The 54,862-nt window shown below is 36.6% G+C and overlaps 2 protein-coding genes and 2 pseudogenes across 2 annotated transcripts; 3 read left to right on the forward strand and 1 right to left on the reverse strand.

Moving 5' to 3' along the window:
- Positions 1-1,923: 1,923 nt before the first annotated feature.
- LOC101711482 (olfactory receptor 4C16-like) lies at positions 1,924-2,853 on the forward strand (annotated as a pseudogene).
- A 14,462-nt stretch (positions 2,854-17,315) lies between these two features.
- Positions 17,316-18,456, forward strand: LOC101717322 (olfactory receptor 4S2). Its single transcript, XM_013074752.2, is given in 1 exon segment — positions 17,316-18,456. A coding segment is annotated over 1 exon segment (936 nt). The 3' UTR covers positions 18,252-18,456.
- An 8,915-nt stretch (positions 18,457-27,371) lies between these two features.
- LOC101718272 (olfactory receptor 4S2) lies at positions 27,372-28,328 on the forward strand. Its single transcript, XM_004841186.1, has one exon. The coding sequence runs from the start codon at positions 27,372-27,374 to the stop codon at positions 28,326-28,328; it is 957 nt and encodes a 318-aa protein (XP_004841243.1).
- A 13,425-nt stretch (positions 28,329-41,753) lies between these two features.
- Positions 41,754-42,818, reverse strand: LOC106009046 (olfactory receptor 4P4-like; annotated as a pseudogene).
- Positions 42,819-54,862: the final 12,044 nt, after the last annotated feature.

The raw sequence follows: 54,862 nt of genomic DNA on the forward strand, positions 1-54,862 counted from the left end.
TGGTTTTACAAATTATGAGCATGCTTATTGGTCTCCTATGCATGATAGATGATAATCATATGAGTGTGCATTAGAACCAGAAAAGTATTAAAATAATCAGATAAATAGTTTCACATCTTAAGGTATAACAAAGAATGTTTTATTAATAAACACTAAATCGCTATGTTGAACAAGTCCTTGTGTTTGGATCTGTGGAGAATAAAATATAACAATATACAGATTTCTATGGTTCTAATTCCAGAAAGGAAGTTAAAAATGTGCACTCTGAATTGCACTTAGGCAATAGTATGTGAAATTATAGTTATAAGAAAACTATAAAGGAAGTCTTTTGAGAGCCACAGAACAAATTTTATTTGTCAAAAGAAAATCACGTGTAGCAAACTGGAGGTTACTTGGCTATTAGATTCTTAAGTTTTCATACAATTGAAGAAGCTAGAAATGGAAAGCCATTCTGGAAAGGAAGAGTATCATTGATTAAACATCTTCATGAAAGATTTGATGAAAAGCCACAATTATTAAGAAGTTAATGAAATGCACACCTATGAGTCTTAATTTATATTAAAAAATATATATGAAGGAAATAACTTTGTTCTAAATATGGACATTCTAATAGTACTGATAAGAAAAAAGTTATACAGTGAAATAAATGGCCAAAACCCTGGACTTAGAAGGGAAATATTATATATGAACTTGCCTTCAAAGATTAATGTATTTTCAAGCACAATTATTCCAGAATACATGACTGAAATGGGAAAGTTATTTTACGGTATTTTGGGTATTATGTTTACTTCTCAGATTATGGGAAGAGAATTAAAACAAGTGTCAATAAATATTTTGTAGACAGTAAAAGTTTATAGATTAATAAATAATTATTTTACCATAATGATTAAGGTATCAAGACTCAGTTTCCATATGGTTTAATATTTTTGCCAAAGATCAGATGTTTTGGTGAGAATTTATTATGCTTTTTTTCTTGGCATCCCAAAAGAGAGTAACTATATTACACATTCTCTGATAAAAGTTAGTAATTGGAAGTATGTTGAAGAGCAAGGAATGTTTTTAAAAATAAGAAGAAAATAGAAATGAGGTATATGATGTATTACTATCACAGAATATTTATTTCTGTCCACTTGTATATATATATGTTTTACATAAAACATTGTAAGTGTGTTTCATGGTACCAGCAGATTATTTATAGGATGTAGGAATTTCTTGGTTTTTTTTTCAGTGTGCAATGTCTGAGAGAGTATAACATATATATATATTTACAAATATACTATATACAACATATAATATAGATAATACATTTTATGGGGTTAGGGGTGGGCTACTTTATATCTATATCTTAAACCTTCAATGAAAGTCAAAATATCCTTTTTGCACTTTTGCTACTTTATTATTATTTTTTTTAGCAAAAAATTTATTGGTGGAGCTGGAGATTTAGCTAAGTTGTGCCGCTGCCTGCCTTGAAAGCACAAGGTCCTGAGTTTGATCCCTGGTACCAAAAAAAACAAAAAAGAAAAAACATTTATTGGTACACTTTAGATATACATAAATGTGGCATGAAACAAAATGCAAAACCCATCCTTCAAACTTTATTGAAAATAAAAAGAAAGAATGATGGAAACCATAAGCCTAAATTTTACATCCAATGAAATGTTGAAATTAATCGGAGCCATGTTAGAGCTAACAAGGGCTTGTGTTTGGAGAATGCTGTGGGAAAAAATGTTTACAACTTTATTTTAGGCTGATGATGAGCCTATGCAATGGTCATTAATACAATTAGAATGTCTCCAGTAATAAATACTTACTTTTTGGTTGAAAAATTCTATAACATCTTGTGGCATATGGTAAATTAATTCCTTTTTTTTTTTTTGCAGACAAATCACTTCACAACTGCCCCTTTTTGTAATTCTCAAAACCATGCAGCTGAATACTAATGTGACGGAGTTCATTCTGCTTGGGTTGACACAGGATCCCATTCGGAAAAAAGATAGTGTTTATAACTTTCTTATTTTTCTACTTGGCAACGTTGCTGGGTAACTTGGTGATTATTGCTACCATCAAGACCAGTCGGGCACTTGGGAGCCCAATGTACTTCTTCCTTTTCTACTTATCCTTATCTGACACCTGCCTCTCTACTTCTGTAGCCTCTAGAATTATTGTGGATGCGCTTTTGAAGAAGAACATAATTTCTTTCAGTGAGTGCATGATCCAAGTCTTTTCAGCCCATTTCTTTGGCTGCTTGGAGATCTTCATCCTTATCCTCATGGCCATGGAGCACTACGTGGGTATCTGTAAGCCCCTGCACTACACGAGCAACATGAACCGCAGGGTCTGTGCAGTGTTTGTGGCTGTGCCCTGGATGGGATCCTGTGTGCATTCTTCAGCTCAAATTTTTCTGGCCTTAAGTCTGCCTTACTGTGGTCCCAATGTGATTGATCACTTTTCTGTGACCTGAAGCCCCTGTTGGAGCTTGCCTGTGTGGACACCTAAGTGGTCAACCTGCTCCTGGTGTACAACAGTGGGGCCATTTGTACAGTGAGTTTTGTCTGGCTTATATTCTCCTATGTAATCATTCTGCATTCTCTAAGAAAACACAGTGTTGTAGAAAGGAGAAAAGCCCTTTCCACCTGCATCTCCCACATCATCATGGTCGTCTTGACCTTTGTACCTTGTATGTTTATTTACACACATCCTGCTCTCACATTCTCCATGTATAAGATGGTAGCTGTGTTTTACATGATTGGGACACCTTTGCGCAATCCTCTGATTTACACACTGAGGAATGAAGAAGTGAAAAATGCCAGGATGAAATTGTAGAGGAAGAAACTTATCTCAGATTCAAGATGAATGGAAGTTGGCACAGTTTTCATATTGACCAAAAAAAAAAAATACAAATGTTAACTTCTTAGAGTGACTTGAAAATAGTACTACCTTGAGGAATGACTGTTAGTGCCTTCAGGAGAAGAGGCAGTGTGAACACACAGGAAGTTCATGATCAGTTATTTTGATGTGGAGAAAGAGCAGGAGGTGATCACATATATGCAAATCCACTTGCTTCACTGTTGTCCTCCTGTGTCTCTGACTCTCCACTTTTCTAATATCACCTGTTGTTTTGATCTAAAGTTTTTTCCAACCTTCCCATTGCCTTCTGATATTTCTGTGCCAACAATGACTTGTCTGTATATATCTGAAACTTTTGCCCAGAGCCTTGCATTTTTACTCCTTCAAATGGTTTCCTTTATTAGACATTGGATCTCATCATATTTCATCATAGACCATCCATTTATTGTTCTTGGCTCAGGATAAAGAACTAGACTAATATATTTATTTTGTGAAGGATTCATTTCAAAATGAATCCTTTTCTATTTTAAAAAGCTAAAAAGAGAAAAGTCCCAGGCAAGTTTATGTAATTTTCCACTCAATTCTTTAGATTGTTCTTTAAATTCTTTCCAAGCCTCTACTTAGACCCTTGTACAATAATGACAGAATACCATCCTTCTAAAGCAGTCTTTTGATATCAGGAAGACTACTCTTTGGTATTATACTCACAACATTATTTTATTTGTAAATTTCCATTTTGCTCCTTAATTGCTACCTTTAAACTTTTTGGGAGTATTAAGGTTTCTCTTGAATCATAGAAATTATATTTATTTGTTTCTAATATGAAGTTATTATTTTATACCATAAATGGTTCAAATTGAGATAAAGAAACAGCACTTCAGTTCATGAACTTAATTTGTTCCATGATTCTTAGAAAGATGGCCACTTTCCTGTTTGAACTTTGAAGATGCCCACCATCACCCCAAGCTGAGTTCATGAACAGAAGCAAAATTTTGCTGAATGCTTCTGTTTGTGAGCTAAATTGCATGCCAACACTTTTGATAGGACATTTGAATATATTAAATGAAGACCATGATATTACATTAGGTTGTTCTTACAGAAATACTTACACAACAAGTAAATATAAATTATTTTACAGAGCTTTAAAAACAACTGGAAGATAATATATTGAGCAAGCAGATGATATTGGGATGAAAGGTATATGTCTAAGGTGGAGATGGATGCTATATTTTGTTGCTATCCATCAGCACCACTATCTACAATTACATGGTCACTGAGACATGCTGATTTTATTTTGCCTCCTTATTTGTTTATTTTATCAATATAGAAAATTACACATGGATGACTTTATTTGAGACTTCCATTTCTTTTTATAAATTACTGAATTATATGAAGATTGCTATATTTATGTTAATTTTATTGTACTTGAAACTTCAGAATTATATTTATCTTGAGGGAATTTCCATGTTTCTCTACAGAAATGGAAAAGTGTGGATTCTACCATGAACTACAGTGATGTACTTGCACCATCTTTTCTCAGATTCTGTAAATTTCAAGTTTAAATCCACACAAGCAGTTCATCACTAAACACAGCAGATAAACTATAATTATCCTGTCATAAGTTTTACACTGTAGTATGTTTCACTTGGCAGAGATTTAGCTGGTGTCTTCTTTTACTTGAAGGTATGGAAAACATATAAGGGCTGTATAGTGGATACAATATCAGTGCCTCCTAAAATGTATAATAGGTAATGTGAAATAGAAAGAAAAGGGGCAAAGGGGAAGGAAGTGGGAGGGCTAGGGGAAAGGATAGAAGGGAATGGGATTAATATGAGAAAATGGAAAAATAGGAACAAAATCTTTGTAAATAGGGAGGACTGGAGGGGTTGAAGGGAGGGCTGGGCAAGGGTGAAAAATAAGAACCAAGAGAGACTATGTAAAGGTGCAAATTTCCAACGATGAATGTCATTATATTGTATAGCTAAAATGTACCAATGATTAGAATGAATAATCGATAATGCAAAATAGGAAGAAAAGGTCCAAAGGGGTAGGGGTAGTGGGAGGGGAAGGGGAAAGGAAAGAAGGGAAATGAAAAATGATGAGAAATGGAAAAAGTGGAAGTAAAGTCTTTGTAAATAGGGAAGGGTGGAGGGGGTGAAGGGAGGGCTAGGAATGGGGAAAAAATAAGAACCAAGATGCATTATGTAAAGTTACAATTCCCAATGAGAAATGTAATTGTGTTGTATACCTACAATGTGCCAATAAAAGAATTTAATAAAAAACAAACAATGTCAGTGCCTGCTCAGATGCAGTCTGTCTTAGACGTCTCCTGGACACAGACTCAATACAGAGCCCAGTCTACTGTCTCCACCTCTCCTTCCAACAGAGACCGTGACTTAAGCCTTGTCTGGGATTTTGTAACAGAGATGCAAAGGGAACTGCATGCATAATCCCACCATGTTCTGTGGTTGGAGTCTGTGTTCTCACAGAGAAAGAGGGGAATCTGAGAACTGAAATAATATTTGTGGGGGAAAGATGAGATACATGATCCCATACACCACCTGCCTCCTCTAGGTTGTCACAAGCAGCTCCTTCTCCATTGAAAGGGGAGGACAGTCTTTCCTTGCCTGGACAATGCGACCATGTTATTGGGAGATCTGTCATGCTATGAGATGTGCTGTCCCCAGGAGCGATCACTAGTACCATGTACTGATTCTAAATAGTCCACCAAGAGGGTCCAAATGGTCCAATCTTGCTCCAGAAAAAAAATGGATATAAGTGGGAAAGTTCCAGCTTTGGTTAATATGCATAGACTTGAGCCAAGGACATTTCACAGTTGGGATAGATTTTGAATTTATTAGCATAAAGTAGCACAAATCCAGAGAATTAAGAAATTATTCAACATGGAAACTCTTCCATGACTTGAAATGTGAGTTTTGTGTGATGAATTATGGCCTCCAGGAAAATGATATGTTGTAATACAAATTCCTAGTAGTTCAGAATGTGATCTTCCCCCCCCCTTAAATTCTTTTATTGGTACATTTTAGGTAAATAAGATATAGTGTACTATAAAGTTAAACAAGAACATTTAAAAAGTCATAAACATGGCTTTAACCTAATATCACTTGTATTCTTTACCCCAAAAGGGGAGGATATTTGGCCACAGAGAGACACTAAGAGGGATGTGTGAAAATGAAAGCAGACATTGGGGTAACACTTGCAAATCAAGGAAGTACCACAAATACATTCCTTAAACCACAAGTGTTAGGCAAGTGACATAGAATAGATTCTCATGGTGCTCAGGAGAAACCAACACTCTCAAAACTTTGCTCTCAGCCTCTTCTAGCCCCCAGAACTGTTGTTCAAGTAACCCAGGGTGGTGGAAGTTTTCACAGAAGCTTCAGGAAACTAATATATATATTTCAATAAAAACATTTAGAGCTGGATTTGTGACATATATGCAGGATTTTAGCTATATTAATTTTCTATTGCTACCATAACAAATAATCATAAACTTGGTGATTTCAAATAACACAGATTTATTATCTTTCAGCTCTGTACACTGAAAGCTTGACCTGGGCCTCACTACTCTAAAATCAAGAGGAGACCAGGGCTATGTGCCCTTCTTTTCCTTTATTGAAGCTTAAAGTGTGAATTCATTTCTTTGGCACTTCCAGCTTTTGCAGTCTAATCACATTGCTTGGCTTTTGGCCTCATAACCCAATCTTCAAAGCTAGCCACCCTACATATATTTCACTACTCTTTCATCATTGTCTCTCCACCTGACTGTCTTTTCTGCCTTCTGTATCCACCGTTAAGTAGACTTCTGGTTACTTGGGACCATCTGGGGAATGCAGGATAAACTACTTTAAAAGCAACTGATAAGAAACCTAAATCCTTCTTTTGCTGTGTAAACTAATATATTCACAGGTTCTAGTTATTAAATTGTGGAAATCTTCATGGGCTTTTATTCTGCTTAGTACAGTAGTGCTCAGAAAATGAAACAAAGATGCAAGAAGCTTCTTGGCAAAGTTCTGAAGAAATAATTAGAAAGCCCATATTGGGGAAAATGTTAGAATTTAAGGCCAGAGAACATCCAGCTGACTGTCTTTTGGGAGTATGCAGAAGACCCTGATTTCACTAACAAAATTAACATTTGCTGATAAGGAGAGTATAAAAGCATTTGAGACCACCAGTGAAAGTGGTGAATACCTTAATAAATAAATGAATACCTTAGTGTAAAATTTTGCTCCTTTTTTATTAAGGGCCATGATGAGTTTCTAGAATATCAGGAAGTAGCATTAATATGTGTTACAAGGGCTCTGTGGGGCTCTGTGACAATGATAAATTGATGATGGTGGTTCTGGGGTCAAGATGAATGTGTATAAAATTAGGTGAATGAACATGCCACTAACATTTGCAGGAATTGTTTAATGATGGTAATGATAATGACAGATGATGAGAACAGTAATAAAAAGAAATGTGGTCCATGACCAGTTTCAGTTTTATGTAGAATTTAGACTTAGAATCCTTTTTATTTGTACCAGAGATTGAACTCAGGATCTTGCACTTGCCAGTCAGGCATGGTACCATTGAGCTAATTCCCTGGCCCTAGGCTTAGAATCCTTTGACTGAGTGGATTCAAGTAGAATTCAAGTCTTCTGAAATAGAACTATTGCATTGAAAGTATGCAACTCCCTGGCAACATATTCTCACTATGAGCTCAGCCTATGGAATTCAGTCCTCTCCCCGACTGTACACCAATTACATCAGACCTCTTCTACTCTGAAGGTTGCAGCCACTCTTGTTTATTATAATGGTGAGCTCTTTAGCCACAGGTTTGCTTTCTGCCCCAACAGCTTCTTTAAATATACTAATATTTGATGGCTTGCTAACTGGCTAATACATTGACAAAATATCCATAGTGGACTTATCCAGGGATATGTTAACCACTAATGTGGCCAAGGAGATGGTACCTATTCGAGGGCAAAGCAGATGTGAAAATATTCTCATGATTTCAGAGTTCACTGATCTTACCAGATAGTGCATTACAATTATAAACATCAGCCTGATAGAGCAGAGGAAAAATTTGTTCAGAATTTATTTAAGGGATCAGCTAGGAGTCATCTGTGTAAGGATTTGGGATGCTCCATAGGAACTGAATTGCAAAACAATCCCTAGCATGTTGGACTACCCACTTGCCCAATACTCACTATTCCAAGATCCAAGGGGTGTTAAGACTCCCTGAAACACATTTTCATGCCTTCATTTTCACGAGGATAGACTCATGGTTACTGCAAAGAACATACCTGCCAGAGATGCAGTGGAAATCATCAGGTTTGTGCTCGTTATACAAGTGAGTGAACTAGCAGGAAAGGTACTCAGTTTGATTATTAGGGGAGAGTGGATACATCACAACACACTGCAGGAACAACTGCAGAAACAGCAGCCCAATAAGAACAAGATGATTCAGGAACTGAACACTTGGAAGAGAAATTTACAGTTATCCTTCAAGGCATACAACTGAAACTAACGGAAGTGCTCATCAAGAGTGAGAGAGAAACCTAGGCAAGAGTGTAAAAGGGAGATGTTCTAAATCAATGTGATTCTTGACATTGCTACAACAATAAGGAGAGTATCTTACATCTGTTCCTTTCATTTTTTTTCCTGATTGATATTTTTGGTTAAGGACACAAATGTGATATATTTACTGGAAGAGTAAAACTGCCTTCATTTTATAAATCTTGAGTTATACATTCTCCAATTCTTGTGCCAAAGCTATGAATTTGCAAAAATCCTTTATCACTGTGGTAGCTAGAACATTTGGAATTATACAGGCATTAAAAGATTAATAATAGATGATCATAACCAGTTGGAAGATACAGCCAAACAAGTCTGGTCAACTCTAAGACATTAATCTTAGGGCCCTGCATAGTTAAAGAAATTAGAGAATTTGCTGCACCTAAGTGACTAGATTATCAATTGATCTTTGCCTTCATTTTTTTTCCCTTAGATATGGTCTTGCTTTATAGTGTAAACTGGCCTTGAACCCACTATATAGCCCAGGCTAGCTTCAAACTCTTGAAGATCCTCCTGCCTCAGCCTCCCAATTGCTAGGAATACAAGGGTGTACCACCATGCCCTGCTTTCTTTGCTTTCATTTGAACTCATTTCTATTGACCAATTTTTACATTTGCTAGTCCTGCCATTGTACCTGAAGGCAGAAACTCTCGATTTTTGCTTAAAGGAGATGAAACAAAAGTTATTTTGAGTCTCCAGATCTGCAGATGGAGTTTATGTATATAAACTGGGTAATATATTGATCATATACTTTCTACTGGAAAAAAAATCTCCCAAACTTCTGCTTAGGGTATGTGGGGGAAATCAATTGGGTCACGATGTGATCTGGCTGCTGACATCCCAGGGGCAACAAGAAGAAAGGGAGATCTATCTGTCTGTGCAGATTTCTATTTAGATCCAGAAATATTTATGTCCCCACTGTGTATAAAGTGTTGCAGTACTGCCCACACTCATTGCAGCATTAGTGAAGCATCTACAAAGAGGTAAAATTCTAAACTACTAGCTAGCAGATACCTAGCCTTCTCAAATTACCTCCTTGTGCCCTTGTCAAAATATTAATACTATCAACACATGAGGTCATTTTATACATTGAGTTTTTAAATCCTTTTAGAATCTTTTTACCTCACTTCTGACTACAGCGTAATGAATTTTTAAAATCATTTCTGTTTACTTTTGCCATCATGCAACTGAAATTATTAGATACAGAGTAAGAAAAAGACCTATCTTTTCACTTAGCTAAGAAAACAACATTACTAAGATTTATGCTATGCCAGGAACTCTTACCAAATATCCACGATAAATGTAAACATTAAATGTCATAAACATTAACTAAAAATTGTAGTAGTAACAATAATGAAAAAGGGAACCAGAGATTTAGAAACAAAGAGAGGAAGGGGAAGGGGAATAAAAAAGAATCAAGATGTGTTACATAGACACACCTGCTCCTTGAACTTCACGTATTGCAAAAAAATCCTAATGAAAGGAAATTAACATGGAAACAAACAAATAAACATAAAACAATATTAAAACAAATAAAATTAGGAAACATATACATCAGTTTTTTTATGAAATGGGATGAGAAGAAATTAGGCAGTAGAAGTGCATTAAATGACTTGGGAAATGGGATATGGTAGAAAGAATGAAAACAAGCTTTATAAAAATTTTTTGAAAGATTGAACTTACTTATGTTAAGAAAAAGCCATATACAATTACTAGCATAAAATATTAGCCTTATTCATGGGACCAGAGGAAAACCATATATATAATGAATGAAAATAATGATACTTTTAAGATAATGAGTAATGATCATAAAATATATATTTTATATTTGACATCATATATTTGAATTTAAAGTATCTGAAATAGAGTACACTTGAAATGCCAAAGCAATAGCAAGTTAAAATCATCAGTTTGATTTTTCAAACTTGTCCAAGAATAACCATATGAATTGTCATTATATTGACTTCTGCATCTCTGAAATGCTTAAGCTTCTCTTTCTAACTGCAAGTGGTGTCTCCAGGAGTTTAGGAAACTGGGCTTCAGTTCTCATTATCACATAGAAGGAAGGAACTCAAAACCAAAACCCAGATTCCATTTTTCCTGTACTTTTGTGATGTAATTCTCATTCTCCTTCCAAGTCTACATAATGTTAATTTTTAGCTATGTTTATTTTAAAAAATAATTTATAAAAGTGATAGCTAACATCACTAGTTTTTCCTAAAATGTGCATTTATCGTTTTCCTTTAGAATGGATTCTTTTCCATTCATTATTCTAGCTTCAAGAAACAAATCTATCCATTCAAATTTTAATAGGAATTGATTGATATCAAATATGTGAGTTATTTTTCCTTTTCTCTTAGTCTGTGTAAAATTATCTCTGAATATTTATGGAATAATTGTTTTGATCTTTTAGGAAGAAATTTCTTATTGTAAATATTCTTCAATAATGTTCACACTATTCTAAATAAAGTAAAAATTTGGGATGTTAACATTGTACAAATCAGCTTTAAGAGACTTGTTCTAGGTGGTCATGATGGTGCCTGGCTGTAACCCTGACACTCAGGAGGCTGAGGCAGGAAGGCTTGTTATGAGTTGGAAGCCAGCCTGGGCTACATAGTCCGCTCAAGGCAGCCTGAACAACAAATCAAATCCTCTCTCAAAAAACTGTATTTATTATATAAAATGTAAAATGAAAAAAAATATTTTCAAATACTGGTTTCAAATCTCAACATGTCAGAGGTTGGGACAGGAAGCTCAGAAAATTGAGGAATAGTTTACACTCTGTGTCATATAAAATGTAATGATAAAGATCATAAGGATTTGAAAACCTCATTAAATAGTTCAGATGAGTAATAAGCAGAATTGAGTAAAAAGGTGAGTGGTAATCATTAATAATTTCATACATTCATTGGTTAATATTTTAATAAATCACTTGATTTAAAATATTAGTTCTTTATAGATGGAAAAGTCCATGGAAATTACAATTGCTCATATTGTCAGAAGAAATGATGCCTCTGGAATTTGAGGGGTTTTTTTCTAAATCATATAAAGGGAGCAGCAGATCAGAAACAAGGTGCTTTGTCTGCCTTAGAATATCATAGATTCCATCAATTTTATAATAATGCTTGACATTTTCACTGAATATGGATGGTAGTATGGAAGAAAATTCTAGTGATCACTGTTGGAGGAGTTTAAGTTATGTAATTAATAAGTTTAAATTATATAATTAGTGGTTATATTTTATATATTTTTCCACAAAACTGAAAAGACCTAAGGAGTGTGTAAGAAAAATAATTTTTTTCTGGAAGTACTTGATTTGATTATTCATAGTTATAACTGTTTTCTTTTGCAATATATTGGATTAGAGGGCTTGTTTAATAAATATATTACCTTGATTTAAGCTCTTCAATTTGTGAAATGGAAAATTTTCCTTCCTATTCCATATCTTGGTACTTAGTTAAGGATTATAAATAAAAGATAGTTGTCAAGAGGCCGGGGATTTATCTCAGTGGCTCCGCAACCTACCTTGCAAAGCACAAAGTCCCGAGTTAGATCCCCGGTACCAAAAAAAAAAAAAAAAGTTGTCAAAATAGGTCACAATGTTTACATAAATCTATATAGAGAATCCTAAACTCATTGAAGAAAATAAGCATCCCTTCTTTTACAAATACCTTTCAGTCACAAATTATTCTTTTAAATGAATACTAAGATAACATTTAGTTAACCATTGCATTTTATTACATATTTATGCCTGACTTGTTTTATATGGAGGTTTTTTTTACTTATTTCTCACAAAAATAACTTTAGTAATATGTAATATCACCATTTTACAGATGAGGAAATTGAAGCTCAGAGAGTTATGAAATTGGCCTAAGGTTATTTAACGGTTAGGTTTTCAACACATATTGGAAACCTAATTCAGGCAAGTCACCTGTAAAGATAACATGTTTTCTTACACATAACACCCCTCATTTTATTTTAAAGACCAAGTAAATATCAGTAATGTTTCCTACAGGGAAAAAAAAACCTGTGAAAATAAGGAATCCAAGATAAGGCTGAAAATCAACAGTCAAATATTTTATTATTTTTGCTCTTTGATAGAGATGATGGTGAGACATTGGAGTTCTGAGTGTTCTTCTCAAGATTATATTCAGTGTAGATTTTATTACTGAATTTCTTGGAGGAGAGATGACAGTATCAGGTATTTTGAAGCTTCAAATACGATGGTTGTCCTAGGTACTTTTCTCATTGCTGAGACAAAATACCCCACACACAAAGTTAAAGAGGAAAGGTTTATTTGGCTCACAGTTTGTAGAGGATTCAGTCCATAGATGTCTGGATCCAAAGCAGGGTGTAGGACAGAGGGGCATTGCGGAGGAGAAACAGTTCATGGTGGGCAGAAGGCAGCAAGAACAAGAGACAGGCAACAAGCAAAGACACTCTTTCTGTCCCTTATATCTTATCCAGGCTAGGGTGGATAGCACTCACACCTTTAATCCTAGTGTGGAATCCTTGATCCCAGAATCACACACCCTAGACCCAGCCTTCTCCAAAAAGTCCCACCTCTGACTACATGAGGCTTTGGGGAGGGATTTAGACATAAGCTGTAACAGTGGCATTTCTACTTACTGCACACATAACAGGGGCTCTTAATCATGGCCGTGGCACACCTTGAGCATTCAGTGTCCTTGTGAACCTTTTGTGAGTTTACTGTCCATTTCTGTTAAAGATGTAGTAAAAATGAGCATTAGTGCAATAAAACAAAGATCCAGAAAAGAGTGAAAACTATATATTGAGTTCTCAACAAGATGCTAACGAGACAGGGAAGATTTTCTAGCACCCATTGTCCCATAGAGACATTGAATTGAACAATTATCCATGCTTCAAAATACCTTCATAAAGACTAAGAAATCCAAGAGACTTGAGCCCTTGAATGTAATGGAGACATAAGAAAACAAAGCACTGAAGAACATAGGCAGGCCCACTTCACTCCTTCACCTACCCAGACAGTGTTGCCAGGAGAGCACCTGGTTAGGAAAAGAAGACAGAAGTCAGCATCAGACTTTACCTTGGAGCTCAGCACTTGTTCTTCTTAGTAAAACCTGGTGTTGAGCAAGGCTCAGGATCTCAAGACTCCAGGCTAGCAAACATGAGATTCTTCACACTCAACCCAGTGCTAGGTCTCTCCCATCAGCCCTGGGATTTGGGCATACACCAATGCTAGTCTGGCTCTCACACAAGCGGTTTCCAGGCCCACCCTACTGCTGGGTCAGCACTCCTGGCTTTAGTCCCTAAGTGTGGCCCAAGACAAGCCATAGCCTACAGCCTCATCCTCCAGCTGAGCCCCTGGAACCTCATACTCTAGCATGACCAGTGAGATGTCAGGAGTCATCATCACTGAAGCAGTCAGTGCTCATGGAACAGGCTCCAGGCTGATCCATTTGGAACCACATTCCCAGTGGCCAGTGACCGAGGGCCACACTGGAGGGTCAGTCTTCTAGTCCCAGACACTCAGCTCCACGCTGGGCTCTGAAGACCTGGCTTTCTGGTGATTCATCACAGCTTCAAGCTCAAATCCAGGCCCCTGGTTCCACACAAGAGTCCCTACTACCCTTTTCCATTCACATAGAATGTTCAAAACAGTAGAACAATGAAATTTCAAAAAATAAAATAAAAACAGATATTTACATATATTCTATTGAATATCTACATTGAAAATCATTAATTCAAGGAACAAAGTATTCAACCATTGAATCACTCAGTTTGCTGAATTACTGTGGTTGAGGGTAATGATTCTAGGTGTGAGAATTTATTTAAAATGAAGCAAATCCATTTCTAGTTATTAAAAAGTTAAAAAGAAACATGCATTAAATCTTGTTAAGTATGTGTGATGGTTGATTGATTGTATCAACTTGAGTAAGAGAATCTCAGCTACATTGGCTCAACAATTCCATACCCTAGGGTGCAGAAGACCCACCCCAGGGCAGCTTGACTACTGGAAGCAATAAAGAGGAAATGAAGAAGGATGGATCTGCCTCTGTTTCTTTGGAGGAGCTCCAGTCTTTACCTTCCCTTTGGATGTCACCTCCTGGCTTCTAGCTCAGACTCTTCAGCTTCCACCACAGATCCTTCAGCCTCCTGACATGGACCTACATGGGACATGGCAGTGAGCTCCAGGCCTTCAACTAAATCCTTTACATCTCCAGTATGTGGACAGACTTTCTGCACTCTTTCACATCTGACTCTGTGAGTGTCCATTGTAAGCCAGTCTTGTAAATACTTATGTACTCTTATATCTTGTTTTATATCTGTTTCTCTAGTAAACACTGACTGATGCAATATTTGATTTGGTTCTGATTGTGGTGGAAACTTTGAGAATGAACTTTTCCTAAGGTCATTATTATATTTCATCACTATTTTAAATAGACTTTATTACTAGAGAAGAAGACCATTTATTGCTAAAGGTACTGTGAAATAGAAGATTTCATTAGCTGAGAGAACTAGAAGCAAGGACAGTAATTTCAACCAGCCAGCCTTTGAGTTTAGGGAGTCAGAGATTTTCTGTACTAATTATTCCCAAAGCAAGTCCTTGAGCATCACTCTTTACTTTGAACAGTTGCACCCAGATTATACTAGGAAAGTAAAGCAAAACCCAAGCCCTGGAAAATATAGGTAAGATTTCCTTTTGTCTATATCTACAGTAGAATGTTTTGTGTTCTGGGGTATTAAGTATATCTATAAAGTTTAAACACCTGAGTTATAATTGCAAGGCACTATTCTAATTATAGAGGAATCAAATCAAGATGATAAGATAATACAGTACATCTGTATATGACTACACCTGGAGTAGCATAACTATGAATAAGAAAAGCTATATATTTAATAAATTGGGGTGTTAGCTGTTTGAAGTGGTCAAAAAAGTGAGGAGAGATTCCTTTGGGATGGATCTTGATTTAAGGTGAAGAGTTTCTCCAGGTCATTGGAACACATACCCAGGCTTGTGTGTAGTTTCACGGTTTCTTCTAAAGGGAGTCAAGCAAAGTAATTCAAAGTTGTCAAAAACTGCTATGATTTGAGTTCTTTTAATCTGAGAGTCTATAGCAGAGTATAGTACTGCTTTATAAATTCATCAAGAAAGTAAAGTGAGAAAAAACATATAAGAATTGGAGAATGTACTTGGTTCTGAATCTGAATTGTAGTTATGGTCCTATCATTATCATTGCTATTACCACTATTTTGTGGTACAAGAGAAGGCAGACCTGTAATAAATATAATATACAGATAGGACAAAGTCCATAGTTTACCAAAAGTTGGAAGTGCTTGCTCCATTATTCTTGTAAACAGCTAGCAGGGTGTCAGTGCTTCCTACTCATTTCCCTGCCATTACTACTTCAATAATAGTAGAAGTAGTAGAGATGGAGTCTCAAAGAAGAAACCTACTTGAGGAATAGCTTGATATGAGAACATTGGACTCCCCTTTAATCGAAACTTCTCCTTATATTCTTTTCCACATGAATAATAAAGGTGACCCCACTAGTGCATCTGAAATTGCAACACTGAAGATTTATCTATTTAAATTGAAAATTATTTTTTCCCAAACCTATAAGAATTATCTTTAAATGACAATCTCTTCCTGCAAAACTGAACTCATCCAAAGTAGAACTGATAAATGCTGCCATGAGACATGAACATGTGAAGGATTCATGAAGAAATATCAGCATTAAAGGGCAGAGTCTTTCCTTTTCATGCTTTTTATTTTTTTATTTGGGTTTGTTCTTGTTGTCGATTATCTGTTTGTTTCTATTATTTTACTAGACAAATATGTAAAATACTAATGCATAGAAAATCCTGGGAAATCATCAAGCACCCTGAGTTTGCAGATGAAGAAATTACCTGAGACTTTATGTCCCCAACTTCCAAATAAAACAGGGCTAACTTCTCTCCATAACTTATTTTATTTCTTTATATTATCTTGTTTCTGCCTCCATCTCACATTTTATGCTATCCTAGGCTACAGAATGGTTATGTATCTTGATAGAAATCACAGTTATCATAACAGGTGACAGTGAAATTAAAAGTTTGTCATTTCATCACTGGGATAAGAGAAGCACCAGAGAGCTAGATGATTTGCTCATGTTATGACTGCGTCTTTTTAGAGGGATATTTTGTGCACTTTTGGACCTCTTTCTATTGCACCTCACTGCCTCTTGGACTATAGCATCTGGACATTAAATAGGAACCCATAAACTCAGGCACACATAGGCAGATCTGAAGGAGAAGCTGCAGAACCCATCCAATTTCTGCTACTTGAAGCCTCCAGGAGTAGAGGTGAAGCCTTGGCATGGTGGTGTTCAGAATGGACATGTGCAGATATATTTTTATTTCCACAAATCAAATAAGTTACATAGGTGATACCATAACCCTAAATAAAGTACTGTTCTGAAATTTGAGTGTCTTTATGTTATTTTTCCATCCCCTTTCCCTTCCCTCCCTCCTAACTCCACCCATCCCTTAACCTCTTTCCTTTTTTTTGTATGTTAGCAGCACATAATGAATTCCTTTAATAGAAAGAGTGCTAAGAAAATATTTACCCATAAACAAATAAATAAAACTTTAAAAGTTAGGCATGTGAAGCACTTGGTTAGATGTACAACTGAGGGGATTTGCTTCATTTCTCTAAACTTTGCTTCTACATCTGAAGTGCAAACTAGCATTCTGAGGCAAGGTGATCAGAACAGATGCACATTAAATACTTTAAATCCTCATTTTTACATTTTTAATTGCTGCAATTATTCACTTATTCTAAGTTAGACCTAAGTACTCATAGTCTTTCTGGTGCCTGTCTTTCAGGTAATTTAAATGTCTTATCAGTTGGCTGAAATAAATCCATGGAGAGAATAAACAGTGTAACTGAGTTTATTTTCTGGTGCCTTACTCAGAACCTAGCAGTTGAAGAAGTTTGCTTTGTGGTGTTTTTGGTCTTCTACACAGTCATCATCCTGGGAAACCTCCTTATCATGCTGACAGTGTGTACGGGCGATCTTCTAAAGTCTCCTATGTACTTCTTCCTCAACTCCTTGTCCTCTGTGGACATTTGTTTCTCTTCATCCACAGCATCCAAATTGTTTGCTGACTTATTAGTACAGAACAAAACTAGCTCCTATGAGGGGTGCATATTGTAACTCTTTGGGGTACATTTCTTCGGCTGCACTGAGATCTCCATCCTAATCATTATGGCCTATGATAGCTATGTGGCTATCTGCAAACCCCTACACTATATGACCATCATGGACCGGGAGAGATGCAATAAATTGCTGCTGGGGACATGGCTGGGTAGGTTCGTACACACTGTTATCCCAGTGTCTCTGGTAGTCCAGCTCCCTTTCTGCTGCCCCAATGAGATCGACTACTACTTTTGTGATGTTCACCCTGTGCTGAAACTTGCCTGCATGGACACACATCTAATCAGAGGCATAGTGACCACCAACAGAGGGACCATCACGCTGGGCAGTTTTGTCACCCTGCTCATCTCTTACACTGTTATCCTGGTGTCTCTGCGGACGCAGTCAACAGAAGGCAGGTGCAAAGACCTCTCTACCTGTGGTGCCCCCATCACTGTGGTCATCATCTTCTTCGGTCCCTGTACTTTCACGTACATGCATGCTGATATCACCTTCACTGAAGATAAGATGGTGGCTGTGTTCTACACCATCATCAAGCCCATGTTAAACCCCGTGATTTATACACTGAGAAATGCAGAAGTGAAGAATGGAATGAGGAATCTGTGGGGCAGGAAAGTTTACAAGGAGGCTCAGGGTAAATAGTTGAAAATAATTTAAACTCGGTGATCTCATGTTTTCTGAGCTTTGGTTAAGTCGTCTGTGTAATGGAGAAAGTAATAACATCACTAGATTGTCATGTTATGGAGGAATACATGAGAGAATAACATTCCACAGAAGTAAAGTATGACTTTCCATTGTTATATTTATTTGACTGTTTCAAAAGTCATACAATTTTCTAAAATATTAAGGCCAAAAGAAGCTTATTAAACTCAGAATCTCAACCTAGTAATACTGTGCATCACTATTTTCTTTGTGTTTTTGTCTTTTCTTGTTTTTTTAATGATGAAAAAAATTTCTTTTGAAATATTTAAAGTTATTTCTGGGGGTTTGAACTGTGGTTGGCGTGTATATGGTAGATATGTATAGTAGCGTGAATGATAGAATGTATTAAAAACAACACAAATGTGCTTATGCATTCATTCTGTATCCTCTAAGACTCAGTGAAAACTAAGCCTGCTAGTTTTGGAATAAGAGCCGAGGTACACTTGGAGATTCAGGGACATAAAGTATAGGCATCCGTGACAAATATTTGTTCTCACCTTCTGATGGAGAAAACATCATCTTCCATTGTTGGATTCATTTTCTTTTCTCACACACACAAAAGAGATTGGTAGACACACTTGTAACACTCAGTTCCTATTCATTGTAACATTTCATTACTATTCAGTTTCTTAGAGTCTCTAAACTTTACTTGGTGGTAGTCAGAAATCCCTATTTATAGAAGGTGACTACCAGGAAAATTAAAGAAACTAAATGAAAACGAAGCCACATATGAAATACAGGTTACTGTGATTAAATTAACAGAGGAATTCAAGCTTTTTCAGGTTTGTGAATGATGTGATTTTTTTATTGCTGATTTATGATTACATAGTCAAACATTTTTCTCTTCTTTTGTGACTAGACATTTGTGCAGTTTCTATTCAGGCATTTTGTGTGTTTTGCTGCTTTCACATTTTGGAACATGTCTCATTGAATACATTATATATTCTCTACTGTTTCCTCATTGTCCTGTAAATAAGAAAATGTTTTGAGAAAATAATTACTCACTTTAATACCTTTCCTTGCTATAGTACTGTTATATAATATAATACATCAAAGTTTAAAAAGAAATAATTATTCATAGAAAAACACCAAGTTGAGTGCAACAAAAGTCTTGAAATAAGTGAAATTTCCTGGCACTTGTAGTATCTATGCACTGACACATGCTAATCGATATAAGCTGCCTGTCAATCATAGATATAAAAAAAGCTCTGAAAACTGTCATTTGCACAATGGAGCTTAAAAATATATAAATAGAAAAACTCTCCTAGGAATGTCTTATTAGGTTATGTTAGGTAGATTAACAAATAGGTAATCCCTAATAGGAAATTTTGTCAAACAGGATCTTTATGGTAGCAGTTGGAGTTCATTGCCATGCTAAGTTTAATAGTAAATTCTGAATTTACTTTCAAGGAAAGAAAAACTTGACTACATTCATTCCCAGTAAGGGCAAGAATCCCAAATTAAAAACCCATGCTGTGTGTTCACATTGATAGCAGATCCCATCTCCCAACACACACACACACACACACACACACACACACACACACACACACACACACATGCATACAAGTTCACAGACACATAGTATAGAAAGAAAGATCTTTATAGGGGATTTTATTTCTGGCATAACTGAAATAAATCTGCTTATCTAGAAGATTAAAAATGGGAGGAAATATTTACTTTTGTCTGTATAAACTTATGTCATGGTTTACATCAAGAATGTCCCACAAGGGTCTCCTGTGTTCAGACATGGGGCTTATGTACGATGATTGGATCATGGGGTGCTGCATTCATCAGTGAACTTATGCACTGGTGAATTTCATAGCAGAATGTGCTCTTAGGAGCTGGGGCCTGATCAGCATGGGTCCTGACCTGGAAGGGTGCATAGAATACTTATCTCTGGCTACTCCCTGACCTCTGCTTCCAAGCTGCATGGGTTTCCCTCTGCCAGGAAAATTTGCCATCTTGTTTCTGCTTTGAACTCACTGACCATGGACTGAAATTTTGAGCCAAAATAAACCTCTTCTCCTTTAAACTGTAAATAGTAAAATAAGCCTTCAAGTTTTCTAAACCATTAGAAAACAAAATAAAATCAAAAAATGAAAAAGGATATTTTTCTTAGAAACTTGATGGATAAAATATAGTATCCATATTCTAACAATCAGGTAACTGAAATTTAGAAATTAATAACTAAAACACAGAATAGTAAGATAAGATTGACATATGGGTTAGTGAACTGAGAAGGAAAGACATTCCTTCAGTGTGGCTGGGACCGCTCAAAGAGCTGGAGATCCAGATAGAACAAAATCAGAAGGAGGAAACCAGCCAATATTTGCAAGCTTGATTCTTCTTGAATCAGTGTGACTTTTGTTGCTGTCATCATCCACAGATATCACACTCCCGTTTCTTAGCCTCTTGACATAGACAAATGCCATCAGCCTTAAACTGTGGCTGCAGCATGGTTTCTTATTGTATTAAGTCTCCCACTTCTTAAACTGAGCAGGTACTGGCTTTTCTGTCTCTCTTCTTTCAAATGGCCATTGTAGGACTATCCAGACTCTGATCCTGTAGACCTATCTAATGAATCACCTTTAATAATAATATCTGTTCATTGATTCTGTGTCCCTAAAGAAGCCTGACCAATACAGATTTGTACCAGGAGTGGGGCCTGCTCTCAAGGCATCTTTGCCATTGTCCTGGTACAAATTACTTGGTTTCTTTTTCACAGCACTTATTTATTCAGCAACCACAATCTTTGAGGTTCAACTTTACATGTGCTTTTTTTCTGTCCAAACTACAAATTTTTTGATTATTCCACTCCACTTTTGTTCCATATTTTCACTGGAAATCTGGCTATTATCTTGAATTTTTCTTCACCAGGCAAGCATGACACCTTTTAATTCACCTTCCCACAAAGTCTTAGGGCATGGACAAAATGTAGACAACCACTTTGCCAGAATGTAATATAAATGATCTCTTCTACTTTCCTAATAGAGTTTTCATTCTTATAAAAAAACCTAATGAGCCAAGTTTTACTCTCTGTACTTGTTATGGCTTGTATCTAGATGTTCCCTCTAAAGCTTCATGCAATTATAGGTAGGGCTCTTCAGAGGTGGCTGGATCTAGGGTGTGTGATAATGAGGTTATAAGGATGTGTGGTGCTGGATTAGTCCACTAATTGGTTTATCATAGTAATGTGTATAAATAATGAAAAGGCCCACCTTGGGTGTGAGTGATACCACCCAATAGGCTTGTAGCCTGGATAGGATGAAAGGGAAAGGGAGGCTTTTTGCTTGCTGCCTCCTGCCTATCCTGCCACAGACTGTTTCTCCTCTACCAATCTCCTCTGGCATGCAATCCTGCCTTGGAGTCAGGTGACTGAAACCTTTACAAACTGTGAACTGAAATAAACCTTTCCTCCTTTAACTTTGGGTGTTGGGTATTTTGTCCCAGCAATGAGAAAAGTGACTAAGACAATATTCCTATCAGCATTCTTGTCTTCTAAGACGGCACCTATATTGCTTATTGAGCTTTGTGTCTAGCATTCCAAGGCTTTTCTAGCTGCTTCTCCAAACATTTCCAATTCCTACAAGCCAATACCTAAGGTTTCTGAACCACATTGTTAGATATAGTCAGAGCAGCTGCCTAACTTCTGAGTACCAATTTTCTGTGTTAGATTTTGCTACTGTGACAAAGTACCTGAGATAAACAACTTACAGGGAAAATATTTATTTTGGCTTATGGTTTCAAAGGTTTCAGTTCATGACTGTCGGGCTTCATTGTTTCTTGGCCTGTAGTGAGGCCTTTTATCATGGTGGAAGAGAGGGATGGAGCAAAGCTTTTCCCTCTATGGTGGAGGGAAGTGGACAGAGCAAGATCTAATGAATACAGGGTAGGGACAAAATAAAGTCATCAGGGTTTTGCCTCCATGATGAACAGTCTTCAAGTATGCTCCATCTCCTAAGTTTCCATGACTTCCTGATAATGGTATTATGTAATTAATCCACTGATGAGGTTACAACCTTCATAGTTCAATCACCTTCTAGAGCCCATCAGCTGGTAGTCAAGACCCCAGTGTATGGCCATTTAGGAACTTTTTTAAATTTAAACCATAAATGCATCAAATAAATTCTGAGTTTCTAAAATTTCTTCTTATTTTTCAAAGATGTGCAACTTCCTTTCAAATGTCTCTATTTAGCTCACCATCTACTGTAACTGTTTGTAATTATCTTTAACCTAATTCAAGGACACAATCTATGCTATAAATACTAACTAGCCTTATTTAATCAGCATTTTATCACAATGTAAGCAACATGGATGCAGAAACAATTAAGTTTATGGATGGAAAAAAAAACCCGAGGACTAAAAGGGATCACTAGGTAGGTGTCCGGTGTGCTGAAAGAGTCTGTTCATTGACAATGGATTCACAGAGTGGTCACCTTCTATGATTAACTGAGTGGTGCTTTTGTGTCTGTGCAATTTCCTGTACATGTACTGTTACATCCAGTGAGAAAGAACCAACCAGAGACCGATATTAAATCCGCACAGGAGTTTATTACCGGCCGGGACCCAAGCCGAGAATCGGACTCAAGCCCCGACTGGGGGGAGACAAACATGTTTTATACACCTTTGAGGCCAACAGTTTCTAGGGCCCCCTATGGGATAGAACTAGCAAAGCAAGCAAAAGGTACAGAAGCATAATGTCCTGTCCTTAGAACATTTGTAAAACAATAGTTGATTAATTGTTGTTTCTAAGAGACTCTCTAAGGGGAGGAGGTTTCTAAGCTTCCTCCTTTTGAGTTCACCTAAAGGGCAGGCAGATAGGTCATTCAGCAGCAGTATGGAGTCTGTCTTGCTAACTAGGGTCCTTCAGTACTATAATTCATAATATTCTTTATTACTTTACTGTCATTCAACTATCACATACATGTAACTGTCTTTTTTCCATTCAAGATGTTGCATATGAGACCATCTCCTTGCTCCTTTGTTTACATACAAGATCCGGACATTAACATTGCATTTTTTATATATAACATTTTGAACTTTTTAGAACTAATTTCTAAACATCTCCTGGATATTGAAGTGTATCTTGAAAAGTGGGAAAATGAAGGTGAACTGATGTTTTGAAACATTCAACTAACTTGTGGTTAGCAAAATAGGATTCCCAAAACATCTCCATGGCCAAATCCATAGAACCTGTCACTTTGCTTTGTTGCATGGTACAGGGAGATATTCAGGTTGCAGATAAAATCAAGTTTCCTAATGAATTGGTCTTAAATCAGAAATGTTATTCTGCATCATTCAGGTTGGTCCATTGTATTCACAAGGCTTCTTAAAAGTGGAAGAGGGAGACAAAAGAGGAAGTAAAAGCCACAGAAACACTTAAAGATCTTACACTGCAGACTTTAAAGGTGGAAGAAAGACCACAAGGAAGGAGGTAGCTGGAAGAATGAAGGAATGAGGCTTTCCCCAGAAAGCTTTAGAAGGATGCAATGGTTCCAATGCTATGATTTTGTCCTAATGAGACCAAATTTAGATTGCTGACCTCCAGAACTTCAAGGTACTAAATTTGTATTGACTTAAGGTACTAAGTTTGTGGTGATTTGTTGCAGCATCTGTAGGAACTATTAAAAAACTTAATCATGCTGAGAACTTCCAGAAACTTCAGCATATTTCTCCTCCCATCCAGGCTCTGTATGATGGACTCATTTCCTCTGACAATCATAGATAGAAGGAGTATGAGCAGGATCTTTGATATTTTGAATGTTATATGAAAAAAGAAAAAGATAATATAAAGTTATAAAGGGAAAAATAAAAAAGCAAGGGTGAACAGAAAGGAAACAATAGGAACAGAACATGAAAAAGTGAGGAAATATGTAGTCAAGAGTGTACAGTAGCTGGAGATTTAGCTCAGTGGTTTCACCGCCTGCTGCGCAAGTGCAAGGACCCCAGTTCGACCCCTGGTACAAAAAAAAAAGAGTGTACAGTAATGCCTCCATTCATGAATACTTTTGTTCATGAATAATTCTATTGGCAAACAGAAGCTTTGGCAAATTTTGCTTCCATTTGGGAACTTCACATCCAGTGATACATCAGGTGATGACCATGAACCCAACCATCTTCCCCAGAATCATCCAACAAATTAGTTTGTGAACTGAGGTACCACTGTACTAGTTTGCAGTCGAGAAGCAAATGAATTAAAGCCAAGATCAATACTCATTCAAAATACAGTCCAGAAATCAACCTTATCCCATCTTTTTGCTGCAGAAACTGACATAGCTTCAATTAAGCTGAAAAGCACAGGGTCCCAATTGCATAATTGAATCCATCCTAATACAGCACATTCAAAAGAGTAGAACAATTAAATTCAATCAGGAACATTCAAATAGATATTTTAATGTCTAATATTAGATACATACATGCTATTTAACATGCATATTAGAGTATATTGATTCAAGGGACAAATTATGAAATCACAAAATAATTACTTCTGTTTGCTAAATTGCTTCAGTTTAGGATTATGTTTTCAGAATTTATTGTTTTTAATGTATGGTTATATTTATTAATAGATTCTCAATTGAACAAGATCTGAAAATTAAAGCACATTGTTAGGTCTGCAATATGGAGTGACTACGGAGGAAGACTTTGGGGAACAGCTTTCCCCAAGGTCATTATCTGGTTGCTTCATTCTGTTTAAATAGACCCTATAAGAAGTAGAAAAAAGAGCATTTATTACCCAAGGTACTGTGAAATGGCAGAATTCAGCTGGTGAGAGAACTAAGGAACAACCCAGCCTTTGAGTTTAGGGTTGATGAATTGTCTGATAGTAATTATTCACCAAGGAACTCCACAGGTATTGATCTTAATTTGTTTTGGACAGCTCAATCCACATTATCTAAGGAGGATATGGATAAATAAAGCAAATTCAAGCCCTGAAAAATACTGGTGAGAATTATTTTTCTTCTAAAACTAATACAGAATGTTTGTGGAAGAAAAGAATTCCATTAAATTGGTAACTTATGTGCACTTGTAATACAATTCCTATATATTGTTTTCTGAAGAAATGCAGGATGAAATTATGATGGTAAGAGAAAGTGTTCCTATATGTGAATATGGGATAAAGTGGCATAAAACTGAATAAGACAATGCCAAATATTTCAGAGGATAACAAAGCACCATTATTTTGAAATGCTCAGGAAGGGGAGGAAGGGATCTTTGAGATGTGTCTTGGTTTAAGGATCAATCAGTTTGCACTAGGGACTTACGTTTCAGTCATGAGAGGAATCATTCCAAGGCTTGTGTGTAAATGGTGAAGAGAACCAAGCAATATACATAATGGTTGGATAAATGCTCTATGATTTGAGCTCCCTTATACTGAAGGGCTCTTTCAGCAGAGAAATATATTTTCTGTCAATAGCAAAAGCAAAAAAGAAAAAACACATAAAATCAGGTGTATGTGCTTGATTGTGAATCTGAATTATATTATAGCTATTGCTGTGACTGTCACTGTTATTATCATTATTCTATCATGCACAAGAGCAGGAAAACCTGGAATGACTTTTCTACCAGCTCTAATAGACAGACCCGATGGAACACAGCCTGATAGTTTCCCCAGAGCTGGAAGTAGTGGGCACAGTGTTGATTCAGAGGGCTAGCTGAGAGCACAGAGCTCAGTGGCAGCAAGCTCTAAACTCAGTAGATCTTTAGGAATTGTGTTCTCAGATGGATGACTGTAGCCAGAGAGATCATTTGTATTCGTGCTTCATTTGAGAACCTAGAAATCCTTTTAATTGCAACTATTCCAAGTACACTTTTCCCCTACAACAGTAACCCCCACCAATAGGGGGCACCCCAGTAACTCTCACCAGTGTGGCTATTCATGCATTTAAAAGAAATATTTTAACTTTCATAAATTCATTCTAATTATCATTCAGTGACAATCGCTTCTTGAAATATTAAATTCATCCAAAGTGAGAGATCTAACACCACTGGAAACTAGAAATACTAGGATGCATGAAGAAATGTTAACCACAAAGGGCAGAGTGTTTTTCTTTTTATTTATTCTTCTTTGTTTCAGTTAGCAAATAAATACTTAACTACCAAATCAAATTCATTCTTGAGAAATCCTAAAATAATATGCATTTGTAGATGAAGAAATTGCCTAATTTTACTTCTTTTCATTTCAATCAAATAGGACTAGCTTTGTCTGAATTATTTTTAAAATTTGCTTCATCTTTTCTTATTTGTGCCTCCATGTCAGGGTTTTGTTTATTCTATACTTACAAAGGTGATTAATTTTCATGATAGAGATACTTGCTAATAAGACAAGGTGATAGTGAAATCAAAACTCCATTCTTCCACAAATGACAAGAACTGCTTGAGTTAAATGATTTACATAAGCTGTAGCATCATTGTGTCAGAATCGGGTTGGTGTAATTTGGTCTCTACCACACTCTGCCTCATCTTGATTGTGATCCGATCAGATGAGGAGCTACACATTCATTTCTACAAGATACAAGTTTCCTAAGTACAAGAATCTACAGAGATGGCTCAGGGTCAACTACTTGAGGCCCCTTGAGTGAATGTGGTCATCGGCCATTGGAAGCATTCAGAAGGGAAAATGTGACATGTGTTTCCACTTCTGCATCAAAAATAAAACAGACATTCCTGGGTGTACAAACATTGCCATATCCCCCACAGTGAAGTTATTTCAAAATTAAGCAGAGTGCCTTATACAAAACCCAAACTAAGTAAATTTAGAAACAGACCAGTAAACCTTAAAAAGTAATAAAGGAGAGATGCTTTATAACACATGAAACTCCAGGGATTTCCTTTATCTCTTTGAAGTTTGTTTCCTTATCTGAAGTAAAAAAATAGATATAATATTGAAGTAGGATAGAAATACATGTATGGTAAGTTTTTAAATATGCATATCAATCAATATTAAGCACCCATTTTTCCAATTCCAACTACTGCAAATATTTATTTGTTCCTGTTAGAAATAAATGATAACAGCCTTTTCTATATGACCTTCAGGTAATTTTTTTGTCTCTTTGGAACATGGCCTCATGGACTCATTCCAAGGAAAAATTAAACAATGTAACTGAATTCGTTTTCTGGGGTCTTTCTCAGAACCCAGAGGTTGAAGAAGCTTGCTTTGTGGTATTTTCATTCTTCTATGTGGTCATTCTCCTGGGAAACTTCCTTATCATGTTAGCAGTTTGCCATGGAAACCTGTTTAAGATGCCTATGTACTTCTTCCTCAACTTCTTGTCTTTTGTGGACATTTGCTACTCTTCAGTCACAGCACCCAAGATGATTGCTGACATATTAGCACAGAACAAAACTATCTCGTATGAAGGGTGCATGTTGCAGCTCTTTGGGGTACATTTCTTCGGTTGCACGGAGATCTTCATCCTCACTGTCATGGCCTATGATCGCTATGTGGCTATCTGTAAACCCCTACACTACCTGACCATCATGGACCGGGAGACATGCAATAAACTGTTGCTAGGGACATGGCTGGGTGGTTTTGTACACTCCATTATCCAAGTGGCTCTTGTAGTTCAACTCCCCTTCTGCGGCCCCAATGAGATTGATCACTACTTTTGTGATGTTCACCCCGTGCTGAAACTCGCCTGCACAGACACCTACCTTGTCGGTGTCGTGGTGACAGCCAATAGTGGGACCATCGCCCTGGGGAGTTTCATCATCTTGCTCATCTCCTACACTGTCATCCTGGTGTCTCTGCGGAAGCAGTCAGCAGAAGGCAGGCGCAAAGCTCTCTCTACCTGTGGCGCCCACATCGCTGTGGTCATCATCTTTTTCGGTCCCTGTACTTTTATGTACATGCGGCCGGACACGACCTTCTCTGAGGACAAGATGGTGGCTGTGTTCTACACCATTATCACGCCCATGTTAAATCCTCTGATTTATACCTTGAGAAATGCAGAAGTAAAGAACAGAATGAAGAAACTGTGGAGTAGGAAGGTTTTCTGGGAGGTCAATAGCAAATAGTTGAAAATAATTAAACCTGGATAATGTTAATTTTTTTCAGTCTTGTTAATTCTTCTGTATAGTGAGGAAGTAGGAATAACCTCACAGGATTTGAAAGAAAGTGATATATTCTGCAGAAGTGAGGTATGATCATTATGTCATAATTATTGTAATATTTTATGATCAGATTTCCCAAAGTGCGTTATCAGAATCTCAAGCATGATTATTCTCAGCATCATTATTTTCTCCTCCTCCTTTTTACTCTCTCCCATGTTCTTTAAAAATGAGAGTGTTCTGTGAAGTATTGAAGGCCATTTCTAAGGTTTAGAACTATGGCTGGTAGATATTGGGCTTTCAATGTTTATAAATGATATAAATAATATAATCAGTGAAAAACACATCCAAACCAAAGTAGTCTGATAAAAATTCTCCAAATACAAGAACCCTAATTTAGTAAGATTGGAATGTGAGCCAAGGTAAGTAAAGAATGTGAAAGAGCACAAGCTTAAAACAGAAAAGATTAATTTTCACCTTTGATCCTGGAAAAAGGTGGCCTTTGTTGTCTTTACACAAACAAGAAGAAGATGGGATGGGTCCATCTGTAAAATTTTCCTTTCATTTGTAAGGTGCCATTTGTATTCTTTCCATTGTGGACAATATTTCTTTTTGTGTGACCTGATATTTTCCCTAGTGATATATTTCTCCTTCCTTAGGAACCTCTCCACAAGATTCCTTTTTTTTTTTTAGTAGAAAATGGTACATATCACTGACTGTATCTGCCATTGCTTCATTTCCCTTTCCAGAAATCTAATTATCTATCCTATAGGCTGCCCTTGAGTTTGTGTTTATGGTTGGTGGTAGGGTATAAACATTAACCACTGAAAGAATTATAGGGCTTAAATGATATCTGATGTTGAGGTATCCAAAGTTAAAGGTTAAAAAAAAATTTAAAAGCCACAGAACATCTAGATTAGAAGTTATCACCATGTTATAAATCTTGTCCTGGAACCATGCAAATCCATGTTGATTTCCCTAGTTTAGATTTGCGTTCACTTGGCCTCTTTTGTTTAATTTTCAAACAAAGACTGGGTCAATTCTTTATGAATTTGGCAGATCATTAGGTTCACCTTGATTTTTTCAAAGATAACAAGATGTGTTCTAAGACATTTTTATCAGTTAGTCTAATGTTGAGAGATATACAAAAGATCTATTCTTAACAAGCTCCTTTGGTAATTTGTATACAATCAGTTGGATATCTGGGAAATTAGGTTTGGGAACTGGGACTTTTTGCAGTACTGGGGATTTTTAAAAATTTCTTGATTAGCGTATGTTTTCAATACATAATAATTACACTCATCCTAGGGAACTGGTACACAGACATGTCCTGAGATTACCATTTTTCGCCTCTTTTTCTCTTGAACTCTCCTTTTGTCCCTCCCTGGAATTCCTGATTATCTCCATAGATTCTGCCCCCCTGTTTCCTACCATCTCTCTTTTTTGTTATTTAAATTATTTATATTTTGTGTTCTGTGAATTAGAGAAACCCTGGGTTATTTTACCTTATGTGTCTGATTTATTTCATTTAGCAATATGGGTTTGAACTCAGTACCTTCACACTACGAACAACCCTTGGGCTTTTATTTTTCATTTTGAGGTCAAGCCTCACTAAGTTGCTGAATTGCGCAGGTTAGGCTCAAACTTGCAATCCCCCTGCTTCTGCCACCCATAGTGCTAGGATTATAGGCATGCACCATCATGTCTGGCTCTGTGATTTTTGATATTCCTAGAACATAAGAGAGCTAGAAATCAATACAATTTAGAAAGACCTTGGAAAGAGATTAATAAGAATTGGGACAACTCCTCCCAGTTTTATTGTCAGTAATTCTGACCAACAACAGCATTTTCTCCTACAAATGCATGATCGCCACCTGATTTACAGCCTCATAGAGTTTTAGACTTACTGAGATAAGGTGTCTCATGAGACACTGGCTCATTGGTAAAAAACAGGACAATTGTTCTCATTTTCAAGTTGAAAAGAAAGTCGCTTATTTAATAGTGGAAATAATGAAGCTATTTCTTCTAAACAGTGGTTATACTTCTATCTCCTAAAGCATCATAAAATAACATCATTGCATTTCTGTGCAATTTCAACCAAATACATAAACACAACTTTCATGTTCTATCATATATCATTCCTGTTTTCATTTACATATTTTAGGTAAGTAAAATATTTATCACACACTGGGGTTCTAGAATTTAACTACATTCAAATTGCCTGAAGGTGGATGCTTCCTTCAGTCAATGTTCTTCTGTGTCTAGTTCTTACACAGTGAAAGATTATTAATATAATCCAGTGAGCAAAGGGTAAGTAATATATCTATTTGTACATGAGAAGAGTAAATATTAAGTTGAATTCTGAGCCTACCTTGAAATCTTGATGTGAACCCAGCCAAGCCCAGCCTAGATGAGGTGAGCTAAAGTTGGCCCGAAGAACATGAATTAAATTTAAATGCATTTAAATTTATAAGCCATGAATTTTCGAATGACTTAGTACTATGATTTTTATCACTACTAATATGACTAGTCTGCAATGGTAAGGATTGAACCCAGGGTCCTGGGCATGGTGGGCAATCTCTCCATCACTGCACTGCACCCTAGCCTATTACACAGCATTATTAACCCTGCCCATCCTAGAAGGGTATAGTCCAATTCTACAGGTGGGGATGCTGAGGAATGTACTTTAATTAGTCCATCCTCCATAACTTAAGTGCAAAGTGCTTTGAGAGGAGCAGTGTAAAAGCTCAAACTACAGAGAATAGATGTGACATGAAGAGAAGCATATGACCTGGGTTCTGTACATAATGAACAAGCATTAAATGCCGAAATACAAAGCAGCCAGCCTCCCTGTTTCCTCCATAGGCCACATGTAGGAACAAATGGATATCAGGGTGATCACGCCTATGTAGACTCCCCTCCACGTCTCTCTTGTTGATTGTTAGGTGAAGGCTTAAAAGAATTCATGAGCCATGTTCAAACAGACACAGAGAGGTCTGTCTTCTACTGAGAGAAAGATGATAACTGATCTCTCACCACAAGCAAAATTTATTTGAGAGTGAAGGTTGTAACCTATATACATATTGACAACAGGCTTATTTATAATACATACCAAAATCAGACACCTGATCACATGGCCACACACATTTCTGCTCACCTTCAGTTTTCTGAGTAATCTCCCCAGGAGGTAATCATCTCCAGATCAACACGAGAGCAGGAACCTGACTTCACCTGTTATTATCTACTTATCCCCTTATTGACATTCATCATCACTTTTCTTCCTTTCTATGTTGCCTAATTTTTAAAAGCAAGACACATATCTAAGTCTTTTTAGATGAAAAAGAGACTGGTGCCAAAATATGTATCACACTGTGGCAAATGTATCCCCTACGTTTACACTCCTGGCTGGTTTTCCTGGGAGACAATGAGGGTTTAAGTGTACACAATTCAGTTTTTTTGATGGGCATTGTCCTGCAAAGGGTGGAAAACAAGAAAATAGCATTCCTGTGTCCTCATAATTATAATTTAAAAGTTGATAAACGTTCAACCACTGTCTCTGGACCAGGTCATCAGGTAAATACCTTGGTAATCGATGACATTAGATGATCTGAGATCCTTCAATGCACTAGTTTGCCAGTTCCTGTTTAAGTAAAGGAAGAATCTGCTTATGCTAAAGATTATATTAGCCTATATTCCAATGTCAGTGGGTACCAGCTACTCACGTTTTCTTTTTGAGTTTTATTGTAGTATAATTGTTAAATGTTTTCTATATTTAAAATATACAAAACAGTGAATTGATGTACACATACATTGTGAAATGATTACCATGACCACTTTAATTAACATAGCCATGATCATACTTCCTAGTGTGCATATGTATGAACAGACACGTGGCTATTTTCTTCTTAACCAAAATGACTTTATTCTTCCCCATGATGAAGATATCTCTGTGTGGAGTGGATGTAGATTTGGAAAATTGGAAAACTGAAATAAAAATATCAGTATTATTTACATATTACACATCCAATAAAAATGAACAATTTCAAACCAGGGCTGTCCATTTCTTCATTTATACACTTTCATAGCTTTAAAGCCTTACCTAAATTGGGTAGATTTTCATGCTGTAAATTTTTTTAATTCATTAAGTTTATAGGTGCATTTTAGGTATACAATATGATGGCATTCATCATTGGGAATTTGTACCTGTACACTATATATCTTGCCAAAGGGGAAGGGGAAGTGGGAAGGGTAGGGAAAAGGAAAGAAGGGAAAAGAAAAAATATGAGAAAATGAAAAAACAGAAACAAAGTCTTTGTAAATAGTGAAGGGTAGAGGAGTTAAAAGGAGGGCAGAAGAATGGGGAAAAATAAGATTCATGCTATAAATATATAAAACAGCAAATTTTGTGTTCTTGTGAAGAATTTTAAAATTTGGTTATAAATACAGTCACAGGGAAATATTTTCAAGTTTTAAAAAAAATGAGCATCACCTGTTTCAAAATTCTAATTACTAAAAAAAAAAATTAAAACTTTTAACTTAAAAAAACATTAAAACTTTTAACTAAAAAAAATAAAATTTTAACTAAAAAAATTCTTATTGCTGTAATACACCACCAATAAGCTACTAAAAATGAATTACAGTAACTTTCATTAATGAAACATGAATGTTATAACTACACTGAATTGCAATTTTTCAGAAACCTCATTTCTCAATTGAAAGAGTTAAGATGCTTAACATATACAGATTTTGGCACAGCTTCGCTTTTCTGATATTTTTTGTTTCACTTAAAATGATTAAGGTGAAAGATACATTGCCATTATTTCCCCTCACTCTTTTGCTAGTGTAATGAAGACATCAAAATGGAAGTTGTTGGGCGTGGAGAGAAAGGAATCCTTCTCTATTGTTGGTGGGAGTTCAGATTGGTACAAGCACTATGGAAATCACTGTGGAGATACCTCAAAGAACTACAGCTGGAGGTCTCATTTGATCCAGCTATTTCCCTGCTGGGTATTTTCCCAAAAGAATTAGAATCATACCACAGAGATATATGTGTACCGATGTTTATTGTAGCACAGTTTGTAATAGGTAAAGCTTGGAAACAACCCAAGTGCCCATCAACTGGAAACTGGATAAAGAAGATGTGTTTTTTTTTATATAAAATGGAGTACTACTCAGCCATAAAGAACAAAAAACTAGAGTCATTTATAGCTAAATGGATGCATATTGAGGCCATACTCTGAAGTGAAATAAATAAGACACAAATGTGTAAATACCAAATAGTTTCTCTACTGTGAGAAACTGACAGTATAAATAAGGATTAAAAAGATTAATAACTAATAATTGATACTTTGAAATAGGAAAAGGTCCAAAGGGATAGGGGTGGTGGGAGGAGATGGGGAAAGGAAAGAATGGAAAGGAAAAATTATGAGAAAAGAAAAAAATGGAAACAAAGTATGTAAATAGGGAAGGGTGGAGGGGTGAAGGGCACACAGGTAATGGGGAAAAAATAAGAACAAAGATACATCCTGTATAGGTACAAACACCCAATGATAAATGTAAATGTAATGTATCCCTAAAATGTACCAATAAAAGAATTTAAGCAAAAAAAAAAATGGAAGTTGTTAAATGTTCTTTCAACTTAGGACAGGCATCTCAGTCCAGAGATACATTTTCTAAAGCAGGGCACAACCCTGGTTGTTATAATGAGCCCTGATAACAGCATTATAATGTCCATTGTGGGAGGGATCTTGAAGGGCAGCAGAAGTCCCAGAAGGTCATACCTGGGAGACCCTGAGCTCATATGAGCCCCTTCTCTGTGTACAAAAATAAGGAAGGAAATGGAAAGACAGCAGCAGGGTCCTCTCCCTTTAGGGTGTATGGCTTTTGGTGCCAGTGCACCTCCTGCTGTGTCTGCTGAGCTCAATTCCTTGGATAGAACAAGGTTGAGCAAAGGTTCCAATGGCAGAGGCTTCGATCTTGCTTTCTCCCTTTCCTCCTAGCATTCTTCATGGCTGTGTCACTCAGCCTGTAGATGAGGGCTAAGCCAAGGTTGTGATCATGGTGTAAAGAAGAGCAAGCCCCTGGTCGCCATGGATGGGGTCAGTTGTAGGGGCACAGGAAATGAGGTGGGACAAGAAGGTCACAAGCACATTGACCATGTGTGAAAGGCAGGTGGAGAGGGGGATGTGGGGTCCTCTGGTGACCAACTCCTGAAGGTGGACAGAATGTGGATGTGATGTAAGAAATCACCAAGGCAATAAAGATCAAACTGGACATCCACCCTTACAGGGTGATGATTGTGATAACCAAGAGCCATGTGTCAGTGTAGGTGGCTTCATCAAGGGGAACAGGTCAAAGAAGTAGTGCTCTGTCCAACTGGGGCCACAGAAGGGAAGTGTGATAATGATGAATACATGCAGGAGTGGAGGGACAAAGGCTCCAATAATAGAGGCCATCGTAGGGACACAACACACCTGTCTTTCATGATGATCATAAAGTGAGGGGGTCTGCAGATGACTGCATAGTGGCCATACCCAAGACCACCAGGATGGAGATGCTAATGATAGCAAAGAGGAAGGTGTAGGACCTCTGGCCCATGCAGCCCTTGTAGAGTATTGTATTCTGCCAGGTCAGAAATTCCATGTTCTGTTTATGGACCCTCATGCAAATAAAGCAAATATTCACAAAGGAAGAAAGAGTTAATGTCCTATACTTAATAAAATGAGAGATTTGTTTCTGTCAGTGGCAATGTATGAAGAGAATGAAAATTTAGACTTCAGACTTAGAGAAAATATGGGCAATGAAAAGTTCCAGTAAAGGACTGATATCCCAAAGTATAAAAAATCTTAAAATTCAATAATAAGAAATCAATCTCACTAATAAATGAGCAAAGTACTTGACAGATGCATCATCAAAGAAGATATTCAGGTGGCATGTAAGCCTGTCAAAAAATACTCCCCAACCTATGTCATCAGGGAGATGAAAATTAGAACAAGATACTACTATACACCTAAATACAATGACCAAATCCACAACACTGGCCATGCTCAGTGCTGGTGGGGTTGTGGAGAAAAAAAAAAAACTCTAATAATCAACACTGGGAAGCAAAACTTGCATAGCTACATTAAATGGTAGTCTGGCAGTTTCTCTGAAACTATGCATATCCATCATATGACTCAACAAATCACACCCCTTGGTATTTATAAAAAATGAAAAATAACTTGAAAACTTATGTCTTCTAAGCACAGATGTTTACATCAGCTTTCTCATAGTTGACAAATCAGAAGAGGCCAAGATATTTAGTAGGTTAATAAATTAAGTTTGGTACATCGTGACTGCATATAAAATCAATGGAATACTATTCAGCCCTACAAAGAAATTAGCTATGAAGGCATGAAAATAATGAAGAAAAGTTAGTGCATATTATTAAGTGGAAGACACCAGTCTGAAAAAACTTAGCTCTGTAGTTCCAAGTATTTGTTATTCTGAAAAGGTAAAATGATGGAGATAGTAAAAAGTCCAGTGGTTTTCTGGAATTAAGGAGATGGGAAGGATTAAACAGGCAGAGCAAAGGGGAAGTTAGAGCATTAAAGGCTCTGTGTGTAGATACCAGCCTGGGCCCTAGGATCACAGAGGCTGCCAGTAAAGTCCTGGACAGGCCTGGAGGCTTAGTCTTCAGGTTCTAGTCTGGAGTCTGGGGCCATGGAGCTCTCCTAGGTGCTGAACTCTCCTGGGGCAGGCCCAGCGTGGGGTCCCAGGCAAAGTCATCTGTCTAGTTCCCCTGCACTAACACATGCTGGGTGACTGCCTTGCTGCCTAGGGTTAGGGGAGAGTGATGCAGGTATTGTAAAACTGCCTTTTCTACACCTTTTGATGTATTTTTCTTATTTCCGGAGCCTCTGTATTTCCAACAGGAAAGGAACAATAGTAGATGTGTGAAGAGCCCCTAGGTGTAAAACACTGACAGAGTAGTTCTGGCACCGAAGGCATATGCTATCTGGTTGTGTTTTCCCTGCCTCTCTCAGGGCTGTGGGGCAGCAGTGACGCAATCAGGGGAGCGGTGTGGGGAGAAACTTGGTCGTGCAGCGTCTGGACTCAAGGCTATGGAAAGTGGGGATCACAGCATAGGGCTCAGATTGAAGCACAGATTTATAACATCTGAGGGGAATGGGTGATCAGAATCATAGTGCCTCCCTAATGCAGAAAATAAATAAGAGGGCATCATAGGGGCTGCAAGGTGGCTGGATTCACTCCTTCACTGACAAGTATTCTTGAATCCATGTGGCAATTTTGGCCCATTGGAGATCATTTGTTTTACTACATATGCATGCGTGATTACTCGTGTCATACAGGGATGCTCTAGACATGTGAGGAGAGTGCATAAAGTCAAATACTATGTCTGAATTCTTCTTAGAGGATATTTTGATTGTTAAATCACACGTGCTGTTTATGTCCTGAGTCCAATTAGACAGGAAGAATTTATTTTGTTTTTCATAAACTGTGAAATACATATTGTCTTATAACATAACATATTTAATCATTTTCTATACATTAACTTTCAACCTTTATACTGACAAATGTGATGTTTCAGAACACTTCAATTTAAACTTGCTAGTATTTTTGATTTATTGATGACATCACTGATACTTAATTTGTCAAATACTTTCTGTTATAAATTTGACTCAATTTTATCTTTTTCATAATTTTTCTTCACTTTTTACTTCTTAGTACAGAAATTACTAAAGACTTGATTAAGGAAATTTTTAAAAAGTAAATAACATAATGACAGAGGAAAAAGAAAACAAGAAAGGTAACTAACAAAGGTCCATAAACTGGCCATCAGTGTGTTAGTTTTGGCATAGGGAACTTTTAACTGAAGGAAGATTTTACAAAAACAGTGATGAATTTCACAAAAACTATCAAAGGATAAGTTGATTAACATACATAAGAGAAAAGGAATGGAGACTATGTTTCCTGCAGCCAGTTCAAGCAGTCAAGTCTAGCAGATTGCAGATTTTCCTATTTATTGTCGTCATGTGGTAAAGAGAATTGCAGATGATAACCCAGTGATAAAAGTCCATGACAATTTCGATGAAGATCTCAGTACCCCCAAAGAGGTACTGGCCTGGAATGGGCATTACCCTAGAAAATAGATTCTCTTCACTCAGTGTGTGTAGCTTTAGTAGTATGGAAGAGGCCCCTAGAAGATAAATAGCCAAAGAAACCGTGCATTTAGTTTGTACAAAAGAGAACTACATTGAATAGAAACAACAATTAGAAGGCTGCCGTCTAATACTGCAGCATTACAAAACAAGGGGAACACAAACAAAAATATTTGTATGTACTGGTCACAAGAAATTCCAAGAAGAGAATATTTTTGCCAATGCATAGTGCTATATCCTGCAAGGCTCTCCTTCAAAATTGAAGGAGAAAGATCTTTCAAAATCAAAAGGTCTTCCAAGATAAGGAAAAATTAAAGAAATCCATGACCAATAAACCAGGATTGCAGAAAATTCTTGAGAATCTTAAACAGAGATTTTGAAAACAATAGCCAGGAAATCAAGGGAAGAAATAAATTTCACTGGAAGATTAGTTTTTTTTAAAGGAGAGAAAATAATGAATCAGTGCAAAAAATAAAAGACAGGAATTAATACACACATTTCAGTAGCACTTACTGTAAAGGATCTTAACTCTGTAATTAAGACATAGACTGACAGATGGGATCAAAATATAAGTCCCATTTCCATGTTCCCTCAAGAGATACACCTCATCTACAAGTCTGAAAGTGGAAGAATGGAAAAGGAGCTGAAGCAGCTGGAGCCCAAGAGTACTCAGAGGTAGCTACACTTATGTCTGATAAAATCAACTTCATACCAACACTGTTTAGAGAGAGAAAAAAGGTCATTACAAATTAGTACATGGAAGAATTCAGCAAGAAGCAATAATAACTGGAAATATATATGCACTGAATTTTTGTGCACAAAATTTCAGTAAAATATCTATTTGTAATAAAAGGGCACATGGTCATGAATACAATCATATGAGGGGACTTCAATACCCTACTCACAGAAATAGGTCAACCTGACAAAAAAATCAACAAGGAAATACCAGAAATTAGACTATCGATCGAATGGGCCAAGGTATCTGTATTTCTCTTTTGAAAAACAGCAAAATATATCTTTTGTTACCCTATGGATTTTTTACCAAAACAGAATACATTTTAGGCCTTAAAGCAAATCATAATAAATACAAAACATGTGAAATTGTCTCATACATCCTAAGAGATTACAATAAAATAACACTAGAAATTAACAAAAGAAATGACACTAGAAGAAACCACAGGAACTACAAAAAGGTGTGGAGATTGAATAATACAATTACAAATAATGAATGGATCACAGAAGAAATCAGGGGAAAATAAAAAATTCCTGGAATCAAATAAGAGAAACACAACATATCAGTATTTGTGGCACACAATGAAAGCAGTTCTGAGGGAAGTTTCTAGCTATGTGTGCTTACATTAGAAAATCAGACAACTCCCAAATAAATCAAGATGCATCTCAAGGTCCTGTGAAAAATGTCAAGAAAATCTTAATGGATGTGTATACATACATATGTGTGTATGTATATATGTATACATATATACATACATATAAATGTATCTATATATGGAAACAATTGAAGAATAAGGGGATTGTGTTAGACACAGAAGATGAAATGAAACTATGTCTTTCACAGATTTTGGCTTCAGTCTTTCTTTGATCCCTCATCTTTTACTTCCAAACAAATTCCATGGTGATATCTCCAATAGTTCTGGGATTAAAGAATGCTTTCCTGTGATATGAGTGGATACCCATTCAGTTAAGGTATTCCTTTAATAAATTTAGTAATTGTTAATATTTAAATTGCCCACAAATTCCTGTGTAATTGGATAGAATTACTTAAACTATCCATTTACAATAATAACTATTTCTTAAATGTGTTGTTTATACTCATATGCAGCACAAAACATTGAATCAAGTTCTCCTCCACATTTAACTAACAGGCATTTTTTGCAAACACTAGGCCTTATGAGTAACCTAGAAAGTGAATCCTAGAAAGAACATCGAGCAAGTAAAAAATTAATCTTAGATCAATAGATTGTGTTCATGGTCTAATTATATAAAACAACTTTAATTTTTTCAGTACAAATTTGTGGACACCAGAGAACCACAAGATAATAAAAGGTTTCATTTTTTCTTGTTTTGTTTTATTGGACAACATTCATTATGATTAGATCGACACTTCCCTGAAAATCTGAAAATCCACATGGACTCCTGGCCACAAACACAGGAACACACTCTTCAAACACAAGAATATCTGTACATACTGTGTGCTTCTACTTAAAGAAAAATTAAAATGCTCCATGGAAAAATTTGAGTCAAATAAAGCTATGAATCAATAACTACATAGTCAGAGCAAATTTCTTTTTTGAATGGACAGTGTTTTCCCTGATAGTCCAAGTTTTGCATAGAACCAGGAGAAATAAAAGTGATTATTAAGCACAGAATGAGGAATATAGGGAGACCTTAAATTAGATGCAGAAAGATGAGAAGGAAAAAAGAGGAGAAAGGGGAGGAGGACAAGGAAGAAGAGGGAGAGTAGAAGAGGAAGAGGAAGGAGGAGAAAAGAAGAAGAAAGAAGGTGATTAGATATTTCAAAATTTCTGGACTTCAAACATGATAAAAAGGAGATGTAATATCAAAAACAAACACTGCAGCCTCTAAACTTTTTCTTTGATATTGACATTATTTTGGGCCAGGAATAACCCTATCAAGGAAGTTCTGTAGTGCATTACTTCAGCCATTCTCCTGAGAAAAGACAGGTACCTGAGTACCTAGGAAAATACCAGATAATGGGAGCGAAGCTTGGATCACAGGTTGGATCATGTTGTGCTCAAGACATGAGGGAAAACTACAACTAGAACAGTAGTGCCTCTCTAATGAAGAAAACAAAGGAATGAAAGGATTAGGCAGGGGGCTGACAGGAGGCTGGATTTTATTTTCTTGCTAAAAGACGCATGGAAATACGTGTTGATTTTTTCCCTTTCAGCTATATCTTATTTTATTATTAATACATGATTGTTATTTACATAAGAAAATATTCTAAAGATTTTAAAACAGCACAAAAGAAATAGCACCTTTGTGTGTAATTCAGTTTATTTCCCCCTAAAATTTGTAGCAGAGCTATTGCTCAGCAAAAGAAAGATACAAAGACAAAATAAAAATATAGCACATAAACGTATGGTTTATTCAAATTGTAGAAATTGTAGTTTATAAACAGAAACAGTAATATGATATGAGATTTCTGAGAGATGGTAAATGCAATACGAGAAGAGGGAAATAATTCAAAACACTTTTGGTCTGTTGATGGGTCTCCCAAATCTTCCCGAAGAATGCAGTAGCAGTGTGTGGTAATCCGTGGGACCCTGACACCCAAGCATTGCAGCAGGGTATCCCAAGGAGAGGAAGAACAGGAATAAAGCCCTAGAGCTGGGAGAGATTTTACCACACAGCCACAGAAGAAGAGTTGGAGGAAAAAAGGGAATAATGGGAACATGAGGTTCACTTTTCCTATATTTCCTATTAAAACTTCACATATGCCAGAGTAGCCAGGATTGGTGGCACAAACCTGTAACTCCAAAACTCTGGGAGGCTGAGGCAGGAGGGTTCAAGTTTGAGCTCAGCCTCGTCAAATAGTGATTTAGTGAGACCCTATCTCAAAATTTAAAAAATAATCAAATAAAAAAATTACAAACAGGCTGGAGATGGAACTTAGTACAAACGCCCGATGTTCAATCCCCAGTACTGATGATGATGATCATGATCATGATGATGATGATGATGATGATGATGATGATGATGATGATGATACTACAAAGGGCTGGGACACAGCTCGGTTTAATCTGCAGTATCATGAAAATAATCACATATGTAATCTACTCTTCTATCTTTGTAAAACATAGTTCATTGCCTCATTTTACAGATATTATAGAATGGAGACACGTGTAACTAATGCAAATGGCAAAAAACGGACAGACAAGCTGACAGAGTCAGTATGTCACCCAGATATTCCTGATACTACATCTAATTACTGTAGCAATATACTTCCAATATGATGAATTCTGAGATGAACATGCTAGACCTGACCAGATTTGGAAGATTACTGATTAACAAATGAGAAGACTGGGTTGTATTCCAAAGAAAACAGGATTAACTGCCTATGTTTTTTTATTGGAGGAAAAGGGATTTATATGATCTAAGTTGTGTTTGCAAAGGACATTTCTTGCATTCTTGAAACTGGCCTGGCCACATGTAGAACTCCCGGAGCTATTTAAAAGTACAGATTGCAACTTCAAAAGCAGTGATTTGAGAGGTCAGTAATACCAACTCCCTGAAATAAACTACTTTGTTTCCATAATCTCTGGAAGGATGGAAAGCATAATGAATGTTGCCTTACTGACTTTAATTTTGAATGAGTTTTAATTCGAGACCAGACCTTGTGCATGGCGATTTTCATCTCCATGTTTCTCAATGTGTAGATGAGGGGGTTCAACATGGGAGCGATCACAGTGTGACACATACAGATCTCCTTGTTCCTGCTCTCATTCCCTGTAGGCAGCAAGTAGGTATAAATACGGGACACAAAAAATAAAACTACAACCATTACGTGAGAGCTACAGGTACACAGGGCTTTGTGACATCCTGTGGATAACCTTGTCCTAAGATGATATCGAATGAGTATGTAAGAAACCACCAGCACAAGAAAAATGACAACCACTACCATCCCCGAATTAGCAATCACCAAGATACTGACAACATGAATGTCTTTGGAAACAAGTTTCAAAAGAGGCTTCACATTGCACATTTCAAAAGAGGCTTCACATTGATTTATCTGGTTAGAACCACGGAAGGGCAAGCCGAGTACCATAAGAAGCAGTGCGAGCGAGTACCAAAAAGCAACTCCCCAGGTGAGAGCAATGAGCACATTGCACCTCTTCCTGTCCATGATGACCGTGTAGTGCAGCAGCTTAACGATGGAAATGTAATGGTCAAGAGCCATGGACACCAAGGTGAATATTTCCACGCCCGCCAGTAGGCGAGCAGTGAAGAGCTGGTCATACAGCTGTTGTAGGAGATGCTTTTTCTCGCTGCAGCTGGGTCTCTGAGGAGCCTGGGCACCACACTGGAGGTGTAGCAGAGGTCCATGAGGGACAGGTGGCACAGGAAGTAGTACATAGGTTGTTTGATCAGGTGGCTGCACGTGGAGAGGAAAATGGTGACATTGTCCATGAGGACTGCCAGGTAGCAAAGCAAGAACAAGAAAAAGAACAGAAGCCCTGTTTTCTGATTTCCACAAAGCCCCAGAAAAATGAATTCTGTGACATTTTTCTGATCGTCCATGAAGTCAGTGTGAGTCCATAATACACAGAGAAAGAAACTTCCTTCACCAGAAAGCGTGCACAGCACAATACATCTTCAAAAGCTTGTATATGTTTTGGAGACATTTGTACATCAAAAAGATAGTTGCAGATTTGTTGCAAAGTCAATCTGTAAACCCCATTTAATTAAAAGCATCACTATATTTTTAATATTTAATAAAAGAATATACTTGGAAACTTAATAAATATTTTATATGCATTTAATTGTCATAAAATCTGAACAGGTATTGTTCTGACATTCATTTTTCACATGAAAATATAGAGAATAGGAGGCATCAGTCAATTATGTCCACCACTGAGATATTAAATAGAAGACCTAAGATATGAACCTATATCTGGGGGCAAGTTTCAGCCTCCTAAGCCCTAGGCCACATTATCTGTAAACAAAATGGAATTCCAGCTGTTTTCTATGGCTATAAAAAGATATTCTCTTTCATTATCATCGTTTACTAACTGTAAATGTATATTAAGTGTATATTATACTAACTGTGTAATATTAAAGAAATCCCTCTTCTTCCCTGTTTTACATATAATTTACCTATAAGATCCTAATCGCTCAATAATTCAAAAATCAAATGAAATTGATATTTATTAATTTAAAAACTTCAAGGTTCTTAATCATAATAGTAAAATAGTCTGAATTGGTTGGAAATTGTTTTAGTGCTTCTCCAAAGCATGTTTGGTCAAAGTTCAGGACACAGAGGAGCTGGAAATAAGGAACCAGGGGCAGCAACACTGGGCATCTATACCGAAGAACATGTATCTCATTATAAAATCTTTTAACATAAAAGCCTTCACCTTTTTCCTTAAATTCCAAATACACTTATTGACAGTTACTGGTGCCCAGAAAGACACACCAGAGACAGCTAGTCACTTCCTGGTGAATTGTTGAGGGACCTAATGTGATTCTTAAGAGTAGCCTGCTTATTCAATCACACATTCATAAAGTCTGTGTGTTCAGATGCTGTGAATCTGGGAGCACAGAGCAAACATAATCATCACCTTTACCTGTATCTAAATGTCCTCTTCAGCACAGCCAGGCTGAAAGAAAAGAATAATTTCAAACAATCTGTGCTCTTTCAACGGGACCAGTGAGGAAAGACTCTACTGTTACATGGAGGTGCCTCATCTAAGAAGCACGAGACAAGCACTCATGTCAGACTCAGCTGATTTCTTTGTTGAGAGCATGCATCAGTTGGTTCCCTCTGAGCCTCCTTTTTAAACTATTCCTAGAAATGGTGGGACTCAATCTATTTGCTTTATGCCAAAAGAAAAATAAGTTCCTGTAAAATGATATATGCTACCAAGGACTTGGAAAGTCCACACGGCAGCCCTACCCCATAAGAATGTTTACAGAGGAGCAACTTCTTGTAAAAGGAAGTATACAACACCAATTTCATTTAGCAGTTTCCAGCTGCTCTAGGGTCTGTGCTCTGGGAACCACAATGAGATGGGCTGATGAACTCATATTAAAGACAAATTAAGTACACAAAAAAGGTGTTGTAAAGAAGTGGGTGTGAATACATGTTTATTTTGTATTCCAATTATGTGGACAAATCTGTGAGTTAAAGGACAGAAAAGAAAGTAGAAATATTTTCCCACTAAAAAGAAAACAGAACTAAAGTAAAACTAGAGAATTAAAATTGCAAAAGTGCAAACCTCCTACAAAACATTTCCTCCTTAATATTGGTGCAAGCCTCAGGATCTCTTGACATGTAAATCCAGGACTTCTTACTTACAGTGATGAATTATATGTTGGGAAAATGCAAACCTATGTGGACAACAATGCTGCAAAGCAGTTCCCAGAGCGTCTTTACCAACAACCTCTGTAAAGCTTCCTGTGCTGAAATATACAGAGGTTCTATCCCATCCTCCAATCCCATATGTTCTTGTAATACAGAAAATGCTCAATCTCAAAGCCCTCACCTGCACGCTCACACACACACACACACACACACACACACACACACACACACCAGATGCACATACTCAGATACAGAAGGTTTTAAGAGTGAACAATTTTTAGTCCATTATTTATCTAGCTTTCACTCAAAATAAGTTGTCCATAAATCTGTCCTTTACTATTTAAATTCTTTCAGCAAGATCTCTGGAGAAATTTATTTTACAAAGATATGTAAACTTCTATTTGACAGGAAAACAAAAGAAAAGAAAAACATGGAAGTACAGTTCTTGGAAAGTAGACTCATGAATAAAGTCATGAGATGAAGGGGTAATGTAAAATTTCATCAAGAAAGATTTTATAAGTTTTTTCTGCTTCTTTATATACTTATCATGTCTATATCAATGAAAAATGTGAAATGGAAGGACATAGACTTAATTTTTTGATGCATTAGGAGTAAAATGTTTACATGCTGTATATTCATAATATGTTCTGGAAATAATAGCATTTAAAACCTTTTATTTTCTTACCCATTTCATTGCTACCACAGTGCAGCAACTATGGTATCATTGCCTCTGTTTTGCAAATAAGAATACTATACCCCAAGACTACACAAATACTAAGAGAAAGATCTGTATCTAAACCATGGTGGTATGTTCTGAAAGCTGTAACTTTTTTACTATTTGAACTTATCCTCTCACAAATACAAATCAAGGTTTCCATCAAGGTTTAATTGTTAAAATCAAGGTTTAAATTGTTATCAAATTAATTTACCCTCCAATGACATTCAGATTTGTGTGTGTGTGTGTGTGTGTGTGTGTGTGTGTCTTCCCTTGGGAACTGCCACAAGCAAAATAAAACTTAACTCAAGAAATTAAAATTTAAAACTAAAATTCACTAATACCAATTTTTAAAAATAGTTGTTCACAAAACCAAAATGGTATCCCAGCGTAAGAAAACATATATAGGTGCTAATCATAATTCTCACTTCTACCAGATTTTACCTTTCTTTGAAATGTCCAAGTGTTCCTTCAGGCTGGTTGCACTTACTGTTCTTGATTGTAACAGAAAGTAGCCAATAGATAGAAAGCATCTGTATCTCTCATGAATCTTGAACCCCAAAACATATTTTAAATATTCACCCCTGGGAATATTTTGAGTTAAGACATAAAAGACCCCAAGAGAAATATTACCATGGGTATTATTTTTTTTGCAGCAAGTTCATGTGCAGTGATGATGGTAAAAGTATTGTCAATATTACTAAACTTGTCATGTAGGTGGTTTAAAAGTTTCTTTTAATCTTTTGTATTATGACATAAATGATTCAAGATTTCTGCAATGTTACAGAGTCAATGAAATTTTATGGTTTTTTATCTCTCTACTCAACCAGAATAATTTCCTTAAGTACTGAAGTTGCTGAAGTTTATACAACATACATTTCCTAAGGAATACATTATTAAGAATCCCATTTTATTAATGTGCTAAGAAAGTATCATAAGATCTGGGCATGGTGGGGCACGCCTGTAATCCCAGCACTTGGAAGACTGAGGCAGGTGAATCATTGTGAGTTCGAGGTCAGCCTGGGCTACATAGTGAATTCAAGGCTGGTCTGAACTGCGTGGCAAGACCCCGTCTCAAAAATAAATAGATGAATGAATGAATAAAGTGTCATAAAAGGATCATGGATGTTACTCTTACAAATATTATCTTCAGAATAATTGTCATTATCACAAATGTTTGAAGAGTTCCTCAATATTTGATTATTCCCATTAGAAATTTAGAAGTTATGTACATTGCCTTAAGTCAATAGACAGCAGCTACTTTTAGGTAAGTAGTTAGAACTTGGAATACGGTTCAATATCAATTCATTTCCCCTTATTTCCATTTGTTTTGCTTGCTTTGTGTGAACTTTCCCCAGCCGAATCTAAAGGGAGCAGGTTATAAAACTCAGAGCCCTTACACATAGCAGATTATCCCCGTGGGTCTGCACAGGGCTTCTCAGCACACTTACTATATTGTAATTTGTATTGCACTCATTTCCACTTCTCACTCCTTCTGAAAACCAGCTGTATTCTGATCAGCAAATTCAACTCTTAGCTGCCCATAACTTTGGTAATCTACTCTGTAACATCTTTGAATTAGGGCAATTGACACTGCTCTCTTTACTGCACAATCCTGGCTATGTCTGGTTAACAAGCCTCAGGTTTATAAAACAATGCTAGATAAGCCTAAATGAAGAAGCAAATCCACTTTACCCTGAAAATGTCAAGATTTCTTTTCAATATTGATAAATACAGCTGGCATGAAGTCAGAAAGACTATAAAAGATCTGAACAATGTAATTCATAAGTGTTCAGGTACATATATAAAATTATACATCCTGAATCCACAATGCTAAGTGAAATAAATGAGCATAGATTTCTATTATATGGGAATCACAAAATATAATGAAAGACCCAAATGAAATCTTGATATAGGAAACAGGAAGTTAGACTTTATGGATATTGCAAGAAGATCTGGGAATGGGGGTAGACAGGAAGTGGGGAGGCTTCCAGGAAATAAACATGATTAAGCTGGGATATGTATCTGTGCAGGTTCCCCAAGATGAATGCAATTCTTAGTTATAACAAACTTATACTTTCTGGGGACCCCTGAAACATTACTGGAATCCTCTGCAGTAGGCCCTGCCCAGTGTGTGATACAGGCCTGAGGGAAAAAACCTAAAAGACAGAACTAAGAGAGACAGAAACAGGGCACCAGGGTGACCAATGCAAGTGCAACTGACAAAGATGCTTGCCAGTAGCAGGTGCTGATTTTTATTGGTAATCAGTTGGGGTAAATGAGAGCTATGTGCAAGGGCAGGACTACTTGCGATGCTATGGAAATTAATGTAAGCAAGTCTCCTAAAAGGCAAGGCAAAGCACTCTCAAATTAGGAACAGAATAGACAAAATATATGGTTGTAATTAGAACATTGTCCTTCTAGTCAGGAGGTTTTGGTTGTGGTAATGGAATTTGGGTGCGAGTTACTCTGACCTTGACATGTAGACTTCAGCCAGACTCACTTCTATAAACAAGCTGATTGTGGGGTTAACACTTCACAGCCTGCTTTGGGCATAATCAATATTATGATCTCCTGCATATACTAATAAAAAAGAAACTGTAGAAGGAGAAGAGGAAGAGTAGTAGAAAAAGGGAAGGAGATTGAGAAAAGAAGATAGTACAACACTAGATCTTGGAAAAATCCTGCCAAAAAAGATAAATTTTGAATAGTATAGATAAAGATAAACAAAACCGACTATATGAATGATAATGTGTATAAATGGATAAAAATGTAGATAACAGAAAGCTATAGAACATTATCAACAACTAAATGACAGTGATTTTGAACACAGCAAAACTAGGTGTTTACTAAATCAAGCTGAATTACAAAAACTTCCCAATTATTAACTATAAAGTTAATAGTTAGTTTATGGAGTCATGAGGAATGAGCCCAATCAGCCAGCTGCAGATAGGCAGGTCTGCGGATGCCTTAGCAATGTCGTGAGTCGTGCAGAAAGCACCAAATCAGCCAGATGCAGACAGGCAGGTCTGCAGATGCAGTAGCAACATCACGGCGCGCGGAACACATTGAATCAGCCCACGCCCTGGCAGCAATCCACTGGACACCCCACCCCACCCCACCCCCGCTCCTCGTACAGACACCTGGTTCCACACTACAAAGACCCAGAGGACACCAGACCACCAGACCACTGTACTGGGTAAGTTGGAGTCATCTTCACCTTCCATCAGGACCAGGACTATCTTCAGGTGAAGGGCAGCTGGAACCTGCAATACAACTCTGCAGAGTTCAACCCTACGGGAATACAGGGAGCTCAACTTGGGACTTGCAGCCAGAAATCTGCCTGAATCTCATGGGTCTGTGACTAGCTTGCTGAGACTCATTGACTTATATCGGCACACTGCAACCCACATTGTTTATTGTGACAGCAGAGACATACCCTGAAAGAGGCCCTTCATCTTCACTGTTATTTTTTATTCCCCAAATTAGTTTTATTTTTTTTTCTTTTCTTTTCTTTTGCTTCACTTATATTTAATTTTTTCCCTGCTCTTTGGAAATATTTCTTTTTCTCTACTTTTTTTTCTTTTATTTTCTACTTTCTTTTCTCTTTCCTTTCTCTCTGTCTTACACTCACTCTCTTGCTCTCCCACATTGTTCATCTTCCCTTTTTCTCTCCATTTTGGTCCTCATTTGGAGTTCTTCTTTATTTTCCTATTATTCTCTTTTTCCTTCTCACCTGTCCTCTGACCACAGTGCTAACCTTCCCCTATCCTTTTTCCCATCTATCCCTCCCTCCCCAACCCTTTCTAACTCCCCATCCCAAAGGGTAAAATTGTTATATTGAAGAGTTTATTCATTATATGTTGGGTTGGTCCTTCCTCTTGATTTAATTCACACAGCTAAAGGTGATAGATTAATAACTACCACAAAATGTCATTTTCAAAGATGTACTTTATGCAGTGGTGTTGCTGATTGTATCACCTGGGCTAAGGTGTTGTTATTGATCTAGTCAATGAACCTTCCTAGTATAAGGAAAATGAGATAACCATAGAGTCATTTGAGACTCAAAACTTAAAGATCAGCTATATCTGGAAGACACCTCTGAGAAGCAATCATTCCATAAGGGTTATAATTACAAGCAACAAAGATACCTACAATAAGCAATTTCAAACTATCAACCCAGGAGTTAAACCAAGGACAGTACCAAAAACAAAAATGAGAAGACATTTAAGCAAGGCACAAACTCAGACTTCCACCCCAACAAGGGTAAATCCTGGGGAAAATGAGATGGAAAAGTCCCATAACCAACCACCTGGATAAGCTGAACTGGTAGCACAGGAAGTAACAAAACAGATGAATGAGGCTCTAGAAAAATTCAAAGCATAAATAATCTCCCACATATCTGCAAAGATGGTGAGCAGAGTGAAAGAGATGATTAGAGGATCTAGAACAGAAACAGATAAAAAAAATAGATGAGCTCAGAAACATGCTGGAAGCCAGAATACCCATAATAAGAAATAAATGGAAACCATGATCGGCCAACATAAGAAAGAAATGGAATCCATGAAACAGATTCAAACAGATATTCAGGAGATCAAAAACTCCACTGAAAGTATCCAGAGCAGATTAAGGGAATGTGAAGATAGAATATCAGATATAGATGACAGGATCGCGGTTAGAGACCATGAAAATAGAGATTTCTTAAAAATAGTGAGGGACCATAAGAAATCAATCCAACAACTGCTAGATGATGCAAAGAATAACATAAGACTGATAGGAGTCCATGAAAGAACAGGAGAAAGCACAATTGACATTAAAAAACTGTTCACAGAAGTAATAGTCGAAAACTTCCCAGACAGAGGTAGAGAATTGGACATAGAGATAAGTGAGGCATATAGAACTCCAAGTAGCCATGATCAAAAAAATCTACATCTAGACACATAATATCAAGATCCCAGAAACCCAACAGAAAAACAAAATCCCACAAGCAGTTAGAGAAAAGAAATAAATCACCTACAAAGGAAAGCCTATCAGAATCACAGCAGACTTCTCAACACAAACCCTCAAATCAAGGAGAGCCTGGAGTGAAGTATTTCAAGCCCTAAAAGAAAATAATTTCCAACCTAGAATGTTGTATCCTGCAAAATTATCTTTCAAAATCAATAGGGAAATTAGACACTTCCATGACAAAGAACACCTGAGAAATTTCATGAACACCAAACCAGCACTACAAGCAATTTTAAACAATATCCTAGAAAAAAGCAATGAAGGTCACAACTCCATGAGGCCCAACAGAGGGAAGCCACCAGGCAAGGTAAGACACTAAAAGGAAAGGGGAAAAAAATAAGAAATAAAAGAGCCAACAAAAGTAAAACATCAAAACAAGGATAAATCAGTATCAATTATAACCATCAATGTTAATGGCCCCAATTCACCAATCAAAAGAAATAGATTAGCAGAATGGGTTAAAAAGGAAAATGCAACAATATGCTCTATACAAGAAACACACCTAACTAAAAAAGAAACTCATAGACTGAAAGTAAAAGGATGGAAAACAGTTCTCCATGCCACAAGAACCCAGAAGAAAGCAGGGGTAGCAATCTTATTTGCAGACAAAGTAGATTTCAAACCAAAACTAATTAAGAGAGACAAAGATGGTCACTACATCCTTGTGAAGGGAACAATCCAAGAGGAAGAGATGACAATCCTAAATATATATGGACCAAACACGAATGCCCACAACTATACAAAATAAATAGTAATAGACATGAAAAACTAAATAAATGCTAACACAATTCTAGTGGGGGACCTCAATACCCCACTATCACAAATAGACAGATCATCTAGACAAAAAGTTAACAAGAGAATTCTAGAACTGAACCAAGCTATTGAACAAATGGACTTAAGAGATGTTTACAGAGTGTTCCACCCCACAAAATTGGAATGCACATTCTTTTTGGCTGCACACCGGTCATTCTCCAGAATAGACCACAGGCTAGCTCATAGGACATATCTAAGTAAATGCAAAAGAATTGAAGTTACCCCCTGTATATTATCAGACCATAGTGCAATAAAATTGGAGATGAATAACATAAGAAACCACAAAACCCCAACAAACACATGGAAACTGAATAACACCCTCTTGAACAACCAATGGGTAACAGAAGTAATTAAAGAAGAAATTAAACAGTTTCTACAAGTAAATGATAATGCCAGTACAACATACAAGAATCTATGGGACACAAAGAAAGCAAGTTCTACATGGGAAATTCATAGCAGTGAATGGCCATATTTGGAAAACAGAGAAAACTCAGGTAAATAACCTAATGCAGAACCTCAAGCTCCTAGAAAAAGAAGAGCATAATGAATCCAAAGCTCATACAAGAGAGGAAATTATAAAGATTAGGGCAGAAATCAATGCAATGGAGACTAAGAGAACAATAAAAAAATCAATGAATCAAAGACTTGGTTTTTTGAAAGAATAAATAAAATTGATAAACCTTTAGCCACCCTTATCAAAAAATGGAAAGAAAAGGCACAAATATATGCAATTAAGAATGAAAAAGGTGAAGTCACAACAGATCCAACAGAAATCCAGAGGATCATCAATACCTACTTCGAGAACTTCTACTTCAATAAAATGGAAAACACAGACGAAATGGGCAGGTTCCCAGATACATACGTATTCCCAAAGTTAAATGAAGAAGACATAGAAATTCTAAACACCCCAATTACAATGAATGAAACTGAAAATGTAATAAAATATTTATCAACAAAGAAAAGTCGAGGTCCGGATGGCTTCACTGGTGAATTTTACAAGACATTTGAAGAAGAACTAACGCCATTACTCTTTACACTCATCAAGGAAATTGAAAGCGAAGCAACCTTCCAAATTCTTTCCTTGAAGCAAGTGTTACTTTGATTCCAAAACCAGGGAAAGACCCAACTCAAAAAGAGAACTACAGGCCAATCTCCCTAATGAACATAGATGCAAAAATCCTCAGCAAGATACTGGCAAACAGAATACAGAGGGTCATCAAGAAGAGCATGCACCCTGACCAAGTTGGATTTATCCCAGGGATGCAAGAATGGTTCAACATTCGTAAATCAATAAATGTAATACACCACATTAACAGAGTCAAGGACAAAAAACATATGATCATCTCAGTAGATGCAGAAAAAGCATTTGACAAAATCCAGCACCCATTCATGATAAAAATGCTACAGAAAATAGGAATAGAAGGTCTTTATCTCAATCTGATCAAGGCTAACTATGAAAAACCAACAGCCAACATCATACTAAATGGTCAAAACCTCAAAATTTTCACACTAAAATCAGGAACAAGACAAGGATGCCCATTATCAGCACTCCTGTTCAATATAGTTCTGGAAACATTAGCCAAAGCAATTAGAAAAGAGGAAGAAATAAAAGGAATAAAGATAGGAAAAGAAGAAGTTAAACTGTCATTATTTGCTGACGATATGATACTTTACATAGAAGACACAAAAAACTACGCCAAAAGACTTCTAGACTTAATTGACAGATTCAGTAGAGTAGCTGGATACAAGGTCAACACTCAAAAAAACAATAGCCTTCTTGTACACAAATAACAGACTCACTGACAGAGAAGTTAGGGAAACAATCCCTTTTACAATAGCATCCAAAAAAATGAAATATCTAGGAATCAATCTAACAAAGGAAGCAAAAGATATCTACACTGAAAACTACAGCACTCTGAAAAAAGAGATCAAGGAGGATACAAGAAAATGGAAAGACATCCCTTGCTCCTGTGTAGGAAGAACCAATATAGTGAAAATGGCCATACTTCCAAGAATACTATATAGATTCAATGCAATGCCAATTGAAATTCCAACAATATACTTCACAGAACTAGAGAAAACAATCCAAAATTTCATTTGGAACCATAAGAGCCCTAGAATAGCTGAAGCAGTTCTAAGCAACAGAGACATGGCTGGAGGTATCACAATCCCCGACTTGAAACTATACTACAAAGCTACTGTGATAAAATCAGCATGGTACTGGTAAAGGAACACACCTGAGGATCAGTGGAATAGATTAGAAGATGCAGAAACAACTCCAGGCATACTCAGCCACATCATCTTTGACAAAGGAGTCAACCACCATCAGGTGGAAAGATAGCCTATTAAATGGTGTTGGAAAAACTGGATTTCAACCTGCCAAAGATTGAAACTAGATCCATACCTATCACCATGCACTAAACTATGATCTAAGTGGATTAAAGATATAAATATTAAGACAGAAACACTAAACTTGATGGAAGATAAGTTATGTAGAACTCTTGAAGACATTGGCATAGGAAAAGACTTCATGAATAAAACCTCAGCAGCATGGGAACTCGCAGAAAGAATCAACAACTGGGATCTCATCTTATTAAAAAGCTTCTGCACTGCAAAGGAAACCACCAACAGAGCTAACAGGCAACCTGCAATATGGGGGAAAAAAAATTAGCAGCTGTACCTCAGACAAAGGACTACTATCTAGAATATATAAAAAATTGAAAAAAATCAGACCCCCCAAATTCAAAGACCCAATTCAAAAATGGGCATTTGAAATGAACAGACATTTCTCAGAAAAGGAAGTAAAAGCAGCAAACAAATATATGAAAAAATGTTCAACATCACTCATCATTTGACAGATGCAGACGAGAACAACACTGAGATTCCACCTTACCCCAGAAATAATGACTGCTAGCAAGAAATCAACAAATAACAAATGGGGAGAAAGGAACCCTTCTCCATTGCTGGTGGGGGTGCAGACTGGTGCAACCACTGTGGAAGTCAATATGGAGATACCTCAAAGAACTAGGACTAGAGGTCCCATTTGACCCAGCTATTCCCCTACTGGGTATCTTCCCAAAGGAATTAAAAGAATCATATCACAGTGATATATGTGCACCCATGTTCATAGCTGCACAGTTTGTAATAGCTAAAGCTTGGAAGCAGCCCAAGTGCCCATCAAATGGAAACTGGATAAAGAAAATGTGTTTTTTTTATAAAATGGAGTACTACTCAGCCATAAAGAACAAAAAACTAGAGTCATTTATAGCTCAATGGATGCATATTGGAGCCATACTCTTAAGTGAAATAAATGGGACACACATGTGTAAATACTGAATAGTTTCACTAGTGTGAGAAACTGATAGTAAAAACAAGGGTTAAAATGATTAAAATGAATAATTGATAATTTGAAATAGGAAAAAAGACCGAAAGACGAAGAAGAGAAGGGATGGGAATGGGAAAGGAAAAGAGGGAAAGGAAAAACTATGAGAAAAGAAAAAAAAAGGAAATGAAATCTATGTAAATAGGGAAGGGCGGAGGAGTTGAAGGGTGCACAGGTAATGGGGAAAAAAAATAAGAACCAAGATATATCATGTACAGGTACAAACACCTAATGATAAATGTAAACGAATTGTATACCTAAAATGTACCAATAAAAGAACAACAGAAAAAAAGAAACAAGTTCATTATAATTTTGTCAGCAATAAGTTATTATTACTTAAAATAACAACACAAGAAAATA

The sequence above is a fragment of the Heterocephalus glaber genome, unplaced genomic scaffold (genome assembly GCF_053883595.1).
Source record: "Heterocephalus glaber isolate CG9 unplaced genomic scaffold, H.glaber_assembly_v1.0 deba00001673, whole genome shotgun sequence".
Lineage (NCBI taxonomy): Eukaryota > Metazoa > Chordata > Mammalia > Rodentia > Bathyergidae > Heterocephalus > Heterocephalus glaber.

Bases quoted from the DNA above. Each gene is read 5' to 3' on its own strand.
- LOC101718272 (XM_004841186.1), top strand. From the start codon at position 27,372: ATGGCCTCATGGACTCATTCCAAGGAAAAATTAAACAATGTAACTGAA.